At 34.8% G+C, this 60,149-nt stretch overlaps 2 protein-coding genes across 2 annotated transcripts; one reads left to right on the top strand and one right to left on the bottom strand.

The window, feature by feature from the left end:
• The first annotated feature begins 25,174 nt into the window (after window positions 1–25,174).
• LOC120283372 (serine carboxypeptidase-like) lies at window positions 25,175–27,823 on the top strand. Its single transcript, XM_039290382.1, has 9 exons — window positions 25,175–25,655; window positions 25,978–26,146; window positions 26,228–26,347; window positions 26,424–26,567; window positions 26,635–26,785; window positions 26,854–26,942; window positions 27,012–27,270; window positions 27,356–27,489; window positions 27,560–27,823. The coding sequence occupies exons 1-9, from the start codon at window positions 25,330–25,332 to the stop codon at window positions 27,689–27,691; spliced, it is 1,524 nt and encodes a 507-aa protein (XP_039146316.1). The 5' UTR covers window positions 25,175–25,329; the 3' UTR covers window positions 27,692–27,823.
• Window positions 27,824–28,065: 242 nt separating this feature from the next.
• On the bottom strand, window positions 28,066–29,979 carry LOC120261321 (protein UPSTREAM OF FLC-like). Its single transcript, XM_039269211.1, has 5 exons — window positions 29,608–29,979; window positions 29,452–29,521; window positions 29,261–29,376; window positions 28,543–29,176; window positions 28,066–28,467 (listed from the first exon to the last, which is right to left on the bottom strand). The coding sequence occupies exons 1-5, from the start codon at window positions 29,774–29,776 to the stop codon at window positions 28,203–28,205; spliced, it is 1,254 nt and encodes a 417-aa protein (XP_039125145.1). The 5' UTR covers window positions 29,777–29,979; the 3' UTR covers window positions 28,066–28,202.
• Between the last annotated feature and the right edge of the window lie 30,170 nt (window positions 29,980–60,149).

Here is a 60,149-nt window from a genome sequence, read left to right as displayed (position 1 = left end):
ATAAAATAAAAGGTAATTGTTGTAAAATGTAGGATCGAATAGAAGCGATGCATGATAAAAATAAATAAAAAGGAATCTTTGGAAAAAAATAAAAGACACGAAAGATGTTACGTGGAAAACCCGCTAAACAATTAGGGTAAAAACCACGAGGCGAAAGATAGAAGAATTTCTTAAGTGGGAAAATTGCGGGGAGTTCTGAAACTCTACTAATAACGAGGAGAAAAGCAGGAACTCTCTCTTATATTAGGAGATTGGATTAGCTACTCAAAAATATTTTTCACACTTTTTCTTCTCTCTCTAATTTCTTCTCACTCTCACTTCTTCACTTGATTCTTCACTCAAGGTTATGTTTTTAGAATGAGAATAGGCTCACATATATATAGGCCAACTAAAAACCACCATTTTCCTTAAACACATGGGCACTAATCCATGGATTAAGTTCATGGTTTAGGTTAATGGTGTAAAGCCGACCATTGTTTGGGTGATCCATGGATTAAGAGGAGTTGGATTTGGGCTAATGGATTATAATCCATTGGTTTTGTTCTATTGGTTTTAGGCGATGGGTTTATGCCAACAATTCTCCCACTTGAAGATTTGATTGAAAGCGATCGGATCTTCACACCATTCTTCCTATTTTGCCATGCGATGTTGCTTACGTCTCAGTCGGGACCACAGAGGATCGACACCATATGAATCATCGGTGTTGATTGCTTTTTGTCGTAAAAAGTGCTGCTAGGTTGTCCTTGGTATGGATCTTGTGCATGTCCATCTGTACCTTCTTCGACTTTCTCACGAGCGAAATGAGTGCTTGAACTACGATATGTTTTGTCTTTGAATGAAATCTTTGGATTCCTTGCAAGATCACGATGCACTCTGGTTGTCACGATATAGAGTGATATTCTCTTGTTTTGTGCCGAGTTCTTCCAACACCATCTTGACCACCTTTGCTTCTTTCTTGGCTTTTGTAGGCGCGGATACTCGCTTACATGGTTGGCGTAGCCACGTATGGTTGTAGTTTTGAAACCCGACTCACGGCTCCTCTGCTAGTGTGAACACATATCCGATGAGTGGATTTGCTTTTTATCGAGATCACTGCATAGTCGGCATCAACATATCCGCTGGCGGTGAAAAGTCGGATCCCCCATAACATAATGCAACATCGAGGGTTCCCTTGACATATCCGAGAATCCTCTTAACAACACTCAATGCTCTCGACCGGGGATTCGCCATGTCAGGGCTTACCACTCCCACTGCATGATGCAGTATGCGGTCTTATGCGGATCATGGCAAACATTAGGGCTTCCACGCTGATGCATCACGATTTTTCGAGACATCTCCATCCTCTCTTCTTGCTTTGCTAGGGACACATACTTGAGGATAACTTGAAATTAACGGGAAGTGGGGTAGAAATTGGCTTCTGATCTTGCATGTTGAGCCGCCATGAGATCTTCTTTGAGATAAGTCTTACAGAAAGCCAAATCTTCCTATTATTTACGTCTCGGTGAATTTGCATCCCTAGAATCTTGTTTTCCGGTCCCAAGTCCTTCATTTTCAAACTCCCTAGCCAATTGTGCCTTGACTCCACGGATACGATCTTTGTTGGGGCTGCTACCAACATGTACATCGACTTATCTGACAACAAGAAGACAAAAATCTTCTTCTTGAAACCTCTTGACATATGCACAAGGGTCCGCATTGAATCTGCTGTATCGAGGCTCATGATGAAGGAATCAAATCTCTTGTACCAACATCTTGGCGCTCGCTTTAGACCGTCTGAGATTTGTTCAACTGCAGAAACCAAGTTCTCTTTACCTTTTTCTTCAAAACCTTTTGGTTGGAGCATATAAATTTCTTCTTCAAGATCTCCATGAAGAAATGCAGTCTTGACATCTAACTGCTCAAGTGCTAAGTCGAAATGTAGCACACATCGCCGGGACTACTCGGTTGTTGTGAGTCGAACCACGGTGAAAATATTTCGTTGAAGTCGATACCTTCCTTACGGCATATCCTTTTTACCACCAATCTAGCACGATAACGATCTACTTGATCATCACTATTACGTTTGATCTTGTAGACCCATTTATTTACCCGATGGGTTTTCGCCCTTGTGGCGGCGACACCGATTCCCATGTCCTATTTTTATGAAGAGCTTCAATTTCTTCTTCCATTCTTTGCCATCCGCTGAGATGCATCCCGAATTATTCGAGTGCTTCTTGAAGAGTTGATGGCTCTCCATCCTCGATTAGAAGACGATAAGCGATATTACCCTCAAAATATAGTCGAATGCCAACTTGGTGCCTTTCTTGTACGAGTTGACCGCGAACACGGAACTTGATTCATTTGATTCTTGTACCTCGTGCTCTGGTGTAGCTTGACTTCATTTTCTACGTATTGTTGTAGTCTACGTGCTTTCTTTTTGAAGTGCTTTCACCATCTGCTTGCTCTTGTTCTTTATCTTCTATGAAGATAACATCCTAGCTGATTACAACCTTATGGGCGTTGGGATCCACAGGCGGTACCCCTTAACACCATCAGCATATCCTAAGAACATACATTTTTCGGATTTTTGGATCGGTTTTGTAGTTTCTTGGGTATTGTACATTACATATCTGAGGACTTCCAAATATATGAAGGTTTGAATAATCAAGCGGCTTACCGGTCCACATCTCCATCGGTGTCTTCAACTCGATTGCGATTGATGGGGCCCGATTCACCACATAACGAGGCGGTCTTGGGCTCTACGCGAGACGTCTTATCTAAGCTGCTGACTCCCAACATAGCTCTTGTTTTTTTCCAGCGAGTCTCGTTCATCGACTCTGCCACTCCATTTTGTTGAGGAGTGTATGTTGTAGTGAACTGCCTTTTGATGCCTTCTTGCTTGTAGAATTCATCAAATTCTTTGCTAGTATATTCTCCTCCATTATCGGGTCCTCGAAACACTTCATCTTCTCGCTTGATTCAAGTTCCATCCGCGCTTTGTAAAAAATTTGAAGACTTGAAACACATCGACCTTCCTCTTGATAGGGTACACCCAACATCTCCTGGAATAGTCATCGATAAATGATACAAAGTAATTTGCTCCTCCCAGTGATGTGGCGGTGCTTGCCACACATCGAGTGAACCAATTCTAGAATTGCTTTGCTTCTAGAATTAGATGTGTTGAACTTGAGTCGATCTTGCTTGCTTCTGATGCAATGTTCACAAAAGGGTAGTGTTACCTTTGTGAGACCTTGAAGTAGATTCCTTTATGCAAGAATCTTCATTCCTTGCCCTGACATGTGTCCAAGTTTCCTGTGCCATATCATTGTGCATCTTTCACTTGGACTACTTGTGGCAACTGAAGCTTCTCCTTCTTGTAAAGTTTCTCCCTTGACATGTATAGATTTGCGACTATCTTTTTCTCCCTTCACGCATACAAGCGCTCCTCGAATTATCTTCATGATCTTGTTTTGAACTTCGATTTTTGCAACCAAGATCATCAAGTTGTCCTATAGACAACAAATTCTTCTTGAGGCCCTCCACATGCCGGACTTCTTGTATGGTCCGAACCGTGCCATCGTACATCTTGAGTTTGATAGTGCCAATGCCAGCGATCTTCAAAGCTTGATCGTTACTGTTGTACTGCGGATCCCCGGAGATAGGTTCATGCGATGGAACCATTCTCTTCGGAGGTCATGTGAAAAGTGGGCTGTCGAATCAGAAGCCATACATCGATAAATCTTTTACGATGTAGTTCTTCTTCACACACCATGACTTCTCCATCATCCGAAGTGTTTTGCAACATTCCCTTGAGGATTGGAATCCTTTTTATTTAGACTCCAACAATCCTTCTTCAGTGACCTTTCTTGCCGCGGTTTTTAGCACTTGAAAGTCTTTTTACTCCTCGACTTTGATCTACCACGATTGTAACTCCCACTAGATTCACGTTACGTTGGTCTTCCTCTCGTCACCATCAAAGCCTCAGCTTGTTGTGAACTTGCTAGCTTGTCTTCCTTGTTCTTGCGTGACTCTCTTCCTCCGAGCAGTGATGCAATATTGTCAAAAAAACTAGGCTGTCCGTAGGGACATTATTTGTTAAGTTGACGGCGAATTTATCATATGAATCTGGTAGACTTTGGAGTAGAATTTCTACATGTTCACTTGACTCTATTTTATGTCCCAATGTTGTGAGTTGGGAAAATAGAGTGTTCAGTGTATTCATGTGTCCGTCGGCTGAAGTAGATTACGCCATCGCATAAAGTATAGAGTCTCCTTTTAAGGAAAAATTTTTGTTGTGGAGTGACTTGGCCTCGTCTGCAACTTAGTGAGGTGGTCCCATATCTCTTTCGCCGTCTTCTTCTCCGCTATGCTTGATAGAACTCCATCGACAGAGTGCGAGATGAAGATCGACAACAGCGTTCCCGTCCATCTCATTCCACTTATCATCTTTGACCTCGGTGGTCTTTTCGGGTGATGGCGCATGCGAGTTGTCCTTCCTCGAGATTGCCTTTATCTTGACTTCCACAGTGAGAAATTACTCACGCTGAATTTTTCAATCTCATATTTTGCCGCCATTGGTTCTATTAGAAATTGCTTTGCAGAGCGATGTCGAGTCTTTCAAAAGGTGAATAATTATCCAACTTATTTTTTGATGTGGAGGATCCACTAATAGTGGCAACCAGCGAGCATACGATAAGTAGATATATTACACCAAGATCTAGCTCTGATACCACTTGTTGTAAAATGTAGGATCGAATAGAGCGATGCAGATGTAAAAATAAATAAAAAGGAATCTTTGGAAAAAAATAAAGAACACAAAGATGTTGCGTGGAAAAACCCTAAACAATTAGGGGTAAAAAAACCACGGGCAAAGATAGAAGAATTTACTAAGTGGGAAAAATTGCGAGGAGTTACAAACTCTCTAATAACGAGGAGAAAACCGAACTCTCTCTTATATTAGGGAGATTGGACTAACTCTCAAAATATTTTTTTCCACACTTTTTCTTCTCTCTCTAATTTCTTCTCACTCTCACTTCTTCACTTGATTCTTCACTCAAGGTTATGTTTTAGAATGAGAATAGGCTCACATATATATAGGCCAACTAAAACCACCATTTTCCTTAAACACATGGGCACTAATCCATGGATTAAGTTCATGGTTTAGGTTAATGGTTTAAGCCAGCCATTGTTTGGGTGATCCATGGATTAAGAGGAGTTGGATTTGGGCTAATGGATTATAATCCATTGGTTTGTTCTATTGGTTTTAGGCCAATGGGTTTATGCCAACAGTAATTAATTGTCTTGGCCTCTCAAGTAAAATCGATTCATTTTTGTCTCTAAACTAAAATCATTAATTTAATTTGGTCTCCTTGTCTGATATAATCTTCAAAATAATGTGCCTTGTGTCATCCGAAACATCAACTGAACCATTATAAACAAATAAATTTGTGTATTATAAAGGTCAAAACCAATACATTTTTAAAAACAGATTTAAACTTTAAAGTAATAACAGGAAAAAAAAAATGACATTAACCAGAGGACTCGATCATACTCTAACGGTATTATCTTTATTGATAAAAATGAGTATAATTAGATATTTAAGAGATCTCAAATTTGAGTTTCATTAGACGTAATAATAGTAATGGATCCCCGATTGTATATGCAGGCTTATTGCTCAAACACTGCGTGTTACAACAGGGTGAAAGAACGTGGATTGGATAATTATGTTTTTATTTGTGTCAACACCCACGATATACTGATGTTGTCGGTTTGCAAAATTGTCGCTAATTAATACTAAAAATATAATTATATAAAATAGCAAATGTAATGTTAGATTACATTTGTAACATGATTTAGTGGCTCAACCCTTATACCTACATATAAACCCATTACATTTCTATCACACAACCGATGTGATACTATATTTCTAACATGTAATATATAAACTAATCTTCTATAGTACACATAGAGGCTGTAAACGAGCCGAGCCGAGCCGAGCTTTACCTTATTCAAGCTTGGCTCGTTACTATTTAATCGAGCTTGAGCTCGAGCCGAGCTTTCTTCGAGCTTCATTTTTCATGTTCAAGCTTGGCTCGTTACTATTTTAACCGAGCTCGAGCTCTAATCAAGTTTATTTCGAGCTTCAAGCTCGAGCTCAACTTGTTAAGAAAATTCGAAGCTTAACTTTGGCTCATTAGCTTAATTAAGGCTTGACTATTTTTTTATATTCTATTTTTTTATTTAGTAAAGTATTATTTAAAGCTTATTTAATGAATTATTATCAAGTGTGATCCAACTCGATTTGAGTTTGAGGATTAAAAGAATAATTTAAGCTTTTTTATTAAATCATTAAGGTTTGAGTTCAAGCTTGTTAAAAAATATATTCATTAAATAAGTCAACAAATAATTACAATAATAACAAAATAAACATTGTGATGTAACTATCTATAAATATTTTTTTCGATATTATTAATGATCCAATAAATAAGCTTGTTCATGACACTATGAATGGTTATATTAATGATTGTTACAAATAAAATTGGAAATGATACTATAAACTAGCTTCTAATTATACAATTTGTTCAAAAGATTTAATGAGGCGAGCTTGGTGGTGTTCCAACTTGGCTCATTTATCTTACGAGCTCATTTAACTTAATGAACTAGCTAACCTGAGCTTTTAACGAACTAAGCCTTTGAATAGTAGTTAAGAGCCCTATATGTGTAACTCAAATTGACAACAACGACATAGTCACATATACACCTTAATATATATATATATATATAGATAAATGAGCTCACAACTAAGCTTACAAACGAGCTTGTTCACGAGCAATATTCGTGAGCCCAAACGAGCCGAGCTTTCGGCTGCTCAAGCTTGGCTCGTATATTAATCAAGCTTGAAAATGATGTTCAAGCTTGGCTCGTTTACAATATTAGTTGAACACAAACGAGTTCTTATCGAACCGAACACTGAACCGCTCACAAATGACTCGGCTCAAATACACCCCTACACAGAGGCAAAAACTCTAAACATATTTCATAGTGAGAACAATGGTTGGGAAAATTTAGGTCAAAATGCCAGAAGCTATTAAATGCTCCACTTCCTTTTTTTTTATTACTCTTATTTTGTTGCAATTATAATAACTGTTCATGAAACAGTGCCCAATTAATGTTGAGATCAAACATTATAATTGAAGCCAGTGAAAGGTCTTGTCAATATATTGCTTATTAGATTTGATGATCTGAGTGGAAAAACCCTAACCATTCAAAGGATGCATGAAGCTTTATTGTCATATGCTTCTCTTTCCAATCCATATGCTTCATAAAAACATATTCAAAGTTTTTTAATGGTCATAGCATTACATGATGCCAACTCAAATAGATTTTAAGGTATAAAAAAACTTAAAATTTACTCTCTTTTTTAATTAATTATAGGTTTCATTGATATCAATGAATACCTCAAATAATTTTGAGGTGTTTATTAGAGAATGAGATTTAGTTTTTAACCATCCATATAATAAATGAGTTGATATTCCTAAATTTATTTTTTAATCTAGACAATACGGATTTAAATATATGCCTGGCTTTCTCATCCCATAGATCTATAATCTGTCCATATTAATCAATAAATAAATAAAAACCAACGATTTTTTGGTCTTTCAGCACTGAGTCCTATGTGTAGGACATTCATGTCCTGCTAATAAGATAGATTCGAATCTTACCTCATGCACACATGTGCATACTTTTGACACAAAATTTTTCCACATCTCGTAAAATAAATAAATAAATAAATTCGAAAACGCTCCCTCCCCAGTCAAAAGTGAAAGAGTCTAAGACAGACTTGTCTAAGAGTGTTATCATTGTTTTGACAAGATATTGAAGCATATTCATGCTAAAATGAGGGGTTTTTTAAATATTGAAAGAAAAAATTACAAAATTACGCAGTTTATGGATTATTTACCAAAAATGTGCAAATTGGGCAAAAATGGGAAAAAATTTCCGTTTTCAACTTTTTTATTAAAAAAATTTGAAAACGGGAGATTGTCTCCCTTGTTTTTAAAAAAACAAAAAATCTTAACGGCAGTCAAGCATAACTGTCATTAAGAATTTTTAAATTTTTTTTAAAAACTAACTTTTAATTTTAAAAAAATTATATTAAAAAATAATAGGCCAGTTATAATTTTTTTTTACATTTTTATTTTTTAAAAAAATACAAATTTTGAAAATATAAGGAAATATGACGGTCAAACATGTACTGGTCAATACTGATTACTGTGCAGGTTTAACCGTCCTACTTTGTACTAATTACTGAGTGGTATAAGTTTGACCGTCTTAATTACTGACCGATGTATGTTTGGCCTTCCTACTTTGTACTAAGTACTGACCGGTGCAAATTTGACCGTCCGACTTTGTACTAATTATTTACCGGTGCATGTTTGACCGTTCTATTTTATAATAAGTATTTATCGGTGCATGTTTGACTGCCCTACTTTGTACTAAGTACTAACGGTACAGATTTAATTATCATATTTTGTACTAATTATTGACAGGTGCAGGTTTGATCGTCTGACTTTTGCCGATTTGATCACGCTACTTCATAATAATTACTGATCGGTGCAGGTTGAACTGAGTAACTTTGTAATAATTTCTAATCGGTGCATTTCTTACAGTCATATTTTCTAATATTTTTGTGATTTATATTTTTTAAAAAATAAAATGTAATATATATATAACTTGATTATTATTTTCTAATACTTTTAATTTTTTTTTAAAAATTTAAAAGCTCTTAACGGCAGCCAAGCTTTTTTTTAAAAAAAAATAAAAAAAAACATTTCTATTGTTTTTTTAAAATAGTGTAGAAAGTGAGGAAAGTTTTTCCGTTTTCACTCATCTTATGTATTTTGATAAATAATTTACAAACTGCGTAATTCCGTAATAATTATTATTATTTTTCTTACAATATTAAAAAAAAAAACGTCAAAAATGATTTATTGATATCTTAAAAATATTATAGTATATGTTTTTACCGTTGAGCAAAGATGGACGTTAAGGAAAGAGCCGTTGGTGCATGGGCACCACAAAATGGCAACACGAAAGGACCATTGAGAGGAGGACACTTTTTGTAAGTCCTACTCCACATGAACATAAGTCCCTATAAGTTGTTGTTCAAACGGTAACCAAGGCCTTATATGAGTTTGCCCAAATGGAGTTCATTTTACCGTTGAAAGTTCTAGATAACTTGCAAGACTTTTCATAATAAGAGGCCAAATAGAGTACAGGTGAAGTAGGAAAGAGAATTGGAACAAAAATAGGAAAAAGTGATAACCCATGAGGGTTGTCGGCTATAAATTTTTCTATTAATCTAGTCTCCAAGGTTTGTGAAAGAGTGAAATGGCTTTTATCTTTTATTCTAAATTATTATTTGTTTTTGTTTTTTTTACGGGAGTAAATTCACCATAATATTTACCAATTGTGAGGCGGAATTTGAATACCCGATCTTAAGTGTGGGACTTACGTACTTTTACTATAGCGTAATATATACCAATGTCAGTTTTTTTTCTTCTGGCTGTCTCTTATAAAATTAGAAAATGATTAATATATCTGTATAAAAACTATGGTTTTGCGTACAATTTTATAAATTATTTTATTTATTTTATAAATCCTTAAAAAAATGAATTAAATTTTTTTTTCAAAATACTAAACTATTCTTTTTCATTCATATTTGGAAAAAGGTGAAAAAAAAATCAAAAATTATTTTTATATAATTTTATAAGTTGAATTTTAACCATAATTATATATAATCTTTTTTCATGTAGTAATCGCTATTTTATAGGGGCATGCAAGTAATTTTTTTTTTAATTGGACTTCTTAAACCACTTGTGACACCTGTGGCTATTATTTATTTTATTTTCTAAAATAAAAAATATTTATTATTCTACTTATTTTATTATCTAAGTGAAAAAATAACAATAATAGAAAACATACATGTCTAAGATAAAAAAAATATGACCATATTATTTTATTGAAGGGTTAAAACAAACAATGATCCTCACTATAAAGGTGGTGGCAGCTTTAAATCTATGATAATTGGTGCTGATATTATTATTTTTTATTTTTAACTTTGTGATTTATTTTTGTTAATAAAATTTTGGATTTTACTAGAATGACCATCAAAGATGAAGGACGATTTTGGCCTCATCAGTAACAGCTTGGATCCAGCAAAGGATGTCTAACACAGCGCACGTAAAGAATATGTGAGACACCATAGACAAAATTTTAAAATTTTAATTATTTTAAAAAAATAATAGCACTAAATAATTATTGTTTATGAATATTTAGAAAAACTAAAGAGCTTTCAGTTTAGTAACATTGGCTTTACTATAAGAAGGTTTAATTTACGTAATGTTCATTATCAAAATTCAAAATACGCTGGAAACAATGGTATCAAAAGTCTCTATCTATAGATGTAGACTTAAAATCTAAACCGATGTTAGTCTGATGAAAATGTATGGAGTAGTCCTCATTACCTCCCCTGTACACATGCCTCTCCTATATTTACTTATCGTATTTTATAAAAAAAAAATATATATTGAAAAATAAATTTTAATTTTAAAATATTTAATTTTTATTAATATGAATTAAGTTTGGACATCTAAAACAAATCCATTTAATTTAATATTTGAAAAAGAATTTCTTTTAGACCGAAACTCTCGTCCCATCACCGACATCCCCTGTATATTTGATTGTTGGTATTATAATTTCTAAGTTATTTTTAAAATTATGAACATTTATTAAATAATTCTAAGGACCTGATTTTGTATTGTATGGCTATGTTATGTTTAGACTAGGCATGTGAATAATGAGCAAAGCAAGTTTTGGTTTTGGTTTGTTTTCTTAAACTAATTGGTTCTTAATTTTAAAAGCGATAAATACAAAATATTTTTTGGGACACAGACAGCTTATGTCATGCAAGATGAAAAAATTTTAAAATATAAAAATACTTATGCTTTCTTTTTTTAAAAAATAATATAATATTAATTGGCCTTGTGTATATATCACTAAAATTATGTGACTTTAATTAATTAAAAAAAAGGATTGTAGGGTCATCTCCAAAACATACTTTATAACCGTCAAAACGAGATTTTGGTCTATTTATATTATGTTGCTTATGTAAAGTATTTATACCTTATTAAAAAAATAATAAGTTTAAATCTCCACTCATACAGGATAAAAACATAAATGTTTGAGATATTTACCTCACACCTCTATACATACTAACTTGGTTTATTCACATTTAACAAAAAAAAAAAAAAACCTCATATAATTAAATCCCTATACTAATTTATTCCTACACAATATCACATTCATTTTTCCTTGACAAGCTCCCATCTAAAGGGGCTAACTCGTATTGACAACATTAATAAACTTTTTTTTTTCTATGAAATACAGACAAGTCACATGTCAGTGACATGCGCAAACATAGAGTTAATCCCTCTACACATGTGGTCTCATCCATTGTAAGCCAAAATTTAAATTTATCTCTTATGTTAGATACAAATACCCTACAAATATGATCGGTGCTAATAAACCAATATGTTATTGGTTTAGTAAACTCAATGACAAACTAATTTATTTTTAATTCAAAAATAAAAAATATACATATAAAAGTGGACTTTATCGACTAAAAATGTGTTTTCACCGTTAAAAAAAAAAAAATTAAAAAATCCTAAATGAATTACATTTGTGCGGGAACTCATGATATAAATTGAAATTAAAAAAATTATGCAAGAAAAATTTAAAGAAAAAAAATCTATACTTCACTGAAGTACATAATACTCAACAGTGCATTTTAGCTTATGGAATCTATAGGTCCTTGTCACCATTAAAACTTCATGTATAAAGTTATTTATCTAATTTTTTTTCTTTATTTATTAAAAATATTTTAGTTAATTTTTTTTATTTCTTTGATAACCACTAATTTGCTTTAACAATTAACATATTATCATTAATATAATTACTAGATTTAAATTTCTACAAATGTTAAAAATAGATAATAATAAAATAAAATAAGAAAACCTCGTAAACGCTAATTATGAGTCACATTATTTGCTAAAAGTACTTAGGGATAAACTAGTTAGGTTAAAATTCGAAAGTTTGGAATTATTTCTCAATTAAAACTTTTATCTGATTTAGTTAATATTGACAAAAATTATATTAAAAAATATAAAATAATTATTAATTATAAATTATCTAACTAATTAAATCTTATTCGTATATAAACAGGGGAAAGAAGTAGGCTTAGTAAGTGCCGACACTTTTAACAAAAAGATGAAATGTGAAAGGTTAGGTAGATGTCATGTTGTCAAGGTTACAAGATGTTGCTGGCAGTTCAAGGAACAAAATATTAGGGTTGGTGTGATTCCCATTATGGCCACAAAATCAAGGAATGCATGCATTCATAGTCATCAAGGACAACAACAACTTACACATGCTCACTAGTAGCCCAACATGTATGCAAAGCTTCACACTGTCAACCCCATCTATTATGTGATAACCGTATATATGGGGTCATTTCATTCATGACCACAAATATTTGTACTTTATACGACACTATAAATTTATAAAATTTTTTCATGTATACTGATACTTAACTTTTTCTCCGACGATTACGTGCGCTATATGACTGCTTTAAAAATGTTTCGCGATCGCTGATGATGTGGCATCGATATGGCATCAAAAACCGTCTTTAAAACTACGCCATTATAGCACTCATGCGAAACCCGGGAAAAGTTTCTAGCTGATATTTGTGCTTATAAAAAAGTTTACTAATCATACGTCTATAAAGTGCAGAATATTTGTCGCTAATGGGCTAGAAATAAACCCGTATATATATAGTCACCGATGGTTCAGTCAATTTATAGTCAAAAATTTGCCTATGGCTGAAAATTGGTGGTTTAGTCATGTAGTTTCACTCAATGGTATAAGGATTGGGCTGCAAAGTTACTTCCACATTAGAAACACTTTGGCATCATTACATCCGGTGTGTTTCGAACTCAGACAATAAAAGTGCCACAAACCAAATTTTACATAGTAGAGCTAGCGCCGCATGGGCCAAGAGCCCTCTCCTATACTCTCAACCTTCTATTTAAAGGTTTGTAGAGCTATACTATTGTATTTCTCAATACCATACATATACACACTAAACGTCATCGACAGGTTTACGCATGATGGGGTTTACACATGATGAAAAATAAAAAAAGAGTTTGAGAACAATTAGTGGTGTTAGGACCTAGAGAGAGATCTAGAGAGAGTATGCGAGCGGGGAACGTTGGTAGATAAAGCGGGATCATATATATATACATATACATATATTAACTTAGTATTGTAACATATATATATATATATATTTTAAAATATATCGAATTTGTAGTTTAAAAATAATGGTTGCATATACAACATTAATTTATTATCTAAAAATAAATATATAATTTTTATATTTATATATGAACTACTCTAACTTTTAACTTAATATAAATTATAATTAGTTAATTTCATATAAAATTTTTATGGGTGTACATGAAACTTAATTATAGTTATATGTGAAAAAAATTATCAAAAATTTCGAGTAGGTTTTTTACAAAAATAATTCTTAAAAAGACAAATAAGTTTTCAAAAAACAAATAGCTTTTAAAAAAAATGCAAGCAAGCTGTGGTTTTTATAAAAATAAAATAAATTTTTTTAAATCAATAGATTTAAAAAAAAATAAAATCCAATAGATTTTTTTAAAAAAATAAAAATTATTGGGTTGAAAATATTAAAAGAAACAAATTTTTTTTTTACCTAATCTACAGACTTGATAAGATGACTTGGTCATTTTGATAAATAAAATGGCCCTTGGCCATTGGGATATATATATTTTTTTTTAAATAGGACTGTTGAAAAAGCTTTATATGTGCTCATATTTTACTTTTGATCTAATTAAGTTTAGGGGCCATTTGATCTACAAAATCTTATATTACCATTGAAACTATGATTACAAGAAATATGATTCCCAACTCATATTGACAGAAATATGTGCAATTTTTATTTGATTGATAAGACACTAATGGTCTAACATGTATTTTCTTACATGGGAATCTTTTATTACAAATTATTATTTTTTACTTAAATACCTTAACTAATAAGTACTCAATATATCAAAATTGATAATATTTTCAAATAAATATTGAAATTATTTAATAATAATTATTTTATTTTTCTTTTTGAAAATATAATAATTTTTTTATTAAAAAGTAAATTTTAATTTTAATATAATTATTTTTTTAATAATATTAACTAAATCAACTTTACCTGTTTTAAATAATTTTAATTTTAATTTTAATATAATTAATTTTTTAATAATATTAACTAAGTCAACCTTACCTATTTTAAATAAATTTAAATGTTTACTTATTTTTAAAATTTCGAAAAAATTGATAGTTTTAAGATTTTATTAAATTTGAAGAGTATAACAGGAAAAAATTCACATTCTGCAAAGGATGTGAAATTACCACATATTGAGTTGGTAATTACATTCTTAGTAATATTGGTCAAATTATCATATTTTAAAAATATAATATTCGTAATTTATATAACCAAACAAGATATTATAAAATTATCTTGTCCATATTCCGGGGGTAATACGATATTCCAAACAACCCTTTGGGGGTATAACTAGTTGGTGGAATTAATTTAATAAAAGTTTATCAAAATTTTTAAGTATTTCAGAATAGAAAATCCTTGTGGTGATATTATTATAAAAATAAAATTTTGAATTAGCTTGATATTATTCATTAGAAAGGGATTTTTTTTTTTGTTTATTTTTTCCCAATTCATTATTATATTGAGTTTGGGAAATCAATCAATCAATTGTGTAGTTTTTTCTTATGTTATAGTGGATTTTTCTTGGAGATTGTCTCATGGTTTTTCATCTGTAAAGAAGGGTTTTGCATAGTAGCTTAATATTTTGTTCTTGAGCATATGTATGTTGAGTACTAAATTTCTTATTTTGATTATTTTGCTGAAAGTCTATCATGTTATTATTCCATAATTATAATTTTGACTAAATCAAATTGCCATTTTTTTCAAGGAAAAATTGCTAGATTTTATTTCCTTCAAAGGTTGAGTTTGATTTGAAAGTTATTGAATAGCACCCAACTAATAAATGGGCCGTGCTCGATTTGGGTGGGATCAGCTTTAGCATAGCTAGCTATTAAGTTGATATAGTTTGTTTGACCTCGTCTAGATTTAATTCCAAAAGCTCTAATTTGACTCAATTTAACTCAAAATTAAAATCATATCGATTGAGAATTGAAATTCGATTAAATTTAGTTTAAAACTAAAACCTCATTTTTGGCTTTATTTCTGTTTTTAAAAATTAATAATACAAATTATATCAACTTTTAATATAAAAATATTATATATTATAAAATTATATAATATAATTATGTATTTAGATATTTAGATATATTATGCTAAGCTCAAATCAGCTTTAGTCAATTTCAGTTCGGTTAAAAATTAATTTTGAACTTGATTCAAAAATTCAAAATTTTGAGATGAATTTGAGCTTTTGCCAACAAGTCCAAACTATTTACGAATTGCTTGATTAATAGATAGCTCCAGTCTTAACTTTATGAATTAGTAAAAATATAACGAGTTGATGTTGTGGTGAAACAAATCAGGTTAGGAAACAAATTTGTATTATTTTCCAGCAAAATAAAATATTAATGGACATTGAGGTATTTACATAATTAAGCATAAAAACTACATAAACTACATTATTATTTCTTTATATAATGATTTTATAGATCATAATATAAGAGTGAGAGAATGAAATTGAAGATCACAAAGTAGATAATCGGCATTTTTATTTTTGGCTGTCATTTTGTTTATTTATGGAGTTTTCATGTTGCAATGTTAGGGGGCTATATATATATATATATATTGGCCCCAAGAAACATGTAAAGAAAGAATTGACAATAGGATATAAAATCTTTAAATGGAATAAAAATTTATTGTATGTTATTTTATAAATTTATTTTGCATAGTGATCATTGTAGTTTTCACCTATAACAATTCCAAACAGTCTCCTTACCAAGTGAACTTTTGTCCATCAAAGTGGAGATGGGCTCAGCTTTGTACACTTGGCGGGGGTAAGAAACTTTGGGGGTGACATTTTTAAGTTGGATTATGGGCATTTTAATATTTGGAATTTTTAAAAAGTAATGAATATTTTGGTTATTCCTTCCTCGAAATTCTTGCTGTTAGAGGTTTTGGAGTGAAATGGCTATCTTGGATTCACGCTATCCTGAGCACTGCCAAATCTCAGTTCATCATTAATGGTAGCATTCAGGGTTATATCAAATGCAAACGGGGACTAAGATAAGGCGATCCCCTGTCCCCTCTCCTCTTTGCTATTGCTGCTGATGTTCTGAGTGCTATGTTTCATCACGCGCTTAGATCCAAAGTCCTTGTGGGTGTCCCCTTAAGCCAGTCGGTTAATTTTTGTCATTTACAATATGCTGACGACCTTCTTATCTTCTCTGCTGGAGGTCAGGAGGACCTTCAAATCATCAAACTTATCCTCTATCTATTTGAGGGGTCATCTGGGTTATCCATTAACTTCTCGAAAAGCTGCTTGTACTCAACCAACTTTGGCTACCAACCACATGAATCTTCAGCTAGAATGCTAAACTGCTCTAGAAATTGTCTTCCTATAACTTACCTTGGGATCCCTCTCTCTGGCCGGCGTCCAAGACGTCTAGACTGGGTTAAATTGATTAGTATGGTTCGTTCTAGACTCACACCTTGGAAAGCCAAATACTTATCCCTTGGGGGCCACCTTACCCTCATCAATTCTATTCTCTCCACCGTCCCTGTCTACTGGATGTCGGTATTCAAACTTCCTATTTGGGTGATCAAAGAAATTGACAAGATTCGTAGAGACTTCCTATGGAAAGGTCCTGACTTGGGCCCGAGAGGAATAAGATTAATTGCTTGGAACAGGATCACTAGACCTCGCAACATGGGAGGCTGGGGAATTCTCAATATTTATGATTTCAATCTTGCCTTGCTTGGGAAATGGTGGTGGAAATTTTCCTGTTATCCTAACAGTTGCTTGGCCAAAATCATTCATTCCAACTATTCCCCTAGCGATCCAAATGGGCTCCTGTCTCACTCTCCACCTAGAAATAAATCTTACTGCAGGCGGTGTGACCTCCATCACCGCCCGCCTTCAGCTCATGCTTGAACAAATCTATCGAGTGGCTCTAACACCTCCCTCTGGTTTTGACCACCGATACTGCAGGATTCTCCTCAAAGATCTTTGGCGGACCTTTTTCCCGATTACACTCCTCGGATAACCATCAGGCAATTCTCCCAACATCTAAGAAACCCGGAGATCCTTTTCTCCCCAGACCTTCCTGGCTCGTTATCCTCGCTTTTAGAAATTATCCTTGATTGCTCCACTTCTCTGGACGACACTCCTTCTTGGACCCTTGAAAAAAGTGGAAATTTCTCTGTAAAAGCATTCAATAAATTTCTTATTGATGGTGGATTACGAGCGAGGCTTTACCCTCTTCGGAAAAACCTCGATGCCTAGCAAAATCACTCTTTTTACTTGGCTAGACTGGGGAAGACAAAAATTCTTACTCTTGCTAACCTATTCACGAAAAGGTGTATCTCCTACAACCTATCTGACACTTGTGTCCTTTGTCATAGTGCTTCTGAAAACCTGAATCACCTTTTCCTCAACTGTGAATTTTCCAAACGCATCTGGGTTTTTTTTCTCCCAAGCTCTAGCCTTCACCCCTCTTCCACAATCTATTCCCTTACTCTGGACGACTTGGTTATCATCCCTCGAGCCCCGATATCAAATCCTTTGGGATCTCATTTCCCGTGCTGTTTTGTGGAATATCTGGATCGAAAGAAACGCTCGTATTTTTCTCACATGAATGTTTTATCATGACATATCATTATTTTTAAATCGTTAACATGCTTTTTATCTTGGATTTCTCTTCTGCGGACAAACATCGAGCAAGTTCTTAGCAAGCCTCTCCCGGAAAAATCAGCGTTCTCTCAACTCCTCGAGCTAGAGATTCCTCCTCTCCGGCACTCTTGACCACAGTTACATTCGGGAGTAGTTGCTTTTCGAGCGTTTGTCTAAGTAGGCCTGAGATGCTGGGGCGGCTTCTTCCGTTTACTTAGCTTTTTTCTCTGCTTGCACTGTTTTTTTACTTGTTTCCCTGCTCCTCCTCACCTCTGGTGAGCGATGGCTTTTTCCTTGTACCTTCGTTTTTAGTTCAATAAATCTGTGGTTTATCCACATTTAATTCAAAAAAAAAGAAAAATATATTTTGGTTATACGAATCCTATTGTAAAGCAGCTGAAATTTCCTTGCAATTTTTTGGATCAATAGAAGTAACTTCTGAAGCTTACTTTTCGAGAGATCTTTACCAATGATAGGATCTTGAGATATAATATAACGTTCTTCAAGCTGTCAGTAAGACCAAAACTATCTCACACTAATTTTACACTGAATGAAGAGAAAACCAATTCAATTGATAATTCAGAGTTGATACCATCATTCATTCAAAACGCTGAAAATATAAAGATACACAATAGTGAATGCCAGTCAAGCATTTCACATAATACATGCTAATACAACAAAGAAAAATACAGTAAAGATTCAAAGTGAACTAATCCAAACAACATACAGACAATGACCAGCCAAAGTGCATCACACTATTATTCAGTCTTTCTAAACAGCACCACACACATCAATTTGTCTCCAATTTCCTGATCAGTTTTCCAACACGTTTGGCCCCTAAGCCAACATATATTAAGGCGTGTCTGAGGGGAGCATTGGTATCAGGGATCTTTCTATTGCTAAGCACTCATTGTTGGCTAAACATATTTTTAAATACTTAAACAGGCATGACGCCATCTGGGTTGATATTTTATATTTAAAATATGGTAAAATTAATTTTTGGATTGATGATGCAGCAGTATACTTGAAACCGGTTGATTCGAATGCCCGGTAACAAGTTGTCAAAACCCTGTTGATCAAAGATAACTAGGAATTTGGGAAGAGTAAAATCTTATTACTCAATAAAAATGATGATCACAAAAACTGATTTCCTCTTGCCCATAGGCTTACATTAAATAGGCGAAAATAACACTAAGAAAGGAGATAATTCAAAAATTTACCAAAAATAGTAAATTCTCAAATATCAGCAAAAAATAAGGGATCTATCAAAATAAAGACAATTACCACAAACGGCTCACAAATCAGAGATTTCTATCCTAAGATATAACGAAATCAATTATTACTAAAAATAGCAAAATTAGGGGTTTTTCGAGTGCCTAAAGCGATGGAATTTGGCCTAATTTTGGTATGACTCACGAGTTTGTTGAATGACGAAGCTGTGATTTTTGTTCCTTGACCCGTTTCCCATCAAATAGACCTGGTACAACCATAAAATTTTGTCGCCCGCCAAATTATCGAAATGCCTTGCGTCGTACTTCTCCATGTACGCACATGCCACGTCATCTATACCCCGTCATCAATTGACAAGGTGCCTCCTAAATGTTCTTGATTTTTCCGGGGTCTTTGCAAGTCTGAAGATTATATTAAACCTTTTTGTAGGATTAATTCGCTTAATCCTGTTAATACTTCTTTTCTTTTAGACCCCTGGTGTTTTGATATTTCAATTGCTTTTAAACCTACCTTCATTAACATGTCTGCAGACTTTGAGCACATTAATATTTCTGACTTGCTTCATGAAAACCTTTGGGATTCTCTCAGCATTAATCATTTGTTTGTTGACAATTTAGTTTTGGACTCTCCCAATCTAGATACATTTGACATCTCTTCTCACAATCATTGGGTCTAGCTTCCTAAAACTCCTCATAACAGGATTTCTGCAGCCGTTTATCATCACTTGAATCACATTGCCTCTCACTCAGATCACTGGCCCGACTGGTCAAAGCTTTGGAAAATCCATGTTGCTCTGCGTGTCAAGTGTTTCCTTTGGCTCATTTTTAAAGGAAGACTAACCACTTCCTATTTCCTTTTGAGATTGTGTTTAGGCCCTGACAATTCTTGTATCTTATTTGGCACCCATAGAGAAACAATTGATCATCTTTTTCATCACTGCTCAAAGGTTAAAATAGTTTGGAACCAAATTAGCAGCAAAGTTAACATGTCCCTCTCTTTCATTGACGACTTCACTGCTGTTGGTTGGCTCACAAATAATAATTACTCAAATTACATCACTTTAGTCATAGCCGTTGGTGCGTGGTTTATTTGGAAGGCTCGCTGCGACGCCATTTTCGGAATATTTGCCCGAATTTGTTTGTGATTGCTTGCAAATCCTTAGCTCATGCAAACGAGTATTCCTTGGAAAACAAGAATCTCATCGGCAGAAAAGCTCATATTGAATAACTTTTCAAGTGCTGCCAATCAGTCCCTCTTCACTTGCGCTTTCCAATCCCGCAGCAACTTGGTAAGTTCAATTGGTTTTTTCTTCTCCAACTCTAATTATGTCATTTCCATTGCAAGTTACCTCTCTTGCCCCGTTGATGATCATACCAGCGCTGACTTGCTTTCTATGGAAGTGGCTCTTCAGATGGCGTCAGATTGCCAGATTCATGTTCAACACATGTTTACATTTAATCAAGAATCTTTAGAAATCCTCAAGCATCCTGGCTCTCTCACACATGGTGTTTTAACAACCAAATCTCCAACTTGCGATTTCTGCTCGACATGTATTACAAGCCTTCCGTTCATTCAATACCTAGTTCGTGGATGACTCCTGCCTTCAACATTGCATCTCTGGGATTTAATTACCAATCTACTAATCTCTTCCTCTTTGGCCGTGACTTGCCATACTGGATCATGAAGAGCTTCTTGGATTCTGGCTTTTATTTCTAAGATTGATTGTTCTTGTTGTTTACTTCTGTTTTCTTGTGCTTCTTCTCTTCTGTCCCTTACTTGTTTCAGTTTTATTTTTAATTTAATAAATAGCCTTATTTGGGTTCTTTCCTCAAACAAAAAAAAAAATATATATATATATATATATTAAAGCGTGTCTAGTTTAAAAAAATCCACTAAAATAGTGAAAGTTTGAAAGTGCTATTTCAGTAGAAATAGAGATTTCAATGGGAAGTCTCAAGTTCAATGTGTTTAGTTGGAGAGAAAAATATTATATTTCCAATCGTTTCATGTGTTTAGATTATAGAGGTGAAAATTTTGAAAGCTTGAAAGTGGGATTTTGCTTATTTCTCCACCATATATGTGGGTTGCCTTCTTTTATTTTTGCTGCTTGGGTTAATATTTGAATTAAATTTGTTTTATTAATTTCTTCATAGGTTAATTATTCCATTCATTTAAATTTCCAAATAATATAATTATATAAATTGCTTTATTTTTGAATTGAAATATAGTTGAACTTTCAAATATTTATTTTGATATGATTAAGATGCTAATCAAAGTTTTAATTTATTAATATTTTGTAAATTGATTTATTATTTTTATTTTTAAAATATATTTTGAACTTAAAAAATAAGTACAATAATTATATGGTTTTATATCTAGATAATAGTTAATATTTTAAAAATACATTATTAAAAGTGAATGAAAATCCTATATATATAGTCCATTTGGTGAGCATGATAAGAATTATAGGATATGATAATTTATCATATCCTCCTGCTGTCTTTTGTTTGGTGTGCCAATAGGATATAATAGTCTTATCATATTGGCCCACTTTATCATGACGGCCACATGATAATGAATCATATGGGGGGAGTTAGGATAGAAACATGTAGGATTAGATAAAAAAAATTTACTTTTTTGCCCTACTATTTGGTTTGTCTCCCTTATCTAGGGTTTCACTATATCTCTTCTTTTGATCTTTTAAACACGATGCTTGGGGCAAGAACCTTGTCAACAACTAAATAGAACACTAATTTCACTATTTTAAGTAGGATTTTACGCATTTAGAGTGGTTAAAAGGTTTCTCCGTCAATCTTCATGCTTGAGCAAATTATTTTTCATCTAAATCTCTTTTTTTAATCATGTATTATTTTTAGTTTCTCTAGTAACATAATATCCCTTTTGATTATGTTTCTACCCATTATTTTAAATTTAGAACATGCAGCTACTAAAACACGCCTAAATCCAATATTCTCAACCATCATGAAAGGTTGTTCATCAACAACAATCATGACATCAATTTCTCTGCAAATGATCTCAACATTAATTTTAATCTGAGAGTGGTGTACCACTTGTCGTTGTTTGATGAAAAATTGTGTATTGTCTAATGTCACGACAAATACATTTCTGGCATTTAGCTAAGTGCCTTCTCAAATGAGATATCCCTCGTGTGCTTTTGCAAAATTGTGCCTTCTTACAATATTTGTATTGAGCTCTATGTGAATTTGCTTCAATAGGAGGTAACTTGTTAAAAATGCTCCTATAGATCGTATCTAGTACGATTTGATTTTGGCTCATCATTATCTTCTTCCAAATTTATCGGTGTGCTCGACTAACTTTCCATAGTTATTTAACAAAAAAATAAAATAAAAATAAAAATAAAAATAAAAAATAGATATACAATAAAATTTGTAATTATTTAATAAAAAAAATTAATTTATAAATAGAAATTAAAAAGTTGAACTAAAAGTAAATATGTTACCTTCACTCGGAGGAGAAATACAACGGATGAACTTAAATAAAAATAAAGCTCAACTGGTAGGAGTAGGAGGAGAAATGAAAGGAGTTTGATGATGATGGAGAAGCCTAGTTTTCTTTGCTCAAGTGGCTGTTAGAAGAAATGCAAAATGACAAACCAAATTAAGAGAAAATGAGGCACAAATCCACATCTTCTACATTTATACATTTATATTAAATGCAAAAGAAAAGGTAAATAGTTTGGGTTCTCCCTTAAACATCTTTTTAGCTTATTTATATTATACACATATATATACATGTTATTTATTTATTTATTTATTCGGGTCGGGCTTGATTGGGTACTTTGGGTTGAACTAAAATTTGTGTGACTCCAAACTCGGTCTGAAATTTAATCGGGCCTAAGTTTTGAGCCCAACCCAACCTAGTTCTTTAGGTCATTTTTTTAAACCCAGATCTTATATTTTTTGGACTGAGATTGGGTAGCGCACACACATATATATATATATACACACGTTATTTATTTATTTATTTATTTGGACCTGCGTTGATTGGGTACTTGGGTTGGGCTAAAACTTGTGTGACCCAAATTCATCCGAAATTTAATCGGGCCTAAGTTTTGAGCCCTAACCCAACCTAATTTTTTAGGCTTTTTTTTAAGCCCACATCTTGTATTTTTTGGATTGGGCTTGGGTCAGCACACGGGGTTACCCAGGCCATGACCAATCCTAGTTAGTTGATGGTTCATTAGGAGGCAATTTAAGTTAATGTAATATTTAACATGTATGTACACAAAGAAAACTTATTCAAGCCAATGCCACATTGCAAACATTTCTCTTTAGCATGAAGATAAGCATATAAACAATCTATTCAAATTAGATGTCACATGACAAATATTTCCTTATCAATGTGGGTAATATATACACAAATTTTCCAAAACAAATGTTACATGACAAATATTTCTTTCTAAACGTAAATATAAACATATAGACAACTTATTTAAGCCATTTGTTACATGCCAATACTTCTTTTTACATATGGATATGAATATATAGACAACTTAAACTACCCCTATAATAACTAGTATTTTATTATCCTTAATAAGCAGAGGTTGAGATATGGTTCATGACTTGCCTATTGTCCATATTATTCAATATATTGATAACTTATCCTAGTCAGATAGATGGATTTTTTTTTTTTTAAATACTAAGCAAAAATATTTAAAATTTTGACCTTTCACTAAACAGGTGATGGAGATGTTTCAACCCATTATCATCTCTCTCCAAATGACATGCTCTAAACAAATGTGTAAATAGTAAAATAAAATTATTAGCCCGAAATCCATATATATATATATATATATAAGGAAATCACATCAACTGTAATTCTATTAAAAAGATATATGCAGTTTATCTCAAAGCACCTAAAAATTATATATATGGAAAATTAAATAATTTGATAAGCTTTTGGCAAGCTAATAGTATTGTTACAATGCAGTGATGGACAAGACGAAGGTTGAATTTATGTGCTAGCAATACAGTTCATTAATATTCTCAATGCAAATTACTGTTCATAATATTGTTTAAATGGGCTCTGGGAATCTTCTGTGGGAAGTGTTATATTCTGCTCTAAGATTTTATACAAGGGGATTTATTAGCTTGGTTTGCTTTCGAAAATTTTCTGGGACAGAACATTGTAGGATTTTCATCGCCCTATGTGATGTTTAGCCTGATTAATAAATTCATAGGTGATTATTAAGTCACTGTAACTAGTGTGCTATAGTACTTACCTGTCTCTTGATAACTCTTTTAATGATCTTATCGGCTTTATTAAAAAAGCAAAAAAAAAAAAAACATAGAAAATATAATTCCATTAAAAAGATATATATGCATATGAGTGTGTGTATATATATAATTATTTTAAGCTTTGTGATGAGGTATGTATGTTGGTATGTATATACAAATATCACACGAACTATAATTACACTAAAAAAATATATACTTGTGTGTGTATATATATATAATTGTTATGCTATAGTCATTGTAATGACTAAGCAATAAAATATTTGACTTTTATACACTGAAGGAGGCCGAGAGTAATATATTCAAGTTACAAAGTTAAAATCGTAAAACGCGGCATAACTTCCTCACAATTCACAATGCGTGGCTGAGGCGTAAATGAAAATTTCATGAACTTTTTAATTGGATTAAAAAGATGGCACTTCATCACAAAGCGCACATCAACAAACCCAACCTCTTGCCCAATTTCCCGGGTAAAGCAAACCGAACTCAATAAAAACACATTTACATTATCCTACACCTCTCCAATTGGGCTCTCACCAATCTCACAAACACACAGCCAATAAAATCCTGCCACATGGAACAACATCCACCCATTAACCTGTTCCAGCATAAGCCAAAACCTATGCTTACAAAGAGTTGGTTGCAAATGCTCAACCTTTTGCTTCTTGTCTACTGTTTTTCCACTTCCAAGAATCACTTGCACGCATGTCCTTTCCCTCCTTCTAAGATCAGCTTCTCTTTCCTTCACTTCTTCTGCAATCCTCTCTACTTATAAAATCCTCTCACCATTGTACCACATTTGATCATCTTCAAAGTTCATGGCCAAGTTTAATCTCTTATTCATCTTCTTGTCTGGTTGTTTTCTTTTCTCATTGATTTCATCAAATCCTTTGGGTTTTCATGATGATATAACACTTCCTTTGGATGCACTTCTACCTTCATTGAATGCCGAAAAACTCATTAGAGCTCTCAATCTTCATCCAAAGGATGCCTCTGCTGTTTCTAGTAATGTTTCCGGCATTGACAAGGGTATAAAGATTGTTGAGAGGGAGTTCAGACTTCCCGGTCTCTCCGGTGGAGTTCCTGTTGAAGATCTTCATCATTATGCTGGGTATTATCGTCTCCCGCATTCTAATGATGCTAGGTGAGTTCTATTATGATTATGTTTATCATTCACATCTTCGTCAGTTAGAAAGATTTCGTTTGTTCTTCTTTATATTTTTTATATGAATTCAAACATCAAAACAATGATAATAGAGAAGATAATTCTGAGAATACCAAAACAATCACAATATAATTTCTCTCATGTATGTACAATTGGTGCATTTATGACACCTTAATAAATTTACACATTAATACAACTATATATAAAAACAAACATATATAAAGGGAACAGAATTCTCTAATAGTAATCATTCAAACATTACCATGTCCTGGAAGTAACTGAGTAGTATTTGTATTTGCAGAATGTTCTACTTGTTTTTTGAATCGAGGAACAGCAAAAAGGACCCTGTTGTTATTTGGTTAACTGGAGGACCTGGTTGCAGCAGTGAACTGGCTGTTTTCTATGAAAATGGCCCATTCACCATTACTGACAACATGTCACTTGAATGGAATGATTTTGGTTGGGATAAGGTTCAGAATTATACAACTCATTATTTCTGATCATCAATTTTTCAGTCAATTAATTTTTCTTTTTGTTTGAAATTTATGCAGGCTTCAAACCTTTTGTATGTTGATCAGCCAACTGGAACTGGTTTCAGTTATAGTTCAGATGAACGTGACCTTCGTCATGATGAAAAGGGTGTCAGTAATGATCTATATGATTTTCTGCAGGTATTCTTCCTTTTTCAATACTAATGTTTTGAAATTCATCGATGATGGATTCTTTGGGTTTCTTTTTTTATGTCAGCAATTTTTTAAAGAGCACAAGGAATATGCCATGAATGATTTTTACATAACTGGGGAATCATATGCTGGGCATTACATTCCTGCATTTGCCAGCAGAGTTCATCAGGGAAACAAAGCTGAAGAAGGAATTCACATAAATTTGAAGGCATGTAAAACTTTTTTCCCTTTTTTTGGCTTTACACTTAGTTGTCTGATTAATGTTAATTATTCAGGGATTTGCAATTGGAAATGGACTTACAAATCCAGAAATTCAGTACAAAGCTTACACTGATTATGCATTGGAAATGGGCATTATTCAAGAATCTGATTACAAAGAAATCAACAAGATCTATCCTGCTTGTCAACATGCAATCAAACTTTGCGGTAATCCGATTAATTTTTCTTGATCTATTATTACATAAAATTCTCACAAATGGGTTGTTAAATTTCAGGCACATCAGGAAAAACAGCTTGCGTTTCTGCCTACACAGTTTGCAATACCATTTTCAGATCAATATTGAATATTGTCGGAAATATGAATGTAAGGAAATGACCAAAGTTTCATATTCCTCTTGATACAGAGGTCATACTAACAATTGAATTTCTACAGTACTATGACATCAGGAAAGAGTGTGAAGGGAGTCTCTGCTATGATTTCTCCAATATGGAGAACTTTCTGAACCTGAAAACAACTAGAGACGCACTCGGCGTTGGAGACATTGATTTTGTATCATGTAGTACAACTGTGTATCAGGCCATGCTCACCGACTGGATGCAAAATTTGGAAGTCGGCATTCCTGCACTTCTAGAGGATGGTATCAAACTGCTAATATATGCCGGGGAATATGATCTTATATGCAATTGGCTTGGTATAATTTCAATACTGTAAGATTCGGTTTCTCTAGAACAATATTTACTGGAAATTCATTAGTTTGTTTATTAAAATTTGTGCAGGGAATTCAAGATGGGTTCAATCCATGGAATGGTCTGGCCAACAAAAGTTTGTATCATCAGAAGAAATGCAATTCAGTGTAGATGGTGAAGAAGCCGGAATTCTGAAAAGTCATGGACCTCTCAGTTTCCTCAAGGTACTTTCTCGATTTAGAAATAATAGATATACAAGGTAATCTACTAATATATCCAACCGATGTGCAACAGGTTCATAATGCAGGCCATATGGTCCCTATGGATCAGCCAAAGGCGGCATTGGAGATGTTGAGGAGGTGGACTAATGGTCAGCTTGGAGAAACTTCTGAAAGTGCGAAGGAGATTATTCATCTCGAACTGTAATTGTCTGTTGAAATGGCAACAGTGTTCATGTGGCTTGTGAAGCATGAAAGTTTATGTGAAAATTGGCTAACTCTGTAAAACCGTGTTCCTTATTATGCATTTATATGACATTTGATTCACCTTTCATCTACTTATCGTATTGCCAAACCATATAAACAGAGTTTTTCTTTCTGTTCTCAATAATATAAGCAAGAAACTAATAGTTCTTCATCTGAAATGAGAATTTTTTTTTTTTTAAATTTATCTTACCACAATCAAAACATTCTTATATGCGTTGGTTTTTGGTAATTTGATTATGAAGTTTGAATTCCTTTGGCTCATAAATGGAGCAGGGAAGTCAAGATAGGTCTACTTGAAAAAATTTCGAATTGGTATCTGAGAAATAAGACAATGCATATCACTAATAGAAACAGTTCAAATAGCAATGCAAGTTCTTCAACAAGTCTAAAGGTACGAAATCAGAGAGAATGCATAGAAAGCACGATGAACAAACAATATGACTTACATAATCTCATTCTTGATCGCTTTCATCTTCTCGGAAAGACCCTAAACGAATCACTGATCCTCTCACAGATGAAGAATCAGTGATCCTATTATTTCCATAATGCGATGAACCAAGAACTCTGGATTGCCCACAGCCAGAAGACGGTGAGATGAATGCTTCATTCCTGCATGACTTAAGAGTAGTAACTCTCCGTGTTCGAGGAAAGCACTTTGAACCAGGTGAATCAAAGTGCTTATACTCCTCTTCTTTCGGTTGTGGCGAGTTGCAGCACCTGAAGATAAGAGAGAATTTCAAATGCTTGCATTCAGTCAAACTGACTTCATTAAACTCAGTATGCCATGTTTACCTGTTTTCTTTACAGGATGAAGAACGAAGAATGACTGGTATTCCTTCGCCGATTCCCTCCTTGTTGATTGTGCTTTCTAACAAGCTCCCACTGAAGTAATCCTTCTCATTCATCCTCAATCCTCTGAAACTCCAACTATTGTCCAATGGAGAGTCAAACTCCCTGATCATCCCCGTGGAACCAGTAGACATTGGTGAGTGAAAATTCTTAGGAGAAAACTTCGGCTTTGGAAAACTTTGGTGGCCTTTCGCAGAGATTGCTCCACAAGAGATTAGTTGCACTAGCAAGTTAGCGGCTTTTGACTTCGCCTTCACCGGGACAAACACTTGCTCCTCTTCGAGTATCCTAAAGTTGCTCACCTTCCTTGCATCAGCTTTAATGAGTGACTCCAATGTAGTATCAGTCATCACACATGAGGATGGACTCGATGCCAAAGGCAGCCGAAGCATCTCTTCTGATCGTCTTCGCCCATTCGGCTTTCTTCTTTCTCCATTGTCATCAGTTTGAGTTGAAGCATTCACAGTGGATGGCGAGGATGATGATGAAGATAAAGGTTCTTGTGTTCTAGTAAAAGCATGAGAATCTTGTTGATATTGTTTCGGGATATCTAATTTCAGTTTATCCCCATTGTGTTCTGCATCACAAACAGTGAATACAAGATTGAATTTTGTCCTCACTTTTTCATTGAAAATTTTACTAATTTCCACAATTAAATTACCTGAAGGAGTTCTATCCAAGATTTCAGAACCCTTGAGAACATAATCCTTGCCATTTGTAGGGAAAATCAAGTCATCCTCCGAGAGGTCATGCCAAACAAACCCATTCTTATAGCTCCTAAACAAACAATCTTATGAATCAAATGACTGAAAACTTTTTTCACAAAAAGGAATAGATGCACTAATTAAATACCTCTTGCAAGACCAAGAATACATTGATGGCATGCTTTTTCCTCTCAAGAGAACAAGTCTATGAATCACATCTAATAAACAAAAGACAACAAATTGAAGCAATGTAGATACCAAAGTCTGAACTTTTTGAGTTTTTTAATTAGAGGTTGGAACTGACCTTTGAGGTAGAGCCCTTCAGAGGATGAGATTGGGACTTCAATGTAGTGAGGATGCTCAAGATGGTGATTCTTAGAGAGATAGTACACAACAGGGATCCTTTTTTCTTGTTGCTTTGGTGGTGGTGGTGGCCCTGGCCATGGCCTTGGCCTCTCCTTTCTTCCCTCCATTAAAGGCCTCACCTTTTTCTTCTTCTTCTTCTTCTTCTTCTTATCTCTCTATCTTTGAACTCCAAGACATGGGAGAAGAAAGAGAAGGATTTGATTGGTTGTTCCAGGGGATTGGGATGACATTGTGGTGGTCACTGCTGAGCAAGAAACAAGAATTGCAGAGAGAGAGAGAGTGTGTGTGTGTGTGTGTGTGTGTGAGAGAGAGAGAGAGAGAGAGAGAGAGAGAGAAAATGAGTATGGACAGGTTGGGTTGATGTGCAATGATGGTGACATGAAACAAGTTGGATGTTTTAAGGAGAGTTCATGCATGAACATGGAGCTATTAATGTGTTTTTGTTAGTTTATTGGAAAAACTACTAACTATTGAATGCTTATTATATATATATGTACCAGTTGGTGTGTTCAGAGTTAAAAATGTTGACATGTGGATGAAATGAGGTTAGTTATTTGCATGGGTTTTCATGGATGTGCATGGCCATGTCACGTTGCTTTCAATTTGTTTTGTTTTGGTGCATAATTAAGTGTCCTTTTTTTCATCTATTTTTTTTTTTTAAATTAGCATAGCTGGACACGTCGATCAAAATATCTATCATGGGATGCTGGAGGGCTTAATGCCCTCTTAAAATATAATAAAAATATATGTTTGGAGTAATTTGTTCATATTATAAAAAAATCCACATAAAAAAATAAATTTCTTTTTGGACAAAAGAGCAAAGCTCAACAAAATAAAAACGAATTAGAAGAAGAAGTGAAAGCTTCTGCAGAGGTCTTTGAGCCAAGGGGGACGATCCAAGCCCTGATCGAAAAGAGATAGGTGCGGATTTAAACGACCGAAGTTCGCCAGAGTGTCAGCAATCTGATTGTCAGAACGAGGGAATAGTCTTAATGTCCGAACAATGGAAGTTGAGAAGCTTGGTCTTGAGGCTGTCAATTGCCTAAGTGAAGCGCCACGCCACGCAGCTGTCGAAGTGCTTTAATAAGCCAGCAATTCCTGGACAATCACAAAGAATTTGGTTAGGGGACCAGTTTTTGAAGATGCATTGGTCTAGGGCAAAGTGTATGGCATCAATCTCTGTAGAGATTGGCGAATCAGTGTTTGATCCCAAAGAACCTGCAAGTAAGATTTGGCCAGTGTTGGTGACAGCAATAAAGCCAAAGCCACAACTAACAGAAGACTCAGACCAAGAGGCATCAGTAAAGAGATTGATAGAGCTCCAAGGGCAAGAAGTGAGAGAAGGGTAAGAAAGCTCCCTGATATCATTGCCTATTGATTTGAAGAAGTCCCGACAGATATTCCAAGCTCGCGAATAAATGGTGTGAAATTTGGGTTGACAGTTGTTGAAGATTAAATTACAACGATCTTTCCAAATAGTCCAAGCAATAGTGGCAATAAGAGCTTTGAAGAAAACATTAGAAATCTTAGAGGTAAATCTCAAAGATAGCCAGTTGCCTGTACTAAAATCAGTAAGAATAATAGGATCTAAATTGAAAGAAGCGCAAAGAGAGTTCCAGCAAGGAACAATTTTACAGCAATTCCAAATAATATGAGAGGCAGACTCAAAAACCAAGCCACAGAAATGACATTGTGTAGGGGGACCAATATTAAGACTATAAAGATAATCACCAGAAGGGAATTTGCTATGAGCTAACTTCCAAATAAAAGTTTTAATATGGGGCAACACACAAAGCTTCCAAATGTAGTTCCAACCCGACCAAGGACTAGTATCAGAAGAAACCAAGCAGTCGTAAACAGCAACAACAACTGTGGTACGAGGGGAGAGAGGCCCCCACACCCATTGATTATGAGAATTAACATCAAACCTAATACTGTTGATCCAATCCCAGTCAAGGTTGAGGCCAAAGATGTTTTGAATAAGGATTGGATTAAAGCTGTTCACTTGAATGAGATCCGAAAAGTTCAAATTTTCTAAGTTAAAGTCCATATTAAGATAAGTAGGTTTGAACGAAATTGGAAGGTCCAAGATACAAGGGTCCCTCCAAAAGTCTAAAGCATCAGGATTTGCACTAAGGATACGAAGATGCATTTTTAAACAATGAGCAGAACGAGAGATAGATTTAAAAAACCAAGAAGAATTTGAAGAAGAACCAGCAGACCAAGGATGCCAATTTGAATATTTATGTTTGAAGATATCCACCAAAATCTTAGAATCAGAATTTAAAATAGCAAATATGTTCTTAGCCATGAGAGAATGTCTAACATGCCTAGGGTTCCTAAGACCAAGCCCCCCCTCAGATTTTTTAAGTGTAGTAACCGACCAACCAATAGAGTGAAAGTTGCGGTCATTGCTGCCATTACTCAAGAGAAAGGTTCTGGCAAGTTTAGAAATCTTATCGAGAGTTGAATTCGGGAGATGCATAACCGAAAGGAAGTAGTTAGGAAGAGAGAAAGTGCAACTATTGAGAAGAGTGACTCTGCCAGCAGTAGAGAGAGAAGCATGATTCCAAGCAGAGATACTGTTCTGGAGGGGACTGTCCCCTTGTTGCCAGCGAACCCCCGCCACTCTCTCCTTTTACTTTTACCCCTCTCTCTTCTCTCTGTCCCACCTTTCTCCCTTTACTCTTTCTCTAGTTTCCCCCTCCTATCTCCCTTTTACTACTTAGGTTTTTAATTTTAATATTTTTTAATATCTCTTTTTCTCTGTTTCTTTAAGGTTTTTATTTTTATTTTTCTCCCTTTCTATATATACACATAGTTTCCCCTCCTCCACTCTTCCTTTTACCAAGCTGGTTTTTTTTAAAAATATCTCTTTCTCTTTATTTCTTTAGGGTTTTTATTTTTATTTTTAAAATATCAATTTCTTTTACAAATTACTACTAATCTTCTTAAACATAATATTTTTTTAAAATATTTACAAAAATTTATTATTTAATCTATTGATAATTTATAAATTAAATTATGTAGTGTATATATATATATATATATATATAAAAAATCTATGTTTTAGTTTTGAGTTTTTTTATAACTTAGTTTACGCAAAATATAAAATTATATTTTTAGCTAAGTTTTTGTAGAAATTTATTGTTTGGCCCTGATTTTTATAAATTAAACTACAAATTAACATATAAATAAATTTTAAACAAAATTTATAAATATTTTATTAATTATTTCTTTTTATTTTTGTAATTCACTCCTCTAGCCCTATAATTTTTGGCTCCACTCTTGTATGTTATCTGGGTCATATTACCTAATTTTGCTCCTATTATTGCTCCGATAAAATTAAAATTAAAATATATTTTAAAAAATTGATTTCTTTTTATTTTATCAATAGTTCTTGATATTTTAAAACTGACGGTGTTTTTTGTTCAATTGATTCTCATGACGGAATATTGGACTTGATTATTAGGATAAATGTTGTTTTTTTCTTTATGAGACTTATAAGGAATATAATAGTGTGTATATGAACATTCAAGCATCTAATTTATATAATTTTTTGGGAGGCTACTGAAATTTATGTCTGTTTCTTTTAGGTAACCGATCTTTAATTTGTACCAAAAAAAGGTTACCTAGGTTATGTTTGTGTTTCACCGGCAGGTCACCCCATCTAATCCAACTGTTAAGTGCTGATGTGGAGGCCAACTTACACAGTTAGATAGATTAACACGAGGTTTTCCATGTTGGACAAACCATCTGGACAAGTTGCCTCGTCAACCTTCCACGCGTCACCAAAGTCCCTTCGTCTCGAAAAACAAGGCCCAAACAAGACTTTTTTCTTTGTCTTCTTCCATACAAGATTTTTCCCTTCTTTTCCTGGTCTGGAAGGTAGTCATGAACTGAGAGGAGAAGAGGGTTTCAGGGTTTTGGTGGAGAGGAGGGTTTTAGGGTTTCAGTGGAGAGTAGGGTTTTGGTGGAGAGGAGGGTTTTAGGGTTTCAGTGGAGAATAGGGTTTTGGTGGAGAGGAAGGTTTCAGGGTTTCGGTGGGAGGGTTTTGGCGGAGAGGAAGGTTTCATGGTTTTGCTGGAGAGGAGGCATTCAGGTTTTTGGTGGAGAAAAGTGTTTCAATGGTGCTACTTCTCGACGAGGGTGACTGAAGGAAAGGTCTTCGCAACCAACAAAGGGAGAGTAAGGTTTTCGCTGTGAAGATGTCTGTAAATTGGGAGGTACGGCGTGTGACGGATGAAGCCCCCGAGTATTATAAGTGCCCTCTTGTAGCCCCTTCATATGCATTGTTGTTGTAGTGTTTCCTTTCTTTATATGAAGGGTTTATGTGTGTCATTTTTTACTTTTGTTGTTATGGTTCATATGTGTTTTTTAATTTTGTAGTTGTGAAGGGTTTGTGTTTGTATATAAATCATGATGGTCTCATGTGATCTTTATTAACTAAGTAGATGGAGATATTTTTATATCCAATATAATAAATTATAAATTTGGTTGTTTAATTATGTCATATTTGTGGCGGGTTTATACTTTTCTTGCTATTTGAAAGTTTTGCATTTTTATGTTGTTTAAGGGGATGGGGTTTCCTGTATGCACATCATAATAAATTATCAATTTGGTGGCTTAATTATGTGATCTTAGTGATGTTTTTATATTTTATTGATGTTTGGAAGTTTTGCATTGTTATCTGTGTATAAATGATGAACTTGTGAGGTGAGGGGATGGAGTTAATTTTTTGCACAACATAAAAAATTAATGATGTGATTCCTTGCTAATTGACTGTTTTACATTCTTATTCAGTGATGTGATTTTGTAATACTTGAGGGGATGGAGTTTCTTGTATGCACAACATAATAAATTATGAATTTAGTTTCTTAATTATGTGATCTGTGTGTGTGTGTGTGTGTGTTTTTTTTTTTTTTAACTTCAATGGCTTTTTGAATGTTTTGGAATTTTATATTATCTAGAACTGATGAAGTTATGATGTGATTTTTTTAATTCCTGGAGGGAGAGATTTTTTGTATACACAGCATAAGAAATTTTTAATTTGGTTGCTTAATAACGTGATATTTGTTTAGTTTTCTATGTGTTTTAATGTTTTGGATTTTTATGTATTGTAGAGGGGTTGAAGTTGATATGTGAATTTGTAATACTTGAGGGGATGGGGATTTTTGTATAGACAACATAATATTGATTTACCATATAACCTAGTATAGCCTAGTTTGTCCTGCACAACCACTTGACTTTCGGAATTTGTCAAACAGTTCCAGATGCTGAGTTATTTACTATAAGGATGCATTAAAAAGTTGGTGTAATAGAAGGCATGGTAGGATATATTGATTATTGTAGTGCTGACCAAATGTCAAAGATAGAACTAATTGCAATGGTTAAAGAGTTGAATTTGGAGGTTGAGGGGTGTTCTTTATGGTGGTTAGACACATCAAGTAATGATAGAGGTTACAAGGAGGTTAAAACTGACCTAGATGCACTAAAAATGACCACTTCAGTAGGGTCTAGCAAGGAGATGTATGTTTTGTGTGAAACTTGCCAATATTCCTGATAATAATGAAGGTGTGGGGCTAGGTGAATGTAGTGGGGTTTCACTTTTGAAGCATGTGGTTGATGAGGAAGAAGATGTTGTAGATGATGAGAACTTGGAGGCCATTTTAATTAGTGGACATGGCAGAAGGCCCCATGTAGATGAAGATTGTGACTTTGAAGACTCTGACTATAATTTCAGTGATGAGTATGAAGAAGAGGAGATGTTAAATGTTGGTGGGTCAAGAGCAAGACCAAATGCTAATGGTGTTGATGAAGCTTCACAGGTAGATGATGCTAACTTTACAAAATCTGGTTATGCAGATTAAGATGATTTTCAGTCCTGTTCTTCAACAGATGAAGATGATGCGCTCCCTGCTAGACCTAGATACTCTGAGTTTAATGATTAGGTTGACATGAGGAATCCGCAATTTAGAATTGGGATGAAATTTAGGAGCTTCAAGCAGTTTAAGGATGCAATGAAAAATTATAGAATAAGGAATATGTATGTGATGAATTTTAGGCATAATACCAAGACAAGATGCAAGGCCTTTTGTAAGAAGGGATGCCCATTTTATTTGTGGGCATCACCTATAGTTGATGACAAAAATATAATACAGATAAAGGCAGGTGTCTTGGAGCATGAATGTGCTAGGGAGCACAACAATTGACATGTGAATGCAGACTGGATAGCTAGACATTACCTTGCACAATTTCGGGCAAACCCTAATTGGAAAATTGCTGGCATTATACAAGCTGTGAAGACCAATTAAGAAGTGGATATCAGCAGATTAAAAGCTCACAGGGCAAAATGTATTGCTCACAGGTGTAGAAAAATGTGTTCTTTGAATTTTATTTGAGTGAGCTTAATTATAATTTTCAGTATGTGTTGTGTAATGAACAAAATAATAGATGGTGATGAGGAGTCACAAATGGCAAGACTACATGATTACAGGCTAGAGATAATGAGGTCACACCCAAGATCAACTTTTATTATTAAGACTAATGAAGGGGTCTTCCATGGTATGTATCTCTGCCTTGCTCCTTTGAGGGCAGGTTTCTTAGCAGGTTATGAGCATTTGGTGTCCCTTCATGGTTGTTTTTTGAAAGGACTCTATGGGGGACGACAACTCTTGTCAGCTGTTGGGATAGATGCAAATAACTGCATCTATCCCATTGCATGGGCTATAGTTAATAAAGAGAACAAGGAGAGTTGGACTGGTCCTTATAGGTGCTTGCACAAGATCTAAGCATTGCTGATATCCATAACTGGACTTTTATGACTAACAAGAAGAAGGTGAGATATTATTTCATAATTAATTAAGTTTGATTGAGTTTTGATATAACTAATTTTGTGACTATGTAATGCTGTTATACTTAATCTGGTGTTCCTCTATCTGTATTTTATAGTTAATTTTTCATTATGTATAGCTGTCCTAGTTAATTAATTCTTCAGATCATACTGACAAACAGTAGTTGTTAGAATTAATTAATTATGCAAGTTAGTTTATTAGCCATAGCTATTATAATTGATTAATTTTGCAGGTTACTCTATTACCATATGATTAATTCTGTGAGTAGAATTGATTATGTTTTGTTATGATTAATTCTTAATTGATTATCTTATGTTATAATTAATTTTGAATTGATTATGTCATGTTATATTTAATTATGAATTGATTATGTTATGTTATTATTACTAATTTTGATCATGAAATTATTTTCTATTATGGTTAGTTATGAATGATCTATTAGTTGTTAGGTACTCTAAAAAAAGTTGTTTTAATTAGGATGTGGTCAATACTTCACATTTTCAAAAATTCCATATTGTCGAATCTGGTGTGATAACCAATAAAGTGGGTTTAATTAGGATGTGATAACTACCCACTTCTATCTTTATTTTCTTCTAACGTCTCACAAAGTCTTGGGGAATCTAATTAGTTATAATTAGTTATGCAATTAGATTATTGAGATTGGATTATGCAATTGTTGTTATAATTAGTTAGTTCTGATGGTGCAATGCTGTTATAATTATTAGGTTAATTACAATTAATTAGGTTTCTTTTTGGTAACCAAATTCTGCATGTTACTCTATTAGCAATAGCTATTACTCTATGTTTACAACTATGTTATGTTTAATTAGCAATAGTTCTGTTAATTTTGAATTTGAACCTTATGTTTACAATTATACAATAGTAGTTATAGTTAATTATTTATTTAGTTAGTTTCCATGTACTTACAATCAAGTTACTTCCAATATAATAGGTTACTGAAATTTGATGTTGTTTCTTTCCGGTAACCGAATTCTGAATTGGAACTATAGTTTTGTTGATTCTACAAGTTACTCTATCAGCAATAGCTATTATTCTATGTTTACAATTATGTTATGTTTAATTAGCAATAGTTCTATTGATTTTGAATTGGAACCATATGTTTACAATTAAGTTATGTTTAATTAGAAATATGTTTAATTGTGAAGAGAAGAAGCTAGTAGGCTTGCATTCAAATAAACTCGATTTCTAAATATTTTATAAATACTATGTTTTCATAAGTTCTATTATAAGAAATATTAATTTATTGAGTAAATATTACTGTTGATCACCAAATTATAGCTAATTATCAGTTTGGGTACCACATTTTAATTTGTATCAAAATGGTCCCCATTTTCATTTTGTTTTCAAAAGATGTTACCCAAAAGATTCCGGTGAATTTATTCGGCGTGGACGCCGGCAATCCAAGCGTGGTTGCGGTTTCACGTCACATGTCGATGGCATGTCCACGTGGATTATAATACCACATCAGCCGCCATGTCAGCCCCTTCTTCTTCTTCTTCCTCTTCTTCTCATCTCTCAAATCCGAGAATCCTGAGACTTCTTCTCCTTTGTCTTCTTTCTCATTTTCATCTCTCATGTTCAAGAATTATGAGAATATAAAGCAAGTCCGTTGAAAGCTCAAAGAAGGAGAGGAAGGAAATCGCATTCGACTAACGTGTTTGTAGGTCGGGAGGAAGAAAGCCCTATGGCTCTAGACTGGGAGATCATGATCTCTGAGAAGAAAGCCCCAACATATAGTAAGTAGTGTTTGACTTATGTTCAAAGTTAGGATTTTATTTGTATATTTGGGTTAATAAAACAAGGTTGCAATATATTGATTTGATTTAGGGTTTGAAGAAGAGGGGTTATGCTGAACACCTAGGTCTCTTTTTCTTTTACCTTTTCTTATTCATGTATTATTGTGTGTTTATGTCTAGATTTTTTTTTATCACATTGGTTATTAATTTATTGATTAGCTTTGATTGTGTATGTTGTTATTTGTTTTTCCCTTATTTAGATTTATTTAGTTTTGTTTGTTACTATCATAGTTGGCTTGTAGTCTTGTTTCACACACACACACACACACACACACACACACACATATATATATATTACTACAACAAACCCACTAATCTAAATTCCAAATTCAAGCCACTATGCCCTTATAGAATTTTGGTCACCACTCTATGGAAAAAAGAGATTTCTATCTAATTCAAATAAAAACTTGCACAGAATGTTATTGTTTGCAACTTGCTATCATGAATAGAGTAACCAAACAACTCTATTATAGCAAAGTTAGGGTTTTATTTGTATATTTGGGTTTATAAAACAAGGTTGCAATATATTGATTTGATTTAGGGTTTGAAGAAGAGGGGTTATGCTGAACACCTAGGTCTCTTTTTCTTTTACCTTTTGTTTTTTCATGTATTATTGTGTGTTTATGTCTAGAATTTGTTTTTTCACATTGGTTATTAATTTATTGATTAGCTTTGATTGTGTATGTTGTTATTTGTTTTTCCCTTATTTAGATTTCTTTAGTTTTGTTTGTTACTATCATAGTTGGCTTGTAGTCTTGTTTCACATATATATATATATATATATATATATATATATATATATATATATATTCATGGCAGTAAGTTACCTCTGTCCTATTAGTTACTAAATATTTTCCTTTAGATTACTACAACAAACCCACTAATCTAAATTCCAAATTCAAGCCACTATGCCCTTATAGAATTTTTGAGTCACCACTCTATGGAAAAAGAGATTCCTATCTAATTCAAATAAAAACTTGCAGAGAATGTTATTGTTTTTATACTTGCTAGCATGAATAGAGTAACAAACAACTCTATTATAGCAAAATGAACATAAGGCACTTTTGTTTTCTTTTTCATCTTAAGCATCTTAATAGCTGTTTGTAGAATCGACGATCAACATGAAAAAGTTTGAATTGTTAATTTTTAATTTCAATCACTTAAATAGATTCATGTTGAAACAAATATTCCCCTGTGAACATAAAGGGTGCACTAGATGTTGGAAAACATGAGAATCCAAGAACAACACAACTATGTCTTAGCACAGTTAGACTAATTTGACTCGACATTAGAATTAAAATAAATATACAAGGCATTTGTTTTCTTCCCATCTAAAACTTAAGATCGTAGATTTTTAATATTTATTCAAAAGCATGTATCAGCATGCATAACTTGAATCGTTAATTTGAAGAGGTGCTTGTATGTATTAATTTATTAACTTGTATTTGTTCAAGTTTTCGACATAAACTTTTCCATACCGGGGACTATTGCTTTAGGTTATCAAAGTGAAAATAACAACATTAAGAAACTTTTAATTTTTTCATTAATGTTAAATCTTTGCACTAGAGAATACCCACTGAGTTAGCTTGCCTTTACTTTCAACGCTTTGGTTTATCTTTGTGTTTGGCCATCTCGAATAGGAAGAGGTTTCCTTGGAATTGAAAGATATTCTTAATTTTTCCATGTGTATTTTATTAACATTGTTAAGCAATTGTATTCAATGAAATTGCTTACTTTTCTTAGTGTTTACTTTCTTAATTGTTTATTGTTAAATTTTTGGTAATTGCATACTGTTAGAATGGATATAAAGCTTTTCATCTAAGGATGATAGACCACTATCAACAATTAATTAGTTTTTACATTTGTGTGCCGCCAAAAACTACTGAATTTTTCACTATTCGAAAGTGCATCATATGCTAGTTATGATCACTCTCCACAATAGTAGGGGTTTGTAGACTTTTTGTTGCAAAGACAAGATTTCATTTTGTAGAAATCTTAAACATGGCCAAACAACTCGAGAATAGATGTGGAAGGATGCACGTTATGGTGGTTAGATCTCAAGAGCAAAGACCATAGGGCTTGTTGAAATTAAAGCGATTTGGATGTTTTTATCAATGGCTTCATCTATAGACTTTTACTAGGCTCATCTATATATATATATATATATTAAGAATCATCAGGAAGATAATCAATGTTGTGGACATGCTCTGTTGGACCTAGTAGTAAGTCGGATGTCAAGGGTGCTTTCAAGGAAGTAGAGGTTGATTTTGAAGATGTAGAAGATGATGTACAAGAAGATATAGAAGAGGATGTGGAAGAAAATGAAGAGACAGAAGCTGACTTGGAAGGTATTTTGAATGGAAATCAAAGTGAGGAAAAATAGATGATGAGGTTATATGATTCGATTACACGTGATAGTGATGCAGAGGATAGACAGTGGATAATTGTACTAATGAATATGCGACAATGCATTAGGGAGGGAAATCAAAGATATGGGATGTGAGAAAGATGAAAGAATCTTCTTATGTTGCATCGGAAGAGTTGCATTCTTGTTCTTCCACGCGGATGAAGAAGATCACGGCTCCATTAAGGCCTAATTATACGGACTTTCAATGAAAATGTGATATGAAGAATCCCAATTTAAAATTGGGATGAAGTTTAGGAGCTACTCAGTTCGAAAGAAAGCGATTAGAAATTATGCCACTAATAGCGGTATGGATTAACTAAAACCTAACAACGAGGAAGTCACAGCATTTTTCTAGAAGAAATGTCCTTTTACTTGCTTAGCTTTGTGCTCTACGGTGAAGGATAAGGATACAATACAAATTAAATCGGGTAATTTGAAGCACGAATGCGTGCAGAGATCATCACATTAGGCATGTTAATGCAAAGTGGATAACAGAAAAGTACATGGGAACAATTCGGATCGAACCCCTCATGGAAGATCAGATGGAATCATTCGAGGCTGTGAAGACTAATCAAGAGGTTCACATTAGCAGATTAACAACTTGGAGGGCTAAGTCCATTGCACTGAAGTAGGTTTTCTTCCTGAATTTTTATTCTAATTGTAAAGTTAATGTAGTGTTGTTGACTTTTCCTTGTTCTTATATATCTCTTTGTAAATAGGATGCTGGATGGTGATGAAAAAACTCAAATTACAAGACTATATGACTATAGATTGGAAATTGATTAGGACTCACCTCGGATCAACTGCCTGATGTTCAAACGCATTGAAGGTGTCTTGACTGGCATGTATGTCATGTAGCACCCTCAAAGTCGGGTTTCCTAGCATGGCCGCATCATATCGATGGGATGGATGCTTTCTCGAGGACTCTATGGAGGACAACTATTAACAATGTTGGAATAGATGCTAATGATTGCATCTACCACTGCTGTCATGGGCTATGGTGAGTAAGGAAAAATCATGAGATTGGTACGTGGTTTTTGAATTGCTCACAGGGACTTCCGAGATATGAGCAGTTATAAGTGGGCTTTCATGAGTGGTCGACAGGTACATGTTTAAACCTTTAGTATAATTAGTTTATAGTTTTATTATAATTGCTCAGCGAGTGCCACTTTCTTTTATTTATTTATTTTTTTATGTCTTCTTCTTGATTGCTGGCTACTGGTATATGAATAAATTAAAATATAGGGACTTATACTTGCCATTGAACAATTATTCCCTCGAAAGTGAACCACATGATAAGCTGTAAGACATATTCACACCAATTATATCATATGAGGAAAAGCTCTTAAAGATCAACTTTGGGCTTTGCTAGGGCCACCTATATTCCGACTATTTAATCAAGCAATGGAAGATCCGAAAGGATGTGCGTGAGATGCATATAAGTTCTTAAAAAATATAGATCCTCATCACTCGGAGTAGAGCACTACTTCCAAACCACAGTTCAATTGCGACATAGTTATTAAATAACCATGTGAATGTTTTAATAGTAACATCTTAGAGGCAAGAACAAGGGGGTGTTATAACCATAGAATGAGATGATTAGGACACAACTCATGAAAAGAATCCAAAAATAAAAGAGATGCCATAAAAATGTGTCAGCAGAACATTGTCAGAAGGTCGTATTAGAAAAGCTAAAGCAAACAAGCTTGTTTTATAGTACAACATAGTGCGGGAGATAAATACCAAGTTTTGAGTAATGATGGTCGATTTGTAGTTGATGTCAAGGAGAGAAGTTGTACTTGAGGAGATGGCAGACTACTGGGACACCATGTGCTCATGCAATCTCATCCATATTTTATAACAAAGAGAAACTCGAGGGGATTATGTGAGCGTTGCTATAAAGGTCACCACATTCTTGCAAACATACAATCACCTCCTAAATCCAACCCAAGATAGTGTTTGTTGGCCTAAAAGTGCTGAGGGACCCAATGATTCCGAGCTAGCAAACAAGAAGAGGTAGGAAGCCCATGTTAAGGAGGAAAAAGCGGTGATGAGAATGTTGGATTCTGCAATGGAAGAATGTAGCGAAAAGGGTGCACATGCGACACATCTGTGGTGTCCAAAGGCCATAACAAGAGATATCATGGGTTGCAGTATGCCCACATTGGTTCCTTTGTCTACGTTATATCTAGTGATATGTTTTGTATATTGACAATTTGTATTTCTAGTAATTTTCGGAAACAATAGAGGAAACTACAGGAGGTTGAACAAATAGTTGGAGAAGCAAATGTTAATGATGTAAGTTTTATCCATTGATTAAATATAGGATCATTTCAGAATAGTTGCTAATATGAACAAAACTTTGTTGGTTTTACTGTCTATGTTAGGATGACACAAATTGCCCAATGGAAGAAATTGACCCTCGGGGTTCTTGGTGAACATTTTGCATATGTATGATTCTTGCTCTTTCTACTTACAACCTCAACCTCTTTTGAGAAGCAAATGTTAATGGCTATTATTGTTGCTTGTGCTATTTATATTTAAAATTATGTTGCAGGTTGATCTTCTAAGCAAGAAGATTGGAAATGAGGAACCTGTAGCTGAGAGTAATGTTTCAGAATCAGTGTCACAGGTATGTATAATATAAGAAATAGAACAATGCACACTCATTGCTTGAACTGAACCATGTATATTTTTTTTTAACTACTGCAGATGGTTAATATCTATGTGCAAGCTTTTCCTGGTTTAGCACCTGAAATTCAGACTAAGGTAAGAAGGACAAAATTAGACACTAGAGATGGAAATAAGGATAAACTCAATGAAAATAGGAGCAAAGATGTACATGATGCAAGAGACACAACCTCAACAAAGAGGCCCCCTCCAAATTTAATGATACCTTCCTTGCGGTCACAAATGAAGAACAAATCTGTTGAAGATAGGAGCAGGGAAGAAATTGGTGCAAAGAAGAAAAAAAATATGAGTTCCACCTAGTTCTTCATATGGAAAGAACCAATGAAACTTGTTGTATTTTCTTTTTTTAGAGACATAAAAACTAGCTTATGTGCTTGTTGTTTTGTATAGCCATGTTTTGGTCTGACTATGGCTAATTTTGTATAAATGGCTAAATTATAAGAACAAACTTATTGTAGATCTTTTGTAAATTCTTATCTGAACAATGAATTCACAGTATTCAGTGGGAAGGAAATCTTTTAAACTACTACTTGTACATTGCATTGCTTTGTGGTATTTGTGTATATACATACAGATAAATTTCTTTTGTTGTTTTTTATCAACACTAGGTGCTTCTAATTTTCAATCAACAATTACGAGTAAATAGATACAGTTAGTGTTATTATGTATATTTGTATTGATTATTTTTGCGGGTTTTTTTATTTTGTGCTCTTAAATTTCGAGTAGTTACTAAGGTTTATATGAGACATTAATATAAATTTTTAATGTCTACTCGTAACAACTTCACAACATTCTCACCGAAAAAGAAAAGTCACGCGAAATAATTAGGATATTATTAGATCATTAATTTTGCTAAAAGGATATCAACTACATTGAAGTAATTTTATAGAAAAATAGGCCCAATGAGCAAAAGTAAATGCAAAAACAATATAAATGATATATAAATGATGTTGAGACATCTTCATAACTTTGATTTGTGATTATTTGCTCGTAACTCCCACTGAATCAAAGCAAGCTATGAATACATAAATCTGAAACCTAATGAAAAACCAAGCTTTGAATACAAGCTCTGGAGTATCACAAATCAGTTACTTTCATACTCGGGATCACACCCTCATAGAGCACTCACAGTTCAACATGCTCTGGATTATCAAGATTCTTGAATGTGAGGAAGAAGAAGGAGCAGAAGGATTTGGATTCTCAGGACTCGGATTCTCAGATTTGAGAGATGAAAATGAGAAAGAAGATGAAGGAGAAGAAGTCTCAGGATTCTCAGATTTGAGAGATGATAAGAAAAGGAAGAAGAAGAAGAAGAAGAAGAAGAAGAAGAAGGGGCTGACATGGCGGCTGATGGGGTATTATAATCCACGTGGACATGCCACTAGACATGTGACGTGGAAATCCGGCAACCACGTTGGATTGCCGGCGTCCAAGTCAGAATAAATTCACCGGAATCGTTTGGGTAGCATCTTTAAGAAACAAAATGAAAATGGGGGGACCATTTTGATACAAATTAAAATGTGGTACCCAAACTGATAATTGGCTATAATTTGGTGATCAACAGTAATATTTACCCTTAATTTATTTATGAACTTTGAGTCTATTTCTTTTAGGTAACCAATCTCTAATTTTATTATAGATATCATAACTGATTATGAATTGGGTTAGTCCTGTTAGATATCATTACTGATTTCCTGTTTCTTTATTGAATTTATGTTAGGGATTAATGCCAAGTACTAAGTACTAGGCCCTGATGGGCAATTTGTGGTTGACAAGACAGATTGCTTTTATTCATGTAGGAGGTGGAAACTTAGTGGTGTTCCTTGTAGCCATGCAGTGTCAGTATTGTACTACAATAAAGAAAACCTGAAAACTATCTTCACTCATGCTATCAAGTGAGCACCTTCTTGGACACACATAGGCATATCCTCAATCCAACACATGACAAGGACTCATGGTCAAAAAGTGACCAAGTACCCATCATTCTACCAGAGCCATTAAACAAGAAGAGGATCAGGAATACTGTGCTTACGAGGAAATAAATGGATGAAAACCATGGTTTTACCAAGGGGAAGGTTAGTAGGAAGGGTGGGAAAATTAAGTGCAGCATATGTAGTGTAACAGGCCATGATAAGAGATTCCAAAACAAGGTTGATGAATGTTTAATTTCTTTATTTACTCTCTAATCAAAATTTGGTTCCAATGATGTTAACTAATTTTTTTTTCATGACTGCAGAACAACACAGAAAACTCAGCAACTACATCAGTGGAACATTGTCCTGTGGCACAGGTAAGACATTTTATTTGCAGGTTGGCTTAATTACAACATAAAATTATATGTTTACTCAAATGATCACATATGCATAAAAATGCAGAAGAAGGTGGTCATTTCTTAAACTTAAACATAGGTGATGGCAACAATGTCCAAGATTGTACTTCTCAACCACAAGTAAGGATGTAACTTTCTTTTTTTTCTTTTTTGTATCTATGAAATATTTTATAGGTTAACACAATCTAAAATTGCTCCTAATGTGCAATCCAAGCAAACTCGATTAAGGGGGCTAGGGTTGAGCATGGATGGAGCTAATGTGCAACAAAGGACCAATGCAAATGAATATGGCTACTGTACTATCACAGGTGAATGGTTTCATTCAATTTTATGAATTTGTTTGTGTTCATCCTAATTATTACATATTGCACAATGCAGATTGCACAAGCTTTAGTTTCCCATGTCTGTACTATGTTGCTATTCTAATGTTTGTACTGACAATCCATAAGGGAACAATTTCAAGGGAAACTCACTTGTCCATGAGGGAAGCAAATATAAAGGGAGGGGTCAAAGCAAGGTTTCAGTTAGAACAAAAGGATGACAGAGAGAGCAACAAACTAGGATTTCCTGACAAGAAGAGGAAAGTATGGCTACCACTAGGAGTTGGATCCTCTGCGAGAGCATGTAACACTTACAAAAAGGATCCCTGATGGGATCAGTTGCCTTTATTTTTGAGAAATTGCAGCTTCACTGGATCTATAGTTTTATTTAATGTTACTGTGTTTTGTAAATATGTAGTAGTGGAAACCTGAATTTAGAGTTGGCTTTTTTTTTGGGTCCATCTATTATAAACATGCAGTTTTTTTTTAAACCTACAGCTGTTGTAGGGAGTTCCAATTTTTGTATACTGCAGAGTTAATTTTTTCGGGAGATTACTTTTGTAAAATTGTAGATTGTTTTCAAATGGAAAACCTGCAACTTTTGTATGGAATTGTATTTTTCTGTTAAACTACAACTTAATGAAAATATAATGTTTTACTTGTTCTTCTTAAAGTGCAGCTCTTTTTTCCTTTTGGAACAACTGCAGTTGCTATATAGAAGTATGGAGTTAATTTTTTGGGATGTTACTAAACTTTGTATCTGTCTCTTTTTTGTAACCTATCTTTACTTTGTATCAAAAAGGTCAACTGTGTTATCTTTGTTTTTCAGCAGCAGGTCACCCAAGTGTAGTTTGTTAAAAATGGCTTGTTTTCCTAAAATTTCAGATCCTATAATTTTCTTCTTAAGAGTGTGTTTACATGTACATGAAATTTTTGAAACAGGTTAGGTATAAATGTTTAAACAAGAGCACACTTTTCTCAAGATAAATGTCTTATTTCATTTTAATGTATGTAGTGACTCTAATTTATCATGTTTTCAACAAATAAATGAAAAATAGGACCCATGTTTACATGAAAACCAAAAATCATCACAAATCATCAAAAACAAAGTTGTTTATTCCAATACACCAATGTTTACAAGAACAAATTAATTTATTCCAATACACCAATGTTTACAAGAACAAATCCATTTATTCCAATACACCAATGTTTACAAGAAACCCACAAATCATAAAAAACAACACCTTTTGAATATAGACCAAACCCTAGATGTAAATCCCAATTAACAAATCATCCCAGGTCTTGAGAAATAAAAATCCATAATTATAACAACATATGGATCAAAAAGATAGAAATTTCCCACTTTGATTGGTCGCATTGTTCACTTGCCGACAAGGTCTTGCCAGGCCATTTCTTTTCCTATAGAGCCTCACTCATCACCATTGTTATGCCCGCTGAATATATTGCACGCCATCTATGAAGAATGGAGAAGGCAGGAAACTCATCCCCTTCCCGTCCAATGCTTGCCATTGTCCTCTACCCTTAGAATGCAAGAGAAATCATTAACAAGACTAGAGAACATGAAGACTGATGACTTGTACAGGTGGAAGGCTGACGAGGCAACTTGTCCAGATGGGTTGCCTAACGTGGAAAACTTTATGCTTTAATTCAGCTGACTGTGTAAGTTGACCTCCACATCAGCACTTAACAATTGGATTAGATGGAGTGACTTGCCGGTGAAACACAAACATAACCTAGGTAACCTCAATAGCCTCCCAAAAAATGAACTCCACAATGTGCCATTAACGGCACATAATTGGGGAGAGTTTTCATATTTACCTTTAAATCAAACTTTTAGGAAAAAAATATGCCATTTATCTTTATATGTAAAAATATTTGGCTCTAATTGACATATATTTCTTAATTAAATTAGTATAATTAACCGAATTATTTATATTACGACTGAAGTTATCTAAATATTAAGGCAACAAAGGAAAAACTATTGCAAGAGCAACAAACATAATGAAGTATAAATATAAAACAAAGTAAAGAGAAAAGGCGCACAAGATATATGAGGAAATTGCAAAGCGGGGAGAAAACCTCAGGCGGTCTGCTGAAGAAGACATCCAATAATAGGAGAAGAAGGAATTACAAAGCTCTCACAATCTTCATGACGACAAGAAACCCCAGCGCTAAAAATAAAAGATTTATAAGCCTAACTAACTCATAAATTTGAAAATGGCTTATATTTTAAATTCATAACACTCAAATGTGGCTAACCATTACATTTAACATAACTTGATTTCGGCTAACTCAAATTAATGAATCAAACTCAACAATTTATTAACGTTATTTTAGTGTTCTTAACTACTTGCACTTAGTACAAAAATGCATATTTTAAAAGTAAATTGATATTTATTATTTGAGACTTTATAAAGGCCTCTAATTAAAGGCCTTTCAAAAGCAAATTTAGAGATTATTAGAGGTCTTATTTGCCACTAATTAAATGCCTTTTAGAGACAAATTTAAAATTATTAGAGGTCTAAATTTGGCCTCTATTTTGAGGCTTTTGGAAGCACAAAAATATGTCACAATTAATTTTTAATTATATAATGAGAACAAATTTAGCTACTCAATTTCTTTTTCCTTCTAGGCGTTTTTCTATGCTATGAGAGAATGAGAGAAGCTCAAATCCTTCTAAGTTTAAACAAATTTTTTCTGACTTCATCTATTGTTATACAAAAAAAAGCTTGAAAAACACACCAAAAGTTAAAACTCAATTTTTCCTATTTGTGCAATTTCTCTTACTCAATTGGAGTTAAAGGTGATTGAGAATAAAGAAGATTTGAGTAATCATATAAGGTAGTGTTTATTTGGAAAAGTTCTTAAGATACATGTAACTTGAGTTATTGGGCTTTTTGAAACCCAATGTTTGATTAACTGAATTTTAAAAGCCCATGTAACTCAATATATATCAATGAGGGTATTATGTTTTTCAACCAAATCAGCTGTAAAGCAAAATCCGAAAACACGGAATAGCTCATGTACATATCACACGAGGGAAACAAAGAATTGAAAAATCAACTAACGAGAGTAACCAGAAGCGCAACCCCTCGATCTCTACTCCCCTTTAACCCTAATCCCCCCTGTGGGTGTCGCTGTTGTTGCCATCATCGTCCATTGCTCATTATTTGTTTTTTCTCTTTTCAACCCTAATCCACCATCGTCGCCTTCATCTTCCACTCATTGGCCTCTCAACAACCCTTCTTCTACCTTGAATTAAAGATGTGGCTTACTTTGTTAATTATGTTAAGCTACCAAGAACTTTCTTTAAAGAGCATGAGGTTTTTTTTTCTTATAGGATTTCTCTTTCAACTTTAGCAATAATTGGAAGATCTCCAACCTTGTTATAGTGGTATGGCCATTTGTGATCTCATACTTAGTGGAAGAAGAATGATCTATTAGATTTGAGATCATACTTTGTCTCTGTCTTTGGCTCTTTAGATTCACAAATTGTTCAGCTTTTTTACCACTATTTTTGGTGGAACTTTTCCTAATTATGTTATGATTTTTAAGAATGATTACATTTATTATTAATAAGAATTATCATTTCAAAACTTCAGTAAGGCTTGAGTCATGGGTTTTACTCTGACAATTTGTGATTTATATTTGGATATCTATGGATTATCTTTAAATTGATGATCATCTTTGAGTTTCTAATTTTAGTTTATGATCTATTTAAGGAAATGCACTGAAATCGGTATATGTTTGACATGTTATATGTGTGATGATGTTTCATTGTTAAGAGATGTGCCAATTACTTTTACTCTATAAAGAACTGCTAATGTAACTATAATCCTTGTTATTCTATTCATCCAACAATTTTGTTATATATGCTTTGCTAATGGATACAACAAATATATAGATCCATGAGAGATTGCATAAAAAATATTAATCTATGTTGAATGCACTGGTTGACGTTTAATGAGTCATGGAAATCCAAATACACATGGTCCCAAACCTAAGGTCAACCGTGACTAACCCTTACACTATGCCCTGGCGGAAAGGGATACTCTCAACGTCTCACACAGTGTGGGGTTGCATGAAGCTCTAGAGACTCCAAGTGATAAACCCTATTCCCTAGTATAGATCTAACCCTTTGGTCCAAGCGAAAGACCCCTAGTTACAATTAAGCCCCATCACTAAGGATTACTTCAACACTTCACTCTATTTCTTGTGCAACTAAGTCCCAGTGGAGTTTGTCTTTTAGCACTTCACTATACCATGACCGCAAAGAACTCTTGAAACGTGGAGGTAGGATAAATCACATTGGAAGGGAAAAGGGACGTTCCGCTACCTCTCGACTTACCCTCTCAACCCTCTCCAACCTTGCTTTGTCTAACCCTAATGGAGTGTCACTCACCCATAAGGATTACCAAGATAGATTCTCAACCCTGATGTCACTCTAAAGGAAAATCAATACAATAAGCATTCAAGGTTGAAACTTAATTAAAACATCAAATTAAAGAAGCATAATAAGAGTCAATGAAACAAAGTCATCCTAGGGTTTACAAGTCCAAGCACCCACTAGGGGTTTAGCTCTCCATGGAGCAATACACAATCAACAATGAAATCGAAAGTAGATGCATGCAATCCATAGATAAATCCTCCTTGTAGTCTGTATCGATGGTCTTGTGGAGTCGCCTTGTCTTCTCCAAGGTTTTCCTTGTCAAGCCTAGGGTACACCTCGCCGAATCGATGCCGACGAAAGTTCCCCAATAACTCTCCTCCAAAGGAACACGATGTCAAAGGCCATAGAACCACTCCAAAAATATAGCCAAAGCCTCTCCAAACCCTAGCCGCGAGCGCCTCTTAAGATGGGTAAAAGATGGGAAAAAGATCCCCAAAAAAATCCTCAAAACGCAGTATTTATAGGGGCTAGAATTGGGCATCCACACGGGTATGTGGATTTCCACACGGCCGTGTGGATTTCCAGAAACCACTTTTCTGCGAGCTGTGAACAGTAACTGCTATAGTAATTTATAACAATAAACTGCTGCAGTGCTTCGCCAAAATGCTCCCGATTCCACTCTCTTCATCGAGGCCACATGAACAGGCACACATCCACATGGTAGATCGTGTCGCATCTTCAATGAAACCACATTGACGAAGCTCTTGCTAGAATTGCACAAGTCAGAATATATGAGTGTGACTGCCTTTGTGCCCCTCAACCTTGTGTATTCACTTGAGTATAATGGAGGTTGGCACACATCCACATATCTTTGAACACAACTTGTGTCTTCACGTTTGTTCAATCCAAGAACTTCATCAAAAATTACATCAACGGTCTACTTTTGCTTCTTTTCTTCCGAAATTATCTCCACAACCCTAATTGCACAATTAAACACAAATACACACGAATAAGCGATAAAATCTGATAAAAGTGATGCTTAATGTAAGAAAAGAATACTTCGTATTACTTATGCACAAGCACTTATCAATCATCAACTCCAGCAGGCATGCACTATTCACATCTGTTGTGCATGAGGCCACTTGGCAGCCGGAGTTCATTGGAGGAATAATCGAGACCAGTACATTGAAACCGGTGACCAATGTGTCCTTATTGTCCAGAATGCCAGAGTTTATGTCGATAAATGTGATTGGAGGGAATGGGAGAGTGCCACATTGTATCTCACTGGTGCCAGAATCGCCGGTGGTGCAACTGAGATGATGATAAGGTTCAATACTGGTGCAAATAGTGCGAGCCCAGAGATGACCGGACCATCCAATTAGGGTTGTAATGGATTTGGAGGTGTTTGGAGGGAGGACGAAGCATGTGGTGTTGGCATCGACAGCCGGAGAAAAGGGGTTGTTAGAGATTGCCGGCCAAATTGTGTAGGTGCACTTGTTGGATATCACTAGCTTTGCACCAATTACACCTGCATAACCCATGCAATTGAATGTAAATAAGAACTTCAATTAAAATTAATAACTTTGTTAACCAATTTTGTTTGATTAGTAAATAAACTAAACTTGAGTTGAGATTTAGTTTGAAACTCAATGAGTAAACGAGATGATATTTAAAAATAAAAATATCCAAGTTGTGATTTAGGAAAGGGAAAATTAATTGGTTTTACACCCACCCATTGCAAAAGTGTGGAATTGGTAATATACCCTCATAAAAATTATATTGATATATATTCCTCTGCAAAATATTATTATTTAATTATATAATTTTGTGTTTGAAAATCAACAATATGTAAATAATTTTTGTTTTTATAGGGCTTTTTTGCTTTCCCAAAATGCATGAAGAGGAAAAAAACCAATACATATATATATATATATATATATTAATAATTTTTTTCAACTTGACTTTTGGTCCAAGGGGTGTATGCATAAATATTATTTATACAAGTATATATAAAGTAATTTCTCAATTTTCCCAATGGCATACAAGCTTTAAAAAAACCTATATTAAACTTATCTAAACAAGAACACATATAATTCAAACTAGAGGGGATATGGGCAGACAAAAGAACCGACCCACACTGTAGCAAACCCAATTACAGGTTGGCCCACCGGGTCATAACTAAGCCCAACCCAAATTATAATTAAATGGGATGGGCCCATATAATAATTTTTTAAAATTTTTTTTAATAACACAACAAAAATAATATAAAAAAAATATAATTAAAACCTTGGGTCTGGCAAGCTAGGTCTAGTTCATCAATCAAATCATGTGGTTCTATCAGGGTCAACTCGATCCGATTTATAGGTCCATTTAGTTTAAGCTAATAGATGGTGTTCATATTGTAGAACAATAAAAATAGTAAACATGGATTGAGAAGAAAATTAAGTGAAGGAGAATTAATGAACCATCCTTTTTAATAAGAAGGTACTAACCTTGCAAAGTAGCATGAAAATGATGATCTCCATTGTCTTCTTTGCACATAAAGGGGAGCTTAATTGGTGAGACCTTTCAAGGGATGTAGCTTGAGGGATTATATGAATGGTATTGAAGAATTTCTGGAAGGTATTAATTACCTAGAAATTAATATTTCATTTACAATTAATCTCTAATTGGTTAGTGATTCTTTGGATTCTTAGACCTGTTTTGGACATTTAAGTTGATAATAAATAATCATATAAAATTAGTACTTGCATGTTATTAAAGTATTTGTGGAAGGTATTAATTAGCTAGAAATTAATATTTTCATTTACTATAAATCTCTAATTGGTAAGTGATTCTTGGAATTCTTAGCCTTCTTTTGGACATTTAAGGGTTTGATAATAAATAATTATGTAAAATTACTTGCTTGATCATGTGGAAACTTGATGGATTGGAGCTATATTGAGAAGAAGCCATCTTAGAGAGCAAGCAATTACTATATGAAAGCAAAGCTATATTTGGTCAATGGAAAGTTGAGAAGAAGATTACATCTATATTTGACAACTAGATTGATTTGATTGTAACCACTTGGAAGAACAACTACTTGGAGGCCAAGTTTATATTGAAGTTTAGTTTGGTAACAACCTTAATGGAAACACAAGTCATGAAAAGAAGCAAGCCAACTTGGGGCAAGGCTAAATGAAAACAAAGCTAATTATGGGTGGAGCTATTTGAGGCGCAGCTATCCATGGAGAAGATTGAAGATACCATTGAGAAGAGCCAAACTCGGATGAATAGAAGATCAAATTTGAAGATTGTCAAGAACTAAAATTAGGATGAATGGGAGATCAAGTTTAGCAATTGGAAGATTGTGAAGACCAAACTTGGATGACTTGAAGATTAAGTTTGGTAGAAGATTTGAAGAACATTGGAAGATAATTGAAGAACTATCTTTGGTATGATGATAATGCCTTATGAGGGGTGTGACCCATAAGAGGGTATTGCTGATAGGAAGTGAGGAGACAACCTAGCTGTTGGCAGATTAAGATCAGGAGGATTCGACTATAACCATTCAATTTGATAAAACCAGGAAGGTTGGAGGCATCGTAAGGTCAAGCATTGCAACGAAAGCTAGAATTCAGTCAAAATAAATAGTCTAGCCACGTCGCAAACTCGGTTACAACAGGATATGTAATGGCTAATTTTGGAAAATGCCCAAGTTAGTAGCCACAAAGATTCTAAAGCAGGAAGGTGCTATATTTGGGACATGAAGATATCTATATAAGAGACCTTGTTCTAAAGATTTAGGATTAGTCACCAGAGAAAGACTCAAGTGTGTGGGTGAGAGAATGTGCATCGGGCAATCTATAGAGGGCTCTTGTATACCTTTGTGAAGATGAGTGACAGTATTATACTCGTGTTTATTCCTCTCTTTTAGTTGATTTTTATCTTTGAGCTTGACCCTTTAGACGTAGGCAAGTGTTGTGCCAATCTGAGGTATCAATTTGGGTGTGGTGTGTTTGTGTGCATGTTTGCATGAGTGTTTAAGTGAAAACTAACCCACATACACTAAGCAAAATCAATAATATTTAATGATAAAAATTTAAAAATTGACTTACTACTGTCACAACATCTTTAATGAATGTTAAGTTCAAATGGAAATGGTACATTAGCTTGAAAATTAAAATTGTGAATAATTAAAGCATCAAATAGAAAAATTCTTTTAATTAAAGAGAACACCAAATAACACAAATATGTGTATAAGTAGCATTAGGGATGTTGATCAAATAGGCGCTATTAAGGGAAAATTTATGAATTTTTTATTTTGAACATTGTCTTTGAGGAAAATTTGTATATCAATTGAGCACACATTTGGCCAATAAATGTTAATTAAACTAATATTTAAAAATTAAAACTTTGATTAAAAACATATATTTATTAGTATTATTTTTTAAATACATAATTAAATTTTATAAAAATGAATTGGTTGAATAAAACACACACACACACAAATGCCATGCAATAATGACAAAGGGCATGTTTGTTGGTGAGTACAGAGGCATGTGTTTATAGGCTTATTTTTTTAAAAAAAAATTAGTTTGATGGAATTTTTTCTATTAATTGATATATTTTAACTCAATTAATAATAACTAAACATTCTCTCTGGCTTCGCATCGGAGTTTTTAAAATTTTGTGAGAGTTTTGAGACAATATCATGTATAAAAGATAATATAATAAAACAACTCCTACAAAAGAAACTGTTGTGTACCTTAGATTTCAAAGGTATTATAGACATTTATTACACAATTAAATAAGTCCAATTAAAGTTTTTCAATTATTAATATCATAAGTAATATAAATAAAGGGCCCATTTGGTGAACATGATAGGATATGGACGGATATGATATGAGGACTAGATATGAGTAGGAAAGGATATGGGCATGATAAGCTCATATCTTATCAGATGTTTGATGCCCTCTGGAGAAACCATTAGATAGCATTTTGTTATCTTTTTATGTTTGAAGTGGACCGAATAATGACAGGATATGATATGAATGGTATGTAAATAGATCAAATTACCCTTTATAATATATATATATATATATATATTGTAAATAGACTTTTTTTAAAAATTTTTCTTTAATAATTTACTTATCGGTATATTTTAAATTTTTAAAGAATAAATAACTTATAAATAATGTTCACAAATATATAAATTGCAATATCACTAACTTGCAAAAATTATAGTTAATACTTATTTCCTTGGAGAAAATCATACACAAAGTCATTAATATGGCATAAAGCTAGAGTAGCAAACTCATTAATAGAAAACAAATAGATCACATTAAAATCAATTTGAAAAAAAAATTATCAGACTAGAGAAACTAAAAATAAGATATGATTCAAAAAAGATTTAGATGAAAAATAATTTGCTCAAACATGTAGATTGATGGAGAAACTTTTTAACCACTCTAAATGTGTAAAATTCTATTTAAAATAGTAAAATTAGTGTTCTATCTAGTTGTTGTCAAGCTTCTTGTCCTATGCATCATGTTTAAAAGATCAAAATAAGAGATATAATGAAACACTAGATGATAAAGATAAACCAAATAATAGGGCAAAAAAGTAAATTTATTTTTTGATCATATCCTACCTGTTCTATCCTGACTCCCCCCATAGGATTTGTTATCATGTGGCCGACATGATAAAGTGGGCCAACATGATAAGACTATCATATCCTATTGGCACACTAAACAAAGGACATCAGCAGGATATGCTAGTCTATCATATCCAATCGTTCTTATCATGTCCACCAAACGGGCCCAAAAACTTAAATGTAATAAAAAAATTTAAATTTGTTCAAACTTCTGTGAGGGGTTTTAAGGCAATATCATGTATAAAAAATAATATAATTAAACCACTCCTACAATGAAAATTGTTGTATATCTTGGATTTCTAAGGTCTTATGGCCATTTATTACACAAATAAATAAGTGTAATTAAACTTTTTCAATTATTAATATCAAATTAATACAAATAAAACTTAAATATAATAAAAAAATTTAAATTTGTTCCTTAAAACACTCTAAGAGCATATTATACATCTACTTTAATTGTATATATAGATTTAATTTAACTTTAACTTTTTATTTAATAATAAATATTTAAAACATCAATCAAACATTCTGTGAGTTATATTAGGAAGATGGGTGGCATGTGATACAACCATTAATCGCCTATTTGGTTTGAAAGTGTTCCAAAATAGTTATGAAAGTTTGAAATGCCATTTTATACAAATATAATTTTCATTTAGAAATCATATTTCTGTATATTTCGTTGTTTGTGGAAGAATGACATTTCTATTCATTTTTACACTTTACATTATGGAGATGAACATCTTAAAGTTTGATTTTCATAATTTTTTGTACTTAGTTGTTTAGAAGTGTGATTATAATCATCACCTCTGTTGTAGATAAAATTATCTCATTTTCTAGAATGTTGGATTTTCGTCACATTGTCTTAACATTGTTAATTTCTTCAAAATTTTCACCCTCCATTTTAAATTACATTTTATATATTTAAGTTTTTTTAATTAATACATGGCATTTTTTTTCTTAATTATTACCTATTATTACTGTCATACAACTAAATTTATGGTTACATATAATTCTTTTAATTTTCTTTTTTTTTGTTATTCACTCAAAAATCCTTTATTTAAGAAATACAAATATAAATGTACTTATACAACCAAAATCATATATTTTATGGGTGAGCATTGTTAAAAAATGTACCAAAAAAAAAATATATGAATAACAAGGGTCTATGCCTTGCAATACATGGCTCTTATGTGCCCCTGGTAAAATCTCCTTCTAATGCCACCAACATCAACTTCAATTCATGAGAATTATAATACTATAGCATTTTCACTAGCATTTGTATGTCCCTTATATGTTTGGTTCCATCATTAATGTGTCTTTCACTAGCAGAAAGACACAAAATAAAATCATTACAATTAGTGAAGTAAAAGTGGAGTACTACTAAGGGCCTGTTTGGATGAGGGTAATGGTTACCAATGAATAGGGAATCATTACCCCCATCTATCCAATCCCATGCTTGGGTACCCCTAACAAAGGACTAAATCCCAACAGTAAAGGCACCAACTAGTTATTGTCATTACCCTCAAAATTGGGGATAATGCTCAGATTGCACTGGCAATGGTCATTTTGCCCTTTTATCATCATTCCTTCTTCACATCCTATAAAGCATCTCACGACTCCTTCCTCTATTTGTCGAGACGATCATCGGAGTACAGATCTGGCAAAATAGAGAAAAGAGATCGAAAGAGAACATGACGAGGCATTTGGCCTACCTTAAGAGAGTCATAGTGACTCCACTTCGTTTACCAGCGCTTGGATTGAATTTCTTCGCTTTGACATTCAGAGCACTGGGCAGAAATCACATTGCGTGAGCATCCGCGAGGACCATCGCATGATACTTTGTTTTAGTGTAAACAGTCGGATTCCCTTGTCCGCACCAGTTCTGAGTCGGCTGTTCGGCGCGAAGGCCCGCGCCGCGGGTAGCAGCGCGCAGGCCATTCGAGTCCGTCAACCGGCACGCGGCGGCCCGTCTCGCCGCGGGCGCAGCTCTCGAGAGCGAGTCCGCCCGACAGCCCGGCGTGGGTTGGGCCGGGCGTGCCCAGCCCTCAGAGCCAATCCTTTTCGAAGTTACGGATCCGTTTTTGCCGAGCTTCCCTTGCCGCCGACTGTTCCACCGGCGAGGCTGTTCTGTCGAGACCTGCATGCGGTTATGAGTACGACCGTGGGCGGGCACTCGGTCACTCTCCGGACTCTCGCGGGCCGCGCGGGAGCTGCCGAGACACCACAGCGCGGCGTGCGGTGCTCTTCCAGCCGCTGGACCCTACCCTCCGGCTGGGCCGTTTTCCAGGAGTGGGCGGGCCGTCAGCTTGAAAAGACAAACTCTCGCGCCAGCGCGTCTCCGGACTCCTAGCGTCGCCGTCAGCCGCCACGTCCCGGCTCGAATTTTAACCCGATTCCCTTTCGGGCGCTCGCGCGCCGTGCGCTCTCTGACGGAGCCTCCCCGTCCCGCCAGGATCGGCTAACCCGGCATGTGCAAGTGCCGTTCACATGGGCCTTTCCCCTCTTGACCTTCAAAGTTCTCATTTTGAACCGTGTTGCTACTACCACCAGATCCACACACGGCGGCCGCGCTCCGCCGGGCTCGCGCCGGGCCGCAGCGGCTACCGCCGCGCCTCCTACTCATCGGGGCATGGCGCTCGCCCGGAGTGATGCCCGCGCGGGTGTGGGTCGACGCGCGCTGCAGCGCCATCCATTTTCGGGGCTAGTTGATTCGGCAGGTGAGTTGTTACACACTCCTTAGCGGTTACCGACTTCCCATGACCACCGTCCTGCTGTCTGATCGACCAGCACCCTTTGTGGGTTACTGAGTTAGCGTAGCGCGGTCGGGCTGCGTAACCCGGCTTCCGGTTCATCCCGCGCCAGCCAGTTCTGCTTACCAAAAATGGCCCTTGGGCTCTTTCGATTCCGTGGCGCGGCTCACCGCAGCCGCGTCACTAGTTTAAAGTTTGAGAATAGGTCGAGGGCACGTTGCGCCCCGATGCCTCTAATCACATTGGCTTTACCAGAATGGGGCTCAGCGCTACGGGCTCCAGCTATCCTGAGGAAAGCTTCCGGGAGAACCAGCCTACTTAGATGGTTCGATTGGTCTTTCGCCCCTATACCCCAAGTCCAGGCGAGCGAGTTTGCACGTCAACGAGTATCGCTGCCGGGCACTCCTGCTAGAATTTCCTCTGGCTTCGCCCCGCTCAGGCATAGTTCACCATCTTTCCGGGTCCCCGCACAGTAGCGTGCTCCAGCTCCAGACCCTTCACAGAGATCGAGGTCGAGTCGGCGGTGCACCGCTCGGGGATCCCGCCTTCAGCTTCCTTGCGCCTTCCGGGTTTCCGCGCCCGTCGGCTCGCACGCATGTCAGACTCCTTGGTCCGTCTTTCCAAGGCGGGTCGGGATGAGCCCCACGGGCCGGTGCACTGGAGCGCGCCCGTGCCGCGGAGTGGAGCGCGCCGAGGCTGGCGCGCGCGCTCCGTCCACGGCCGCCGCGGCGGCGTCTCCTCGGGCAGGAGTCAGCGCCCGGGCTTCGGCGCAGCGCGGCCCGCATCGGTCGCGGCCCGAGCCGAGCGAGCGGACCGGCTCGTCGCCGTTCTGCATCCGGCAGGGCCGCATCGCCACGGCCCCATCCGCTCCTCCCGGCAGTTTCAAAGCACTCTTTGACTCTCTTTTCAAAGTCCTTTTCATCTTTCCCTCACGTTTGAGTGCTTGTTAGCTGCTCGTCCTCTCGCCCGTATTCAGCCTTGGACGGAATTTACACCGCCCGATTGCACGCATTCCCAAACAACCCGACTCGCCGACGGCGCCTCGTGGTCGCGGCGGGGTCCGGGCTGCGGCAGAGCTCTCACCTCACCTGCGCACCCTTTCCGGGGGACTTGGGCCCAGTCCCGTCGCTGAGGGCGCGTACTGCAGACTCGATTCGGGCGGCGTCGCGCCCGATTCTCAAACTGGGCTCTTCCGGTTCGCTCGCCGTTACTAGGGAATCATAGTAAGTTCTTTCTCAAGCTTATTGATATGCTCCAACTCAGCGG

Source organism: Dioscorea cayenensis, chromosome 1, assembly GCF_009730915.1.
Source record: "Dioscorea cayenensis subsp. rotundata cultivar TDr96_F1 chromosome 1, TDr96_F1_v2_PseudoChromosome.rev07_lg8_w22 25.fasta, whole genome shotgun sequence".
Lineage (NCBI taxonomy): Eukaryota > Viridiplantae > Streptophyta > Magnoliopsida > Dioscoreales > Dioscoreaceae > Dioscorea > Dioscorea cayenensis.
Note: the sequence above shows the minus strand (reverse complement) of the source record. Positions and strands in the feature narration are given on the sequence as shown.

Coding starts and splice junctions, on each gene's coding strand:
- LOC120283372 (XM_039290382.1), top strand. CDS start 25,330: ATGGCCAAGTTTAATCTCTTATTCATCTTCTTGTCTGGTTGTTTTCTT. Junction 26,786..26,853: donor ACATGCAATCAAACTTTGCG/GTAATCCGATTA, acceptor GTTAAATTTCAG/GCACATCAGGAAAAACAGCT. Junction 27,271..27,355: donor TCTTATATGCAATTGGCTTG/GTATAATTTCAA, acceptor AAATTTGTGCAG/GGAATTCAAGATGGGTTCAA.
- LOC120261321 (XM_039269211.1), bottom strand. CDS start 29,776: ATGGAGGGAAGAAAGGAGAGGCCAAGGCCATGGCCAGGGCCACCACCA. Junction 29,377..29,451: donor TATTCTTGGTCTTGCAAGAG/GTATTTAATTAG, acceptor TTGTTTGTTTAG/GAGCTATAAGAATGGGTTTG. Junction 29,177..29,260: donor CTTGGATAGAACTCCTTCAG/GTAATTTAATTG, acceptor TTTGTGATGCAG/AACACAATGGGGATAAACTG.